The sequence below is a fragment of the Oreochromis niloticus genome, linkage group LG3 (genome assembly GCF_001858045.2).
Source record: "Oreochromis niloticus isolate F11D_XX linkage group LG3, O_niloticus_UMD_NMBU, whole genome shotgun sequence".
Lineage (NCBI taxonomy): Eukaryota > Metazoa > Chordata > Actinopteri > Cichliformes > Cichlidae > Oreochromis > Oreochromis niloticus.
Genome location: NC_031967.2, coordinates 77,872,383 through 77,943,515, shown reverse-complemented (window position 1 = coordinate 77,943,515; position 71,133 = coordinate 77,872,383). Strand labels below are relative to the sequence as shown.

Sequence of the window (71,133 nt, the reverse complement as noted above, 5' to 3'; positions counted from 1 at the left end):
CTTTCTCTTTTCCCTCCCATCTCCTTTTTCCTATTTTATTTTTTGTTAAGCACCTTGGTATACCCTTGGTTTTTTTAGTGTGCTTTATAAACAAAGTTTATTATTATTATGAATAAAACCGAGAGAGGCCGACAGTGATCCCTAGGGATGGGATTTGATTATCGATTTATTGATTAAAATCGATTCTAGCTTGGATAACGATTCATTAAAATCTTGAATCGATTTTTAAATATAAATTTATTTTGCCTGAAAGGCCAGAATCTCAGGTTAAAACTCACAAAATTTCTGCACAAAGATGTAAACACAGAGCGTGGACCCGCCGACGGATCAGAATCAGTGAGATGTCGCCTTTTTCACCCGACTGCATGGACACGGACACGGTCGGGGCTGAAAGCCAACACCTCACTGATTCTGATGTTTTGGCGGGTCCGCACTTTGTGTTTACGTCCTTTTTTTCTGACTCTGAAACTGCAGGTTTTATCTCTCTCCAAACAATATTGACTGAACCAGCAGCAAAAGAAGATCAAAACTACGCTTCACATAAACATCATCATGAATTCCCTCTTACTATTGCTGTTTCGCTTCCAGCACGATACAATCACACTTCATGCACAGCTCTCTCATTCTCTCTCTGTCAATGTACTTTAAGAACAGTTTCCAATCTAAAAATCTGTTTTCTGCATTATTTGCTTGCTCCACAAGTCTACCGTTGTTTACAGCGCTGTCGGACGCTGTTTTTTTCCTTTTACTTACATCTGAAAAGAAAAACCTCATTTCTGCTGTTGAATAAGCTACTGAACAAATTTAAACTTTTTAAAATGATTGCAAAACGCTTGGCTGTGTCTCTAATAAAACCTCTGTAACTTTGTTCTGCTTCACTTCAGCAGATCAGGTAATGTTTATATGTTGATTCATGGTTTTATTTCATTTTTGATCTACTGCAGAATATTTTGAGGTCATCTGCTATAAAATTCCAGGCCAGGAAAATCGCCTTCATGTTTTTCTGTGTTTTATCCTCAGTTACTTTGACACAAAGGCATCTGCTGTGGTGCTTACACCTTTGATAAAGTCTTGCAAGTGTCTTGCAAATTTCCCCAAATCGAATCGAATCGATTCTAGAAATCAGTGATGATACCCAGCCCCAGTGATCATTTTTTCAGGGGCTTGTTCAGGTTAAATAGAACAAAATACAAACACTAAAACATGCTAAAAACACAACAGCCTCAATAAATGCAGAATAGTTTGGATCCGGAAGCAGGATTCACACGTCATCACTTAAAGATTGGATATTCCACCCGCTGTGAATGTTTTAATGCAGTACAGTTTTTATCATCGATTGTCACCTCCTGTTTATGACAGTTAAAACAAATAACATTCATATAAGAAATAAAATTGTCTTGTGTAAACTGTATGTGGTGTTAAATAGGCCTATACTACTGTACTTTAATGTCGGTCATAAGGGTGGTACAGAGCCATATGTTTTATGAGGTGGCACTCATTGTGAAAAGTTTGAGAACCACTGCCATAGATGAAGCAAGCTGCACTTACACAAACAAACATGAAACACTTTAGATGCTCAGTTTCACTCACATGTAGCGTCACAAATCCCAAACAAAAACAAGAGGACTTCAAGAGAATCCATCCATGACAAATGGAGAGTTCGTGGCATGACTGTAGTCTGAACTGAACAGAGAGGTTTCATCAACAGCTTTGTCTGTGGGTGGAGGAAAGAGGAGGAGGAATTCTGCTGTAGTAGAGGAAGAAGCTTTGACTGCAGTTGTATGATATTAATCTAAGTGGACATGTGTTATAAAGAGTATGGGTTGAGACTAGCATTACATAACAGCAAAAGAGGGAGACTCTGTTACTTTAACTCTGTTGTTGAGTTGGTGGTGGTCAGAGGGCGCCCCAGGGCAGCTGTGACTACAATGTAGCTTCCCATCACCAGTGTGTGAATATGTGTGTGAATGGGTGGATGACTGAATGTAGTGTAAAGCACTTTGGAGTCCTTAGGGACTGAGTAATGCGCTATACAAATAGAGGCCATTTATCATTTAAAGAAGAGACTGATTATAAAAAATTTAGCTGATGAATTTTGTTGATGTCTTGAAGACTTCAGAGTCATTTAGCCTCAACTCTGAAACATCTCTGAGAAAGGATTGTGGGAAACACTGAAGAGACATGACAGAGGAAGCTGGTTCTGTTCTGTATCCAGAGTGCAGGAAGTGCTGCAATCTGCTGCACAGCTTCCAACCACAAAAACATCATGGCGACTCAGTATTTCTCTGCTGTCTTACAGGGGACAAGCCCTAAACGGTGATTTAGAGTCAAATGCATTTAATTTTCCCTTCTTATTCACACAATGAATTCTTTGCAGTTATCTTTACTAAATACTAACAGAGGAGATGGCTGATTTGTAGCCTGAACTGAAAATCCTGCTCACTCACCTGCAGATTGGAAAATCACCAGTGTTGGTCAAGTTACTTGAAAAAAGTAATCAGTAACTAATTACTGATTACTTCCCCCAAAAGTAATTCCATTACTTTACTGATTACTTCTTTTCAAAAGTAATTAATTACTTAGTTACTTTTTAAAAACACGATTTACAACCTGAATAAGTAATAAAGCGATAGCTCTTTCAGCCCAATTCTACTTTTTCTGCATAATCTATCATACAAAATGTAATCAAATGGAAACGTCTCTTTTTAAAACTTGTTTTATTAGTTTTAATCTTTTAACTTTATGCATCAAGCAAAAATTTAATTATATGCAACATTCTCTGACTGGAAGAAATTTGTTTAACATTTAAACCTATTTTCTGCACATTCCAGCACAAAAAATGTAATATTTTTTGGTGTTTTTGGTGACTCAGTCTTTCAAATAAATGCAAGTGTAACACAGCAGAAAATAAATAAAATCAAAGACTCAGCGGTCCTGTTGCTCTATTTTCACCTGTATTGCAGGCGGATGTTTGCCCTGGTGCAGGCGTGCTGCATGTCAGTGGAAGAATTCGCAAGTTTCTCTGTGAATTTCCCATTCTGTAGCAGCGCACTCGGTGCTTGCTCGGAAGTTAAGGGTTTTTTTTTTGCTGTAAAAAGAAGTTTTCTTCCCATGCAGTGAACAACGGACACTAATATTTTTGTCACTTTTTACGGAATCAAACTCAAAGTAAGCTCAGTACTTCCACGCTTTAAACACTGCAGGCTCATACTCTCTCCCGCACTCGATATATTATCCAGCTGTTAGAGAGTTATCTCTGGGATGCCGGGATGATAGCTCCCTCAGGACTTAAACTCCGGTCAGAGAGTGGGGCACAGAGAGTCATGTCCGGATATACTTTAATGGAAGTTAACAGCAGCTCAACAGTACAGCAGTAGGCATACTTAACAAGTGTGGGAGGGGCGGACAGACGTGTGGTTTTTTGCACAGGAACGCACACGGCTGGAGATCGCTATTCCCCCGCACTCATGGAGAAAAACATGCCTAGCGCTCCTCGGACTCGTGATACGGCAAGACCGTCGTAAAAGCATGTGACGTCATCACCGCAGCAAACAGTAAGAACAACGTGGAACTTATCGGCAGAAATTAACATTGCACTTATAGCGATGCGATTGAAATATAAGGGGACTTTCGGACACCAGCTGTTGCCACGAACGTCGCACTGGCTTACGTCATTGTCATGAGACTCTCGCAAAAAAATTTGCAGTTTTAGTAACGCAGTAATGCAGCACAGTAACGCGTTACAAGTAACGCGTTACAAGTAACGTGTTACTGTCCATCTCTGAAAATCACACCCAAAAACGTGACTTTAAGAGAATTTATCTCTGGAGAGAAGACTGTCTGCAGCCTGAACCAAACAGAGAGGTTTTTTGCGAACAGCTCTGAGAACATGGGAGGAGGGTGTGAGTAAATCAAAAATCAAAAATAATCCCACGTTAATTAAAATGCAAAGTAAAGCTTATTTAATAGAAATATTATTTGTTACAACATTACGCCCCCCCCCCCCCCCCCCCGCACGGTGCGTATCATGGTTCCTTTTGGACGTCACCACATCAAAAAATCAACACAAGATGTCAAAACGGCCAAAACTGTCAGGTGCCCAGGGAAGAAAAAAGAGAAAAGAAGAGGAGGAGAAACGAGAAAAAGACAGAGGTAGGTAACGTTAGCCTACATGAAATTATTTGTCTGAATGTGATAGTAACCTAAATTTTTAGCATTAAGCTAATGTTACATGATTCGCTAATTGCTAATCAATAAATAGCTAGTTAACTGTTTTAACGTCAGTTAATATTGTGGAGGGGGCTAAATTGTTATGGAAAATAATAATGTAACGTTAGGTAATTACAGTACTCCCACCTTTCCCACCATTCCTCATTTGTATTCATCTTTTAAGCAGGTGTTTTTTGTTTACATTGTTATTGCCTTCTGGTTAGCTAACGTTTACCCTGCAGGTAATAGTCACTTTTCCACCCCTGTATATATTATAGTTGTAAGCCTAGTTGTTAAAGTGCACATCATTAATGTTAATTAAGCAATATCACATGAGAGGGAATGCTGTTTTTTAATATGAGCACTGCTGTGATTTGGTCAAAGATAATCATAACATAACATTCTCATATGATATTATACTGTTACTTTGCATTCTGCTATTCAGCATTTCACTGTAATGATGACAATAAATTGAATCTAATCTAATTTGCATATCAGTTAACATCATACATATATCTCTTTGGTTTTTCATTTATATTATATCATTTCATTTTATTCCTGGAATCATATGTTTTTATTATTAGACTTTAATACTCAGTGGTGTCACATACTCCTCTCTTCAGATGCACTGTTGAAGTTTCTAAATCCCACCCCTGGGCCATCTACCACATCTACCGCTGCTGCCTCCACTTCAGCAGCACAACCCACCAGTGATGCAGCATCAGCAGCACAACCCAGCCATGATGCAGCAGCATCAAGCGGTCTTCCTGTTGCCTCCACCTCAGCAGCACAAGAAGTTTGGAGTACTCCTCAATTTCCACAACTTACAAAAAGAAGAGCTGCTACAGCAGTGCCAAACACTGAGTACTACTCTGACCCATGACAGCCAGCCAGACATTAATGGCACAGAACTTGCAATGGAAATGCAGAATTTCCCACCATTGCCATCAAAGAACATGACAAACATGGAACTCTTGACCTTCCTGCATGAGAAGAAGCTGGCAGAAATTTACCCCAACATGTGGGTTGCTCTGAGAATCTTTGCCACTCTTCCTGTTACAGTGGCTGCTGCTGAAAGAAGCTTCTCTAAGCTCAAACTCATTAAAACCTACCTGAGATCTACTATGATGCAAGAACGTCTCAGTGGACTTTCCATCATAAGCATAAATCATGTGGTCTCAAATCAGTTGTCATATGATGATGTTGTAGATGACTTTGCTGCAAGAAAGACTAGGAGAGTAAGGCTGTAGCAGGTGATGTGAGGGTTGATGAGAGGGTGGTGTACAGTAATTTGTAAGTCATTCTAGTTAATGCAGTATTAAAAAGCACAACTAGAGAACTCTGTAGGATCCCCTTTTTTGTAATATAGTTGTTAAAGTCATACTGGTTTATTTAATATCTTGTTTTGTGCAGTGCCTTATTTATATTGTATTTTTAATTTATTTTATCCAACTTGTTGACACGTTTTATTGTGTTTATGTATGTAAAATTTATTGTATTTCATATATTCATTTTTTATTTTTTGTATTCATTTATTTATTCATATATTTTTTTATCTTGTTAATTATTCTGATTGTGAATTTGCTTTCTTTAAGTAAAAAACAAAGGTCAAAGACAAAGCTATTCGGTTTCTTGTGAGTACATACACTACACTGCCGATGTAGGGGGGCGCCACCTAAAATCTTGCCTAGGGCACCAGATTGGTTAGGGCCGGGCCTGTCTTCCAGATTCATGAAATGGAAATATAAATTCTTGATTATGTAAATACTGGAATACAGCTTTGCTGTTGTGCAGAACAAAAGTCATGAAGTGGCCTAAGTCCAAACTAAACTTTCTTGATGTGAATGGTTATTGTTGTTATGACCATGAATTAAAAAAAAATCCCACACTTGAAAGTTTTTTTATATACAAGCAAGCACCTGCAAGCAGTGGGGAGGACAAACTCCCTTAATACACCTATGGCTAAACTATCTTGCACGAATATTTGAGGTGGTGAAAAGAAACAAACACAAACAGTGGAAGAGAAAATAGAGACTATCTAGCATAGTTGAGATGTAAACACCTGCAGAATGAAAAAGTGAAAATGGTGAGTGGAAAATAAATGCTCAGTGCATATAGTGGAAGTCACGCAGCAGCTTGGTGGATGGGCCTGAAAGCTAAAGCTGAAGGTGAATAGAATTAATGATAAATAAAATGATCAGTAGCTAAACCTCTAGTGTGAATCGTAATGTTGACTTTGTCCTGTAGGCCTACCTGTTGCCTCGAACAGCCTTCACAGAACACAATAACATCATGTTCATTAGCACACAGACGACTCAGCATCTGATGGTGAAAAATAATTTTTGACACCTTTTACTGGCCAGCTGTTCCACACAGATCTCACGTTCATATGGTGGAATAGTTTGTAATAATGCAGGTCCATTCTCATCTATATTTATATATTTATGTATTAGGAGTGCAACGATACACAGAATTCACAGTGCGATATTTTTTCGATACAAAAAAATGTTCATGCCTTTTTAATTTTTCATTTATTAAGATTATAAATATATATTTTAACTCAAAAGTACAGATTTTAAATGTAATTTTGCTGAAACAACAAAATAATAAAAAAAATAAATCTATCTGATCAAGAAATCAGTCATCTTTTATTACAGTTTATTACAGAGAAATGGCTCTTTCCAAAATAAAAGCTATACTATACGCTTCTTCTGGGGTATATTCTCAGCAGCATATTAAACATATCAGGTCCCCATGAGGAGAATCATGTGCTAACGGCTGTCTAAATGACTCAGGTAAAGTTTGTAGCTCCCACCAATTGAGCATTGCGTGGCACATCCAATACTGTTTTACTTTTGTCCATGACGTGCATACTATCAGGGTCATGCTTCACATGAAAACCAAGATAGTTCCAAACGCCAGATCTGAATGAGGGTGGGTAATTTCGGTTAGCGTTGAGGCAGTTGCCATGTTGCGATGAGCTTAGCTTCTGTCTCGCTAGCTTGCGCTGTGCTCAGTGGATCTGCACTCGACAGTGCAGCCTAGGCGGAGTAGTGGAACGCAGATCCACTGGGCACTCAACACAGACAGCTTCATCAGAAGAAAAGTTGATAAAATAAATAAAAAATTTTGTATTGTTCGATACATATGCGTACTGAACCGAAAACACTGTATCGAACGGTTCAATATCGATACATGTATTGTTGCACCCCTAATATGCATATATACATCACTTAAGAATTAGTTGTGGGTTAAACTGAAGTGTCTGTCCTGCAGAGTTTTTTCAGACTCATCCTGGACCTTCACAGGGCTGACTCAGAGAGACAAACAACTAGACCAGGGTAGGGGAACTCCAGGCCTCGGTGGCCAGTGTACTTCAGGTTTTAGATCTCACCCTGGGTCAGCACACCTGAATCCAATTATTAGTTCATTACCAGGCCTCTGGAGAACTTCAAGACATGTCGGCTGTATCACAATTCAGGTTCTGCAGCGTTAAAGTATGCAGCCTTAACGGTCCACAAGGGCCGCGTACTCAAAGACCGCTAAGACTGGAAGTGCGAGGCTTGTGAAATGGGATGGTCTAGCCTCCATCGCGCTGGCCAGGTTGCTTAGCAACCATGATACTAACCGCTGGAAACGTGTCATACAGCATTATTTGACAGAAATGAAGGAGAACATATTTTGTTCATTCGTTTGTTTGTTTCTACATGAGCTGTGTGTGATTTGATAAGTATCTGAGGCTGAGCCCACAGGACTGTAAAACATGATTGTTGATAGGTGTATCATATATCAGAGACAAATATTGTTCGTTTAATTTTTTGGCATTAATAAATTAAGCTCAATGCTTACATATATGTATAAAAAGAAAATGTACGAGCTGTGATAACTGTTTCTGATAGAATGAAGATCAGACTGATATATGAAATATTCCTTTATTGGGTGAGAAAATCAGACCATGTCATAACTGCTTTAAGTCATACAGAATAGATATCAGAGCCTTAAACAGGCTGACTTCTGCTAAATGGGTCAAACTGGGCAGAAAGTATACAAACACATAACATCCTTATAGAATATGATGTAACACTATAGATCAACTTACCTCAGAATATATAAAGCATATAAACAATTACAGCAATATGATGCAACAAACACAGCAGTGCTACTAATCCAAAATACTCAAAGCTTCATAGAACTGAAACAAACATTTATTTTTAGCTCCATTCTGCTGCTGATACATACTTTAGGTTTCTGAATATTAAACTTGTTGCTGCCTTTCATAGTGTGTAACTTGAAGGCCCTGAGTACTTTCTCCCACACTGAAAACACTGGGATGATAACATTATTTGAACATTACCTAATAAGACTGATTCAGGACAGACAATTAGTTATGTTAAACTTTCCTAGCAGTCCTTCACAAACAGGGAACAGCCTGTCTATTCTCTCCATCTGTCAGCTGCTGCTGGCTCTTCCTCCTCCTCTTCCTCACACACTGCTGAGTTTGTCCTGGTGGATCATCAGGGGTGCAAAGCCTCACAGATGATGTGCAGCAGTGGGTCCCTCAGTCTGTCCTCACTCTGGACACTTGCAGTTGTCACACATGGAAATCAAATGTGTGATAAGCTGCAGGATTCAAACACAAGTGTAACTTATAAATACATGTTCATACTTTTATTCCACAATCAGAGAGAAAGAAACAGAGAGAGAGTGCAGGACAGACAGACAGGTGACAGTCTCAGGTGTACACACTGCTACAAAACAGCACAAGAGAAGGAGGATTTAGTGTTTGTGTTATTACGGGTGCTAAACAAGAAGAGTTCCAGATGGTCCAGTGGACACATGTGTGACTCCTGTGATTAAAGCATCTTTCTTTCAGCTTAACGAGTGAACCGTCAGCTCGTTCAAACACACGTTAAAGTCCGTTTGGCTCGACACCACCGAACAGAGGCAGCAATATAACATAGCTAACATTAACAGTGCAGTGAATCCTGCTTGTGCCGTCATATTCAGGACTGCAAACCGAGCAGCATCACTGACTTTCAGCTTGTTGTGTTTGTGGATATATGACTGACTTTAATTATCCATAAAATCATCACATTCTCTGTAAGATTAAGGTCAACTATTGAACGGCGTATATTTTAAAGTAAAGGCTTTAAAACAAAGTTAACACTGAAAGTACAAACATCACTAATGTCACATAACTTTGCCGACATGTGGCCAACAGTAATGTTTTAATGTTTTTCATTATTAAACATTTGCACATAACATAATGACATAATATTCAGTACTTACTTTTGAAAGTTCAGTCTTCGGCCGCTCCGCTTCCACCGTTTTTTTTCCGGCAAAATTATCCACACCCTCCGCCGCGCTATGAAGTCTGGGATATGTTGTGTCACGGAGTCTACACCTTCATAGCCTTAAAATTCAGGGAAATGAAGGACGCATTTGAGGGCCGCATTTCGTGCAGCCTTTAAATTGGCACAGACTTCGTCGCGTCGCTGTGATGTAATTGGTCTTAAAATGTGGCCTTTAAGGCTGCAGACCCTGAATTGGGATACAGCCGTCGAGGAGGTAATTCAGCCATTTGAATTAGCTGTGCTGGATCAAGAACACATGTAAAACCTGCAGGACAACCTTGGGGCTTGGAGATCCCCTGGGCCAGCTTAAAATTTACATTTTACATCTTCGGATTATAAGAGGAAAGCCACGCAGGCATGCCTCTGCTGCTCTTCATGCACATTTTCCATGGACTTCAATTACATCACAGCCTGCAACGTTTCAGGTGACAAAAAAGGCGTTACACATGTAACAAGCATTTTGTACCTAATAAAGTGGTCATAAAGTAGAAACTATACAATTCTGTTTATAATTTTGCCCTTGTTTCAGTCTGAGTGAGTCCAGTTTATCACCATCTGCTGCTTTTTCCTACTTTTTTTCCTCAGTAACATTGTTCATATTTCAAAACAAACGTTACTTTTTTAATCTTCTTTTAAATCTTAGAAACTTTGCAGAAGAAACAAATGTTTTAGTTTGACCTCTAGGTGGCAGTGTTGTCTTAGTGTTACCATAGCTACCTACAGAGGTCTGCAGTAACAGCGTCAACGTGTTGGAGCACTAAAAAATTTGTGTGTGACCTTGATCAGTCATCAGCGATCCAGTCACAGTGTGGGACACAAACACTTTTAAAATATGTTTCATTTGGATTTCACACTTAAGTTTTCCATCCATCCATTTGTTTATCCTTTTCAGGGTCGCAGGGGGTTGGAGCCTGTCCCATCTGTCTTAGGGCTTGAATGGTCACTTTGTGTTTTCTTTGCTACATACTTCAATCCTCTACACATGCAGGCATAAACAGATCTACATGAAATATGAGCTAAGATATATCTGTAAGACAAATGGGAGATAATCATCATCACGTGGTATTTGAGATGGCATCCTGCTTCCTGACGAGTACATTTACTGTAAATATTTTTCCCCTGTTGTCTATGAGACTGACCAATAGGAGCAGAAAGTACTCAGCTGTGCCAAACTTTAAGCAGCTGTTACTGAACCCAGGCTCAGTGAGAATGAACTGTTCTGTCCAACACAAGCTTCATGTTGGAAACATCAGCAGGTCTCTTCTCTGACTCAGTCCAGCTGATTATTTGTCTTTGCAGGCTGATAATCCTGATGTTTCTACACTAATGTGTAAAACATCAGTTTCTTGGTAGAGAAGTTTCAGATTATTATTTGTTTGTAGAGGATTCAATAACTGTCAGATAACCCAGGAAATTACATGAACGTGTCAGTGTGCAGCAGTTATTAGTATTATTGTGTTCTCTGTTGTGAGTTGTAAAGATTTAAAGCAGAAAATATTGTTGTAAATGATTATTTGTGGATTATGGAATTTACCTTCAACTTAAACCCAAATGTAACTAAAGCAAAGAAGATGAAGACATTCACATCCTGATGTAAAAGTTGTGTTTTTACATCAAATAAGAATGGTTGAGACACTTATGATGCACTTCTGCTGATGGATGCAGCTTGAAGCTTTGAGGGGACTCTTTCATTACTTGTTTAAGATTTTGTTCATGTTTTTCATTCAAAATGTAAAAGAATAAAGAGAATAAATGTGACAATCATCACTTGATTGGTCTGCTTCTGCTTCATGTGTTATTTTTGTTGTCTTTGTTAGCACCCTTCATGCTTGGGGTCGATTCTGTAGGAGTGAATTTGAAAATTATTTTCTGATTTTACAGAAAAATGACATCAAACTGAGCACTCCTTGAGATATCTTTGTCTAATAATTTCATTTGTGTGATGTTCTGAACGATGTAAATGTATCAATATGTAAAAAATGAGAACTCTGGAAATGGTGGAATACTTTTCCACACCACTGTAATCCACCATCAAGCAAAAAAAAATCTAATTCTTACTTCCTGATTGCAGAACATTTGATCTGTTTTGACACAAACAGCCTAACTGTCATTCTTTTAGTGTTAACATAATGACTTTTCCTGAAGTGACATGTGCCACTACATTTGCAGAGGTTGCCCCAGAGACTCACGCCTGCACATTTTTCAAGGATCATGGGGAAATCCACAACCAGCAAAATAATAAAACAGCTTAGGAGCTCTTACATATGGCACACAGAAGGAGCAGAGGTCAGAGAGGGCCTTGAAAAGAAAACATCTGTAATCGGGTGGGATGATGGTGGAGTGGTTAGCAACAGTTCAATTTCCAGCTGTTGTCTTTCTGCGTGCGTCTTTCAGGTTTCATCTTGGTCCCACAGTTCACACAGAAGCGTGTTAGGCTAACTGGTGAATGCAAATTTTGTGTTTATGTGGTCGAAGCGTTGTGAGTACAAGAAAATAATTATTAGAATGTAATGTGTTAAATTCGTTTAGATCAGATGAATAGGAAAGGAGTTGTCTGTGTGTTTCAGTTTGGCTTAGCTGTAGGCCTGAGAGTGTGTGTAATTGTGGACAGGGAAAGGAATTTTTGGACACTGGCGGTCTGCTGTCATAAAAGGAGACAGGAAGCTACAGTTGGGGGTTGCTGATGCTGATGCTTGTACCTTTAATAAAAACTCATAATTGTTATAACTTAGAAGTAGGTTTGCAGGAGACTCTCCACATGCTTATCTGTAAATGTAAGACAACAAGAGGCCAATGGCCCAGTGGATGCAGAGTGGGGGTCTCAGTGTTTGTAATATGTTAACTCTGTTTTGTATGTTGTGTAGAGGAATTTGGTGTAGCTTGGGTGAGGAGACTTTTATGACCGGCAGGAAGTCACGTATACAGAGACACACACACAGTGCTTTAACTGTTACGGCGCACCCACACCTACATGCGCACTCACTTACGTGCATTCACATACACACAGGTATGCGCTTATAGTCACTCACGTGCACTCACATAGACACGTGTGTACGCGCACACACAGGCACTCACGTGCTCGTGCATACACATACAAACACAGAGTTTGCAGCACACCATGGGGGTTTTATGATAGGGTCACTTCTACAAAACTGCGTTTCACAGACAAAGGAGGGAAGATTTTGCAGAGGGACACCGGCCTTGCACGTCTTCCCTTCTAGAAGATGCATGCTTAAATGAAGATGAATAAAGATGAATAAAGGTTTTGTGAAATGACTACTGAGTTCCGGTGCCGTCTCTGGATGTCTGAAGAATAAAAAAAACCGGGGTGAAACTGATTTCTCAACAGCGTGTAGACAAAAGTACTTTGACTACAAACCTCTATGTACATGTGAGTGTATTACATTACATTTGAGCAAAAACACCTGTAATAAAACCACATAATCTGAAAATAAGTCTGGAAATAAAATAAATTATTTTACTGCTACAATATAACCTGCATTATTAACATTGCATTAATAATATAACCTGCAGCATTGATACTGCATTGAGATGTTTGTCACCATATTAACCTTTTCATTACAGGTGCAGCTATAATCATTGTATACATACATTGCATGATTGTGCTCATTGACAGAGTTGATGTTCAGTCCATTTAAGGTCATAAGCTTCGATGAGCGTGATGTCTCAGTCGATATATTGGGGGGACTTGGAGCAATAGAAGGATAAACAACATTCACGCTTACAAACATACATGATTTAAACATAGGCCAGGCCAAAGGCCTGGAATTCATTTAGCTTCTAACTGCATTTGAGCTTGCCTAGTAACAAGTGACAGAAGAGGAGTCAAGAAAGTGTAAAGTCCTCAGGGGCTATTCAGAGAATGAGTTTAATTGCCTTGTATGGAAGGTGTGATAGAAAAAGGAACTTCTTTCTCTAATTTTAGGGGTTTAAGATTGACCATTTGACAAAAGTGCAGTCAGTTTACTCTGAGCTGAAAGTGGTCTTTCAGAAGATCACAGCAGTTTCCACTCTTGTTAGCTAACAACAGGAAACTGAGCCAACAATTCACACAAGCTTCTAGAAAAAATAGACCACAGTAGATTTAATTTATGTTGCTTGGTCTGAATAATTCTCAATTCCTGCTGCAATAAACAAAAACAAAACGAGGTCAAAGACTTTGCACCTTAAATGTTTTAGATGTTTAAAAAAACATGTTGAAGATCTTCCATTAAGAACAGTTTGCTTGATGAGAGGTGTCTGGTTGCAGTTTGGCCTCATGGAGGCAGTGTTGCTTCCCAGTTTCACTTCATAGCCGCTCCCAGCCTGCAGAGGACTGTGATAAAAACTGTGTCAAAGTGCTGGAGTGTTAATGAACATGTGCTTGAAGCAAGCTCTTCCTGCTTTGCTCTGATTCATTTTCTCACATGTAGAAACTGGGCTTATGATGTGTGTGAATGGGTGAATGACTGGATATGTAAAGCGCTTTGGGGTCCTTAGGGACTAGAAAAGCGCTATATAAATACAGGCCATTTACCATGATGTTTGTGGTTTTGTAACAGTCACACTAATTGCACTAATCACTCAACTTATTGTAGCTGCAGTTCACTATTCATTACAAAGCATTAAAAAAAATAATAAGTGGTGTGAACAAGTGTTCGTCTAGCTTGTCTCTTGACAAAGATCCAATGAGAGGCTCATCAGAGGTTTGAGTTTTAGTCACATTATTTCTTTAAACAGGAGTTTGCTCTGAACCCCGACTCTGTTGTTATTAACATTTTCTGTACATAAAAACAGCAACAGCAGCAACAAGAAGTAGACAGAAAATTGACAGAGCAACTTTCCATCCAATAGATCCATCTTCTTCATTTCTTCTTGATTGACCTGCAGGAGAGAAAAGGTGTGAGCTACTTTCTACAAAGTCTCATCAGAGACTATCAAACAGCTTCACCTCTGATCACAAACACAATGACCTCTACTCACTCACCTGCAGGATCAACACTCAGGTCCATGATACAGATAGGCTTGTTCTTAATGACGGCCTTCTTGTGGCTGTATCCTCTCTGGATGACACGGCACTCATATGTCCCACTGTCAGCAATCATCACATGCTTCAGAATCAAAGACACGTCTCCATCCTTCATCTGTCTGTCCTGCAGATCCACCCGGTTCTTAAAAGATGGATGCTGGTCTTCAAGTACAGACCCCTCATCGCTGTACAAAAAGACATACTCATCCAGGTCAGCTCTTCTCCACTCCACAAATATGTTGTTGTTGTTTGGAGCTCGACATGTCAGAGTGATGTTCTGTCCAGACTCAGCTGTGATGATTTTGTGTTCTGAAAGAGGAAACAACACAGATCAGAGAGGTTAAAGGTCAAAGTACAACTGTTCACCTGTACAACTGATTAACCTCACTGTTCATCATTGGAATCTTCTATTTAAAAAGATTTAAGGATTTCTGTCTTATAAAATGTTTCAGCATTTTCAATCAGGATGACTACAGTAACTTTGAGTCATGTTTACAATGCACACTATAGTGATTTTAAAAAGGAACTAAAAGGATTAAACTCTGGTCTCTGTTGATCTGATCGGTGGCATCAGAAGGAAGATGTTGGCTTGTGATTTATTTCACAGAAACACATTTATTTTAACTTCATTAAAAATATTTTAATCAGTATAATTTGCTTTGTTATCTGAAGGTAATGTTGACACTTCTGCATTTCAGAGAACTGGAAATATCAGATTAAAGACTGTGAGGTAAAGAAATGTAAAGAAGTCAGCCATCTGATGTAAAAACCAGTTAATCTGGAGCACCAACATTGACAGCTCAGGTAAAAAGTGACCTTGCAGCCTAGACAAGCTGCAGGGCTGAAGTCACGTTGGTGTTTGGTGCACGCACTGCAGGTGTTTTTGAGGTGAATCGGTGGTAAAATTTAAAATAGGCCCACTGTGAAATGTCTAATCCTCTGTTAATTGACCTATATGTCTTTTTTTAATTTATTGCCATGTGTTGAGATTATCCATGTTAAGATATTGTGCACACAATTTCCATTATTGTTATTATTATTCTTTTTTATTTCTTTTTTAAAAACACAGACCACTTTTGAAAGCCCCCCTGGGGTACAGCTTAAATTGAATGCTTTAATGTTTTTTGTAGATTTTTATCCTTCTTGTCTGACTAAAACATGTTTGTTCTATTGCAGCCAACTCAGTTGACACCAATCTGAAATCAGCTGATGAGAAGTGGTGACAAATTTAACACACTTTAAGTGAAATAGTCAAACATTCACTAGATTAAAAACAAAACATTTAAACATGAAACAGAATGTAATAAATTCAGATTTCACCTCCAGAAGCAGCAGAACAGAAGACCAGGAGAGACAGGAAAATCCAGTAAAGTAGCAAAAATGTTGTAGCATTCATCTATGCTCTGAGTTCCAATTATCAGACTGAATGCTGAAATAGTTCCCAAGTAGAAAAAAAAGTTTCCACTCTGCACCAAACTCCCGAGGACATTAGTTCAGGCTAAGTTTCAAATGCCTTTGAAAACTCTCACCATCTGCTCTCGCTGTATTTGCACTGTGTGCTGTGTTTCATGGACAACACAAACACAGTTTACATTCCTGAAAGGGGGAAGGTCTGCTCATGGCCTAACAAACAAGCCTGAGGGTGGATGGTTGCAGGTGGAGCAGTGTAGACGATATTATTTTTTTATTCATTCAAACTTTATCTTTGTTTATATTCACAAAGCTAATGATCTTTTTCAAACTCACATCAAAACGTGCTTCACAGAGTGGCAGCACATCAGGATAATATACACAAGTTTACCTGTAAGTGCAACAATCAGTTTGAAACTCATCAGCATGTGGATGCATTCTTCACCATGACTTATCTGGTCGGGTATGATGGTATTTGTGTTTTAAAATGAGAACAATCTCTTTCTACACACACACACACTCGAGGGAGCATTGATGCATCACGGTGAACTTTAGCTTAGATATTCTAAACGCAGAAGTAAAAGTAAAATGACCTGTCAGAATCCACCCTGCAGCCCATTTACTGTGTCACGCTGCACTATAGACTGTCTGCTATTGCGACAGGCTTCACAGCTGCTGGTGCACACCCCAAAGATGTGCAAACAAATCCTACCTTGTCTGAAAGGCATGTAGTGTGCACCTGCTTTTGTGCAAATGACGTGAGACTTTCCAGGACATATGAATTGTTAGAGAAAATGTAGACGTGAGAGGGAGAGAATTACAAAGGGAGAGCTGCAGAGCTGCCAGCTTTCTTTCTTGGCTAGACGTTCATCACTTTGATTATTTGATGCAGTTCTTGCATCAGAAACATCATTCTCAGCACTCCCAAAGGAGTTTTTTAAGAGAGTTAAAGCATTTCTGATAACATAGAAAAAATACACCAAAAAATCAAAACTCTAAACTTTTTTTTTCTCACATGTCAAACATGAGAAGCAGGTGAGTCACTTTACCTCTAAAAAACTTTCTGCCACTGTTTTCAAACTTAGACACCAAATGTTTTTATACTTAAAAGGTTACCTCAGACACAAAATGAAATGTGAAGCACATGAACCAGTCCAGGCTCAAACGTCTTGGTGGCTCAGCCCCCATCACAATTTCAACACAGTACCTACAATTAATATTAACAGATGTTTGCAAATGTAGTCGGCTCTTTTCCCATTTTTGGACTGAGCACACATCACAGTCTAAAGCAGCTTAATGACTTGGACGAGCTAATGCAGTGTCTGAAAATCATTCATAATGAAAAATCACAGATTTCAATATTGATCAAAGCGTTTTAGGGTCGACCCTTTAGATATCAAACCTGGGGCAAAGGCTCAGTCATGTTGATCAGAATTTTCCAAAGTAAGTTAAACAAGTGTTTGAAATAAAGCAGATAAGAAAAGAAACATGTACACAGAATTGTACTTTTCTTTTACTCTTATCTACAAAGAGGCAGTACAAACAGTGCCACTGCCACTCCTAACACCTGGACCACAAGCAAACTGATAAGAACGGTGCTTTTACATTAAAGATTTTTTAATTCAAACAAACTCTCCCTTTTAATGTGTAGAATCAGCACAGGGCATCGTGTACCCAAATCCCACCTGCTACATTGGATTGATCATTTTTTTATTGACTCTTACCTGTTTCTTTTTTTGCTCTTTCTTTCTCTTTGCTGTTTTGATCCTCATCTCTCAGTCACCAAGAGTTTGATCTAATAGTGAAAAACAACGTAGTAAAAGGCAGAAAATGATCCAGATCCATTTATTACTGTATTCAAACTGAATATAGGCTGCAGGTTTGACTTGCTGCCACAAATGGAGCGGTACTGTAAGCTCCAACCATCAAGAACATAGTTGTGAACTGGAGCAGAGCTGACCTGGAGTCAGAATATGTGCTTTTGTACCAGGACGGGACTTTGATACCACCAACCAGCATCCATCATATAAGATCCGTGTGGATCTTCAGGACAGCACATGAAGGATGAAGAAGTGTCTTTGATTCTGAAGGATGTGATGACTGCAGATGCTGGAACATATGAGTGCTGTGTCTTTACTCTGGGAAACAGGTGTAACCCATGTGAAATACAGGGCTACTAAACCCCTTTTCGTCATTTTAAGCTATTGTTATTGTCACACGGGGCGCTATGAGGCTGTCTTGTGTTTATGATGACCTTGCGTCTTGTGCCCAGGAAGCGTTGTCCCTTCCTGTGAGATCTTCCCTCTAATTAAATATGTCGGAGTGCAAAAGGAAAATATCTTGGCCTTGATATCTTGAACTCTGAGCACAAAAGAAATAACATCTGTCGAGTTATTTGTGTTGGAAAGTCTTTATTTAATTTAATTTAATTTATTTTATTTTTAAAAAGCACTATTAGTGTGGAAACTTTGTTGACTGCAAGTGTAAGTGTTCAGGAATTTTACTGAGGTAATAAAGGTCCTAATTGTTCACTTAAAAGCCAACTCCTTGTGTTTGTCCCAAATCAAAACCTCCATCTGAACCTAGCTAAATATCTGGGGTCTCTATTTGAATTGATATTGTACTGGTCCTGAGTAGAGGGGCTACACAGTCAAGACTTTTAATCTGTTGATTCCAGTTTGCAAACACTTTCTCCATTTTTTCTGTTTCCAAACAAGATTTTGATCCCTTATTGTGGTTTCTCTGAACACCATTTTCCACATGAGCTCTCATAGATGTACTGTTTCATGCTAATGTACAGAAAATGACATTTTCTACTTTTAAAGAGTCTAACTTCATATTCCTGGGTTGAAAGGCTTGGTTTCAGATGTTCACACCAGAGTCAGTTTGAGTCTTAAACGTGTGTCACAAACTGTCTCAAAGTAGGTGACAAGCAGGGAGTTCACACACAAAGTTTACTTAAATATAAAATAGTGTATTACATGCACATGGAGGACCATGGGGGAATCCACAGCCAGTGAAATAATTAAACATCATAGGAGTGATCATGTACTGTACATAGAACGAGCAGAGGACATACTAGCAAAGGTCAGAGAGGGCCTTGACATAAAGAAAAGATCTGTAATTGGGTGGGATGGTGGTGGAGTGATTTGGAATGGTTCAAATGCCAGCTGGGGTCGTTCTGTGTGCTTTCTCGGGTTTTCATCTTCGTCCCACAGTTCACACATATGCATGTTAGGTTAACTCAGGGGTGTCAAACTGCAGGGCTCGAGGGCCAGTGTCCTGCAGGTCCTGGGTCACCTGAATCAAATGATATGTTCATTACCAGGCCTCTGGAGAACTTCAAGAAATGTTGAGGAGGTAATTTAGCCATTTAAATCAGCTGTGATGGATCAAAGACACATCTAAAACCTGCAGTACACTGGCCCTCGAGGCCTGGAGTTTGACACCTCTAGGTTAACTGGTGATTAAATTACGTGTGTATGTGGTAGAAGTGTGTAGTCACAAGAACTTTGACTACAAAGTATAATCCATTGACTCTGAGCTCAGAGTGGCCTTTGAGATGATCACATCAGGTTCTACTGCTGTCAGCTAAGAATCCGAGGCTACAATTCAAATGAGCTCACAAAAATGGACCACAGTAAATTAAAAATATGTTGTCTGGTCTAAATAATTCTCTGTTCATGGTACAATAAAATAAAACAAAATGAGATCAAACACTTTGCTCTTTGTTTAATATTTTAAAAAAGATGTGCAAATGTCTTATTTTAGTGACAGTTTGCTTGATAAGACCTGTCTGGTGTAATGTTCAAGTTTGACCTCGTGGTGGCAGTGTTGTCTCTCTGTTTTCATGGCTGCACCCAGCCTGCAGAACACAGCGATAACAAAAGTATCAAAATGCTTGAGTGTTAGTGAACATGTGTTCGAAGCTTCAGTGCTTTATTGACCAACTATAGTTGTACCACAAAACAATAAACAACCCCCCACCCAAGAAAAAAATACCACTAGAAAAATACTAGAGTTTCCAGATGACACCCTTATTATAACTCATAAAATGATTTTGTTGAATATGTGCGATGTTGAGGAGGTAATTTAGCCATTTAAATCAGCTGTGATGGATCAAGAACACATCTAAAATCTGAAGGACATCGGCCCTTAAGGACTGGACACCCCTGCTTTAGAGATTAATATGTGCAATTTTCACTGTTTTTTCTTAACATTCAACAAATCACAATGTGATCCATAATATATTTTATACAAATATTTCTATTTATCTTACAACTCAATTCACCATGAAGAGTTTGTGAAGTAACTCTGGGATAATAATTTAAAATAGGCCAACTGCAGGATCTCATATTCCCTGTTAATTTACAAATTTGTTTAATTATTGGTTTTTTTGGTTTTTTAATTTCCTGACTTGCCATGTGTTTTGATGATTAAAATATGCTAAAATATAGCGTGCACATTTTTTTCTTTTTGTTACTCCTTTCATTTTTAAAAACAAATTTTTTTAAAGGACAATAGTTAAAACACACCGGCACGATGCCACTTTTATATGGAACACTTAAACTTACATTTTTATGTTTTTTTTTTTTTTATCTTTTTGTCCGACTAAAACATGTTTGTCACTAAATTGTGACGGCTAAGAAAACAGACATCAGTTGACACCAATTGGAAATCAGCTGATGACAAGCGGTTAAAAATTTGACACACTTGGACTAAAATAAAATAAAAAATTAACCAGATTTAAAAATAACAATAATATGAAACAGAACGTAATAAATTCAGATGTCACCTCCAGAAGCAGCTGAACAGAGGATCAGGAGAGATAGGAAAATCCATCGAAGTGGCAAAAATGTGGCAGCATTCATTTATACATTACATTTAGTTCCACCAATATCAGACTGAATGCTGGAATAATTCCCAGAAAAAGTTTCCACTCTGAACCAAACTTTAGTTCTGCTCAAGTTTCAAGTGTGGTTGGAAAATCTTATTGTGTCTTATTGCCGTGTTTACACTATGCGCTGAGTTCCACCGATATCAGACTGAATGCTGGAATAATTCCCAAGTAGAGAAAAAGTTTCCACTCTGCACCAAACTTTAGTTCTGCCCAAGTTTCAAATGTGGTTTGAACCTCTCACTGTCTCCTACTGCCGTGTTCACACTGGGTGTTGTGTTTCATGGACAACATGAGCACAGTGTGTACTTGAGCGCATCCTCACCTGCTGCATCACTGTGTGGTATGACTCCTGCACTGGGTCCTGCAGAAAAGTTGCAACAGTTAATGGGAGCAGCAGAGAGGATTGTAGGTACTTCTCTTCCCTCCCTCCAGGACATCTACTGCACCCGGGCTAGAACCAGCAGACAGACAGCTTCGTCTATCAGGCTGTCAGGATGCTGAATTCACTCCCTGCTTTTACACGAAATTCAGACCTGTATTCTTCACTTCCTCCCTCTGAACCTGCCAGCTCCCAAAAACATACAAAAAGCTTTATGGAAAGTGGATGCTCAGACTGGCTGAAGTTTTCTTACTGTATATCTTGGGCTGCATAAATGTGAATGGGGAAGTGAAGAATCTGATTGATTGACTGAGCTGATAAATTGCCACTAGCAATGTTACAATTACATGTTACATGCAGTGAAATAGGACCCCTTATGACCATACAGGCAAGAGAGACGTGTGATGGTAAGAAAAATAATGAAAGTGCTGTTAAGGGTCCGATATTGAGGACGAGAGTAAAACAACGATGGTCCACAATACATGAGGGAAAAGGAGGGTAAAAAAGAACTCTGCTCAGACTAAGCACCTGATAGGAGATACGTTTGAGAACCGAAAAAGCCTGGAAGATGCAGCAGATGCCACAAACACACAAAGTTTTAGTGTGTCAGCATTCCTTCTATACCTCATCCTTTGTTTTACTTCTTTGCTGAAGTCTTTGTAGAGGAACTGGAAACCACCGGAACATTTTCACATCCAGTTTAGAGTTTTCGGTTAGCATTTGGAGTGGTAACAGCATGCAACACTGTAATTTGACATTTACAAATATGACATTTGACAAAAATCTTTGCCTTACCCCTCTAAACCTGTAGCAGTTTCACACTGAAATTTACTGCACATCCATATGTGCCCCTGTCAGGCTGTGCATGTTCCCCAACCAAACATTGTGTTTTAATAGGGACATAAAAATGAAAATCAGGAAGAGGCGGGAAACCTTCAAGTCAGGAGACGAAGGGGAGTATAAGAGAGCTGGGTATGAGCTGCAAAAGTGCATCAGAGCAGCAAAAAGGGCCCACTCACAAAAACTTGAAGGCTACTATGTCAACCACAAAACACACTGCATGTGGCAGGTGATTAACAACTACCACAGACAACCGAGGTGCCACCCTTCCAGACAGCCTTGACACCTTCTACACCAGGTTTGACAGACTGAACACAGACACACCCTCAAAGGCCTGAAGAGACCCCACGGACACTGCCTTCCAGGTGACACACACACAGTCCCAAAAGCTATGAACAAGGCGAACCACCACAGAGTTCTCCTCCCAGAGTTCTGAAGGCCTGTGGAGAATAACTAACCTGTCAGTCTCTCAGGCAATGACTTCAGGCCAGTGGCGCTCACACCTGTTGGCATGAAGTGACTGATAAAACTGGTTCTCATGCACATCTACGACATGGTCCCTGACATTGTCGATCCCATCCAGTTTGCCTACCGATGCACTCAATCAGTGGATGACATGGTAACAATAGCCCTATACCCCACTCTGCAACATCTGGAGTGTAGCGGAACATCTGCTAGGATGCTTTTTCTGGACTAGAGTTCAGCTTTTAATAATCCGTCCAAAGCTGACAGGCCCACTCTCACCATCAAAGGAACTGAGGTGGAGATCAATGAGTTTTATGCAACAGGCGCTTTGATTCTAAACAGGTATACAGTAAAAAGGTTATTAAGGCAGCACAGTGGTAACATTGATGACGACAATATAACATTGGTAACTGATTCCTTGCACAGCCTCAGTCCACTTTGCTCCAATTCTGAGAGTAGGCATCGTTTGAGGTGTCGTAGCTCATTTGATGGCTCATATTTCAAGGAGAAGCCACTTCTGTGTGGACAAGAGCAAAGCTTCATATTAGTGGGTTTGTTGGTGTGAGGAGCTCAGATGATCATGTCCCAACAGGTTTATTTTGCTCATAGTGAAAAGTAAGGAATCTCAGAACAATTATGCATAGTTATTTGTATAAAATATTGATTTTTTTCATAGCTATTCTGCTTTTTTTTAATGTAAACTCTTCATGTTTTACAAAAAATCTGTACGTGATGGAGGGGAATGGAGATCATTTTTGGTTTGAGCACCCTAAAAAACATTACATTGACCAAAAATATATGGGACAGCTTCTGTGTCTGGACCTGGACCGTGGTGTGCCTGGTAGTGACCTCTGTTGTAGAGTCTTTACCTTATAATATAAAGCACCTTAAGGCAACTGGTAGTTGGTTTATCACTGTATAAATAAAACTGAACTGAACTGATCGATAATCTATAAAAACAGAAAAAAAGACCTTCTGTGTTTAGTATTAAACTGCAGGAAGAGAGTAAAAATCAGTGGAGGTCGGTTGCAGAAAACAGGTTCAGATCATGAACTGAGGCTTAAAAATTTTTGATCACATTTTTTAATCAAACAGGAACAAAAAATATTAGCTGGTTGTTTTGAATTTACAGATGATATTTTCTAGACTAGCAGAAAAAAATCGTATCCAGTGAAACATGTTTTTAAAGTTTTAATTTTTAAGATATTTTTATTACAGTGCTTTTACACCACTTCATTTGATGTGTTTTTATTTATTAACAGATCAGAACAACGGTAAAGCCCAGCGGAAACATGAATCAAATATCTCTGCTGTTCTTTAATGTCAGACTTTAATAAAAAAAAAGAAAAAAAAGAAAAACTGACGGTAAATGTTTTTCTCTGAATTGTTTGATTGATTTTCCTCCTTTTATCTCCTCTTTTTCTCATATTAATAAAGACTAAGTATTCTAAAGTATTCTGATTCTGATTAACAACACAAGAAAAGTAATTTTCATCAGTAATGTTTGATTCATGATATATTATTAAAAAATATATTTGTTTATGGGCAGCTTTAAAACAGATTTTAGATCATCTTAAATGCTGATTGTTTTACAGTTTAATAATGTCTTCATAATGACATAATCAATTAATAATTTCCTTTTTTCTCTAAAATTAACAAATATATTTGATCAAAATACATAAAATAATCAATAAATGCACAGTCAAATAAGATAATAATTCAAAAATTTGATTTCCACTCTGTATATTCATGTTGATTTTAATGAGCTGCTGCCAAATAACACTGCATATCACTGCAGGACACAAGCCTTCTTTTTTATTTTAGCTGCAGGAATATAATGAACTCCAGCTCCCACTGAAGACCCTACTAAACCTCCTGTTGCAGCTCCCACCGAAGCTACAATTCCAACTGTAGCTCCTACTGCAGCTCCCACTGGACCTCCTACAAGTCCAACTGTAGCTCCAGTAGCAGCAGCTGTGAAAAAAGCTGGAATACCAATTCCAGCACCAACTCCAAGACCCAGTCCAAGAGCAGATCCTATAAGAATTGCAACCTTGCTGTCTTGAATAAACTTATTTTTCCGTTCTGCTTTGTATGTTGCTTCTTCTGGTGTCATATTTTCTTTCATTATTAGTCGTTCCACCTCTTTCTTTATGGCCTCCTCTGCCTTCTCAAACATCTGATTGCTGTAGTAGCTTCCTCCATTAACCTTAACCATGGTGTTGATCTTCTCCACCAGCTCTCTGACCTGAACAGGATTTCTGCTTCTGTTGTTAAAAACATGATATCTTTCTCCACACTGATCGATGAACTCACTGAGACCTGGAGTTTCAATGATACGTTGCTTTATGGAGACCTTCAGATCACCTACATGGGTGAACAACACCATGGTGTAACAAGCTGCTTTGTCTCCAAACACATTCTGAAGGATTCTCACTGTTTCTTGTTCTTTATCTTCAAACTCTTTTAGATTGACCACAATCAGGAACACATGAGGACCAGGAGCAGCCAATGAGATGCATCTATTGATCTCTTTGTTGATCTGGTCTAAGGTGAACACGGTGTGAAACAGGCCTGGAGTATCAACTACAGCCAGTTTTTGAAAGTCGAATGGAGCTGTTTCCTTCTGACACTCTAATGTCTCTGGGGAAGAAGATGATGTTGATCTGAATACATTTCCCTCTAAGATGGTGTTTCCTGCTGCACTCTTCCCAGCTCTGGTTTTTCCCACAAGAACAATCCTGAGGTCTGGTTCCACTTTTTTAAATGCTCTCTCTGCCTTTTCAAACATCTCATTGGTGTAGTAACTTCCTTTATTATCCCGAACCATGTCCTTTATCTTCTCCAGGAGCTCTCTGACCTGAGCAGGGTCTTCACTTCTGTTGTTAAAAACATGATATCTTCCATGACACTGACGGATGAACTCACTGAGAGCTGGATTTTTTATGAATGTTTCTATTGTGACTGCATCATACTCCAGATTATCTCCACGGGTGAACAGGACCATAGTGTACCGTGCTGCTTCTCCTCCAAACACATTCTGAATCTGCCTGACTGTCTTTTGTTTTTCTTCTGTGAATCTGTTTACCTGAATCACAACCAGGAACACATGAGGACCAGGAGCAGCAAAGGGGATGGATCTACTGATCTCTGTCTTGACCTCCTCTTCTGTCTTATTGGTATCAAACAGACCTGGAGTATCAACTACAGCCAGGATTTGACCATCAAACTGACCTGTGTCCATCTGACACTTTGCTGTTGCTGTGGAAGCATTTGGTGTAGACATAAATACTTTTTGTCCTAAGATGGTGTTTCCTGATGCACTTTTCCCAACACCAGTTTTCCCGACAAGCACAATCCTGAAGTCAGCCTGTCTGAACATCTCACTGGTGTAGTAGCTTCCTTCATTTCTGTGAACCATGTTGTTGATCTCCTGCAGTAACTCTCTGACCTGAGCGGGATCCTCCTTTCTGTTGTTAAACACGTGATATTTTCCTCCACACTGACTGATGAAGTTACCCAGAGGTGGATTATTACTAATAAATTCCTCTATGGTAACACTGGCTGCCTCTGGATCATCTCCACAGGTGAATAAGACCATACTATAATGTGCCGCTTTTTCTCCAAACATCTGCTGAATTTTTCTCACTATTTCTTTATCTTCTTCTGTGAAGCTGCCAGTCTGAAACACAACCAGGAACACATGGGGACCAGGAGCAGCAAAGGAGATGCATCTATGGATTTCTCTCCTCACATCCACGTCAGTCAGTCTGTTCTCAAACTGATCTGGAGTGACAACTACAGTCAGGATCTGACCCCCAAACTCTTGTGTTTTCTTCTGAAACTCTAAAGATGATGTTGACTCAAAACCATTTCTATTATTTCCTAAAATGGCATCTCCAATTTTGTTCTTTCCAACTCCAGTTTTTCCAAGAAGCACAATCCTGTACTCTGGTTTATCTGGTTCTTCTGGTTCTTCTTGTTGTTCTAGCTCCTCTAACTCTGCAGAAAAATATTATGAACATTTTGCTGATGTTGGTGGAAAAGGCACATTTTACTATTTTCTTTCTCTAAAATGAGAATTTTTACAGATGAAAATCTGAAAACAATATTTGTTAGCTTCCCTCAGTTGTTTTGCAGGCCAGACTAGGAGACATTAAGTCACTGCATAAATAAATAAAGAGAAAACTCTGAGAGAAAGTCTTTGACCCTGTGGTGAACAGAGAAACTGCAGGTTTCTGCACTTCTACACTTCTTCCTTTAGGCCTTAGATGTTAAAATAAACTCTAAATCATTTCATTTTGGGAGGTTTAATAGAATCAGCTACATCTTTGGAAATAAGCCAAATTGGAATGGCTCTCTCCTAATCAGACATTTTTTTTTCTGAGAAACATTCCCAATGATCTATAAAGCAAACATTCTTGGTACAAAGTGCTCAGATAAGAGCTTGAAAAGATGTGGAGGGTGAAAGTAACAGTGGACCCAGTGGTAATCAGAGCACTATGTGCGGTGAATCCCAAGCTAGGTGAGTGGCTCCAAGAGATTCCAGGAACAACATCTGAGATCTCTGTCCAGAAGAGCGCAGTCATAGGAACAGCTAAGATACTATGCAGAACTCTCAAGCTCCCAGGCCTCTGGTAGAGGACCCGAGCTTGAAGGACAGACCGCGAGGGGAATTTTATGGAATATGTATTTATTTAATTATTACAGAGAAACTAATATGAACTCCTTTCCCATGTAGTAGTGTATCAAATTAAATTTGGATAACATACATGCTTGCTATTACCTGTTTGATCTGTGAACATGAAACCTGTACAGAAGTTCTTCTCACCAATGTTGTTTTTAGTTTTACTATTCAAAGTGCTAAAACTTTCTCTCCTCTAGATTTAGTTTTTTGCCAAATTCTCTTAGTGCATGCTCAATCACCCAGGTAAGGAAATCCCCAAAAGGTCATTCTGTTCATCTGGACAAAAACATTACGTCCAGATGAACAGAATCAACTTTCTGGGATTCTGACATGAAGTTGACCTAGAGTTATGTTCTCCTGAACATTAAGATTGAGTTGTTGTATTTTTTTTTTATCCAACTGTAGCAGATTAGACATTGGAAATATCTTTTTTTGTTTGTCATATCTAAATGTACATTGAAAAAGTAAGTTTAAATGTCCTTACCCAGTAGAAGCTCTTGGTCAGACATATAGCAGTTTGTTTGTCACTGCCCGTCTTGCTGTCGAATAACTTCTTCTTTATCTCACCACTCTATAAGAGACTCTTTCTAGCCCCTCTGTGCAGCTGTGGACTGTTGGAATGTTGCAACTTCTTCAGCATCACAGGCCGCTCAGTCAAGCGCACTTCAGACATCGTTCTTACGATCACCAGCAGCTGTTGGCTGACTTGAGGCAGATTAAGCCATTGAGTGACGATAAAAATCATGGGATAGAACTTTTTTTGACAGCATGCCGCATGTTTCAGTTACATTATTAGTACGTTTGTTTGTGTTGATTAGAAAATGTATTTTAGTGCCAGACACTAAAAAATTTGAAATATCATGATATTGAAAAAGGTCCAAGGCTATTATTTAGGTAAAGGTTGACAAGACTAGTTTTATCTTCATATTCACTTGTTCCATTTAAACCATAAAAGTAGACATATAAAATGTTTAGAATACACTTTTCTTTCATGACAAACCATGTTCATTAAATAAAATGTGTTATACATTTAAAACTCTTACATGCAGATATTTTTTTTTTAAAAATGACACAAAGTACAGTCGTGGCCAAAAGCTTTGAGAATGACACAAATATCAGTTTTCACAAAGTTTGCTGCTAAACTGCTTTTAGATCTTTGTCTCAGTTGTTTCTGTGATGTACTGAAATATAATGAAAAGCACTTCATACGTTTCAAATGCTTTTTAATCGACAATTACATGACATTTATGCAGTCAGTATTTGCAGTGTTGGCCCTTCTTTTTCAGCACCTCTGCAATTCGACTGGTCATGCTCTCAATCAACTTCTGTGCCAAATCCTGACCGATAGCAACCCAGTCTGTCATAATCACTTCTTGGAGTTTATCAGAATTAGTGGGGGGGTTTTTGTCCACCCGCCTCTTGAGGATTGACCACAAGTTCTCAATGGACCCAAAATTTCAATGTTTTGGTCCCCGAGCCACTTAGTTATCACTTTTGCCTTATGGCACGGTGCTCCATCGTGCTGGAAAATGCATTGTTCTTCACCAAACTGTTGCTGGATTGTTGGAAGAAGTTGCTGTTGGAGGGTGTTTTGGTACCATTCTTTATTCATGGCTGTGTTTTTGGGTAAAATTATGAGTGAGCCCACTCCCTTGGATGAGAAGCAACCCCACACATGAATGGTCTCAGGATGCTTTACTGTTGGCATTACAGAGGACTGATGGTAGCGCTCACCTTTTCTTCTCTGGACAGGCCTTTTTCCAGATGCCCCAAACAATCGGAAAGAGGCTTCATCAGAGAATATAAGTTTGCCTCAGTCCTCAGCAGTCCATTCACCATACTTTCTGCAGAACATCAATCTGTCCCTGATGGGTTTTTTTGGAGAGAAGTGGCTTCTTTGCTGCCCTTCTTGACACCAGGCCATCTTTCAAAAGTCTTCGCCTCACTGTGCGTGCAGATGCGCTCACTGGTGGGATCCCGCAGCTGAATCCTCTTTTCCAACTTTTCCACTTTTACAGTTTGCAATATTTATGTAATTCTCCAGTACCCAGAGGAAGCAAAAAATATTCTATGGAATAGGCTGGACAACATTGGGCTTAAAAAACGAAGGAAAGAAAAAAAAATTCCAAACAATCTACAATGAGCCTGTGTTATCAAGTAGTATAGTAAAATATGCAAACAAAATCCTTAAAACTTTCCCTAAAGAATATAAACCAGGTTATGTAAAAATCAAATGGCAACAATTAATTAAATCATGAGTACCTTTATAATTACAGGCAAGAACCTTAGCATTGGGTGGACCTTCAAAGATGCCAAGTTTGTCCTTGACTTCATGGAGGCAAAGTCAGAATAACTCCTGAGTTGGTCCTCCATTGTCAACAGCACCCTCAGATATTCCATAGTCATCAGTAAACTTTACATCTATTTTTTTCCTCTGGTGAAAAATTGGATCTGCCCATGGCTCTGAATGCTCCATCCCACACATGTTGCCTTATGGTGTTGAAGAGTACAGTGCTGTCATTATTTACTCTAGTAACAATCTGCTCCAAGATTCTCTTAAAGCTCTGGACATCACTGAAACATACACAAAAAAAGAAACAGACAAACAAACAAAAAAGGGTAAAGAAATATACTAGAGAGTCTTCCTGTGTTTTCCCGTATGACTTATTATTATTCATTTTCTTAGTTTAGTTTTGTACCGTTTTGTCCTGTTTCCAGCAATAAAACTGTGCTTTTGAGTTCACGTTCTGTCTCGATGAGTTTTGCATTTGGGTTCGGATCCTGCTCACACACAGCCAGTTTGTGACAGTGCCATCTTTAAGACTGCAATTAATATTTAACAAAAAAATCACATACAAATCAACAATGTTTCTGATAACTGAATGTCTTTTCATAAATACACTAGTATTCATAAATAGTATAATTACACTTCGTAAAGTACAAGAAAAAAAATCTAAATTCACAGTGACAGCCACCCTCCATTCAAAAAAATAAAAATAAACCACAACATAAATCAAATAAAATATAATTGATCTGGTAGCCTTGGCAATCTTCAAATGACAACAGATATGGCAGTTTGCAGTTTGCTTATTCAAACTGATCCAAAACTAAACAGTATGTGATCCCTTTTCTGCAAGAAACATTAAATATTGGTTAATATGTTGATCTTTCAATATGACAAGTAAAGGTTTTTATTGTCCTGACCTTGGAGGTCAGGGTCATTTGACATTCTTCCTCAAACAGGCAGAGAAATGTACTGCAAAGCCAGAATGTTTTGAATATTTTTTTTTGTTAAATTACATATAAATGATGTTGACATAATTACATTATCTTAATACATGGATTGTCCTCAGCATTATTAAACTTGTGTGGGATCATCCTGAGAGAGAAAAAGAACAAAAGGCCTGGAAAACTGTTCCTGAACAATGCTTAAAGAATTTCATTAAAAAAAGACATCACCAAGAAAGCTCGGTTAACAGAGTTCAAGCTGTGTTGAAGACTAAAGTAACTCATATCACATATTGAATTTTAAGCTCATTAAAATTGTTAAAGTTTTGTTCTAGCCCAGTATACTGTTTCCGTGTATGTTTGTAGACATCAGTTTGTATAATTCAGTAAATTACTGCACTTATTTCCTATTTTCCCAGCAAAATACAAAGAAAGGAGGGGTGGCTCATAACTTTTGCACAATATAGCTCAAAAAAATTAAAAGATACAAACATTTACAAAACACATACATATATAGAATGTGCTGCAGGATTGGTGGACATTGTGACGGTGTCAGCAGAGATGGAAGATTCAATAGTACAAACGTCTTGGGTAGCGGCGCACCACATGACCTCATCATCAACAGACATGTCTGTTAACAATGGGAATGGCCGAGGTAACCTCTTTAGAAATTCAACTGTGAGAACACAAAGCAAGTTAAACAGTAGTTTAGCTTTTGAATAACATCAAATCACATATATAGTTTGTACTTTGCATGTCTTTAGTGGTACATTTCCTTCTGCTCAAAATATCAAACTAAATTTTAATATGATTTTAACAAAGACTTGATACGTAACAAAAGATACAAAGCCTAAGATGACTAAGTAACAGACGCGGAACCAACTTAATTTCCAGGTTTTTTGGAGCTACTTTTAGATAGGAATATTTACCACATTTGTCAGAATTCAACATTTCAACGTTCAATTCAACGTTTCTGTGAAATCCTGCCTGCTTGTATGGTTACTCTCTCCATCAGAATACGTCTGTAGATTAAAAAAGATGAAGGTCACTATACTGGCCTAGTAAATATTAATATTATGTTTATGTATTAAAACATAACACAAGTGACAATGTTTAAGGGAGTTTAAAATCCATCCTTTCTCATTCTCATTTTATGAACATACATACATTTGCTGAAATGCTCAGGATTACTTACTGATTCATTGTCCTCACATAAAATGACCTTGTCAGGTCTGATGAAACAGTTTTTTCACAAGTTCTCCATTCAAAGTCTGTTTGGAAGTGAGTGACGGCTCAACAAGGTGTTGTTGGTGTGGCATGCCAGCAAAATTTGTAGACTAAGGGAGAAACAAAACAGTGTATGTGAACGTTTTGTTAATGCTAAAAGACTACAATGCAGTACAGTAGATTAAAAAGTTTAAATGATACAAATGATCTTAAGCTTACCTGCATCCTTCAACAACTGGGATAGAGTTGTGAAATTGGATAAGTGGAAGAGAATGGATGGATGAATGGATGGATGGAAGATAGCAGGATTAATGGGTGGAGAAACTTAACATCACATAAAAATGTATCTTAAATTCACAGAGTACTTGTTGCTTTAAAAAAAGCTTTCATTAAATTATATACTGCCAAAAACTATGTGTTGTAACAGCTGAACTGCTTTGCTTTTACACAACGTGTGCAGATTGAGATTATGGTAAATATTATAGAAATCGAATGGTTCCACAATGAAACAAATTAACTATTGTGCACAGTTTAGTCTCCACAATTACACGCTGCATTTGGTCTTCCACGATGAAACAGTGAATAAACTTCTTCATCGGTAGCATGATGTGGGGCACTGGTACTAATATTAGGTTGGCCAGAACATGAATTTGCCGGGGTATTAATTAGTTCCACATTACTTAGAATTCGAGCGCGTGTGTGTGTGTATTTGTTACCTTCCTTCACAACCCTAGAATTAGTTGTGGGTTAAACTGAAGTGTCTGTCCTGCAGAATTTTTTTTCTTCCCATACATTAAAACAGAGAGAAGCTTTCAGTCATGAACCACAAACTCACTTCTTCTGAGATAAACCACAGTCAGCTACAGGAAGAAGCAACGTTTTCTACTAATCTGCAACATGATCAACACACTCTCTGGTTAAAATAATTATCAGTCATATCAAGATTCTTGCAGATTAAAAGAATGGCTTCAGGTTTGTTTTGCGGTTTTAAAACTTTATTCTCTCCTTTGTTACAGTGGAATGTTTCCCCAGTGCTACTGTCTTCCTGCCACAGAAAAAAAGAGGATAACAATTTGACTTGTTATAACACTGAGCTGATCAAAGGGTTGATATAATATCACAGAGAGAAAGGATGGAGAAAACGTCTCTATTGTGGCCACTTTGCAAGTACACTGCAATGATTATCCTTTCTCCTTTGTTTCTAGATCCAAAAAACCCTTAGAGTGATGTGGACTCAGGGAGGTTTAAAGGGTTTTAGAGATACAAAGAGGAGACAGAACAACATTAGAGGGCACTCTATGAGGGAAATCTGAATCTTACCTAATAATTTTCAGCTTTAGCACAAAAGAAGAAGTTACTAAGATTTTAAAGTTTAACAATAGATTCTCTAAGTATAAAGTACAAGTGTGACATCAGCGGTCATGGAGAGTCTCCATCCAGCTGGATCACTGTCAAGGTGAGGTGAGGAGGTGAGGAGCTTCACTCTGATTTCACTTCTTATTTCATCCACATATTCACCTGAGCAGGTGGGATTCTCTCTGCAGGGAGACCTACAAAGACATTGTGGTGGTGACCACTGAGCTCCGTTCTGGGCTGCACAGAGTTCCTGCTCCATCAGTGTGATGGTGGTTATCACATCATATCAAATAACAAAACCTGCTTTATTACTGTGAACACGTGAAGTTGGGCCTGTTCCTTTTTTTGTGTTTCCCACATGTTAACGTTAGTGAGATGGAAGATGTGCAGGCTTTAGTATGGATTTCACACAGTTTTCTTCTTAAGTTTAATTTAAAGTACCAGATTATTTCCTGTCATAGAGTGAGAGACATTGTACATCCTGGACCTTCACAGGGCTGACACAGAGAGGCAAACAACTACACCAGAGGTAGGCAACTCCAGGCCTCAAGGGCCGACGTCCTGCTGGTTTTAGATATCACCCTGGGTCAACAGACCTGAATCAAACGATTAGTTCATTAGCAGGCCTCTGGAGAACTACAAGACATGTTGAGGAGGTCATTTAGCCATTTAAATTAGCTATGCTGAATCAAGGACACATCTAAAACCTGCAGGACACCCTTGGGGCCTGGAGATCCTCTGGGCCAGCTTAAAATTTACATCTTACATCTTCAGATTATAAGAGGAAACCCACACAGGCATGCCTCTGCTGCTCTTCATGCACATTTTTCCACAAACTTCAAATACATCACAGCCTCCAAAGTTTCAGGTGACAAAAACAGGCGTCAAACATGTAACAAGCATCATATACCTAATAAAGTGGCCACAAAGTAGAAACTATAAAATTCTGTTTATATTTTTGCACTTTTGTCAGTCTGAGTGAGTCCAGTTTATCACCAGCTGCTGTTTTTTCCTACTTTTCCCCCTCAGTAACATTGTTCATCTTTCAAAACAAACGTTACTTCTTTAATCTTCTTTTGAATCTTACAAACTTTGCAGAAGTAGAAACAAAAATGTTTCAGTTTGACCTCTAGGTGGCAGTGTTGTCTTAGTGTTACCATAGCCACCTACAGAGGACTGCAGTAACAGTGTCAATATGACTGACCTTGATCAGCCGCCGGCGATCCAGTCAAAGTGTGGGACACAAACACTATTAAAATGTGTTTCATTTGGATTTCAGACTTAAGTTTTCCCAAATGTTAAAAATAAAAGAAATAAAAGACATATTACGTGAAATATATACAATTTTTGACATTGTCAGAAACACCTGTCAGTTTGCACCTACAATAAGATTTTAGTCATACTGACAATATTTTAACCCTCTTATATGGTCACTTTGTGTTTTCTTTGCTAAATACGTCAATCCTCTTCACATGCAGGCAAAAACATCCATTAAAGATCCAGACCTACATGAAATATAGGCTAAGATATATCTGTAAGACAAATGGGAGATAATCATCATCACGTGGTTGTCAGTGACCCATCATGACTCATGCTTTCGGGCGGATTGAGATATTTGAGATGTACCACGCACTTTTATTAACTGTCTTCATTCAGATCGGAGTTCAGTAGTATTTCATTCACTTTAGCAGAATCGCTTTCAACCCAAATACTTTTCTCTTTAAAAATTACTCAGACTGCAACAGTTCATTTGATCGTGTCAACAAAGAGACTCTAAATTTAAGAAGAAAAAAACGACACAATGAAGTGACTATTTTCACATTTACTTTTTATTCTTTTAGTTCAGCTTTCCAAAACAGTATTAATGCCTGAACATTCATGCAATGTAATCAAAGTATCCCTTTATATTTAAGAATGCAATAACATGTTTATTTGCTTTTTACACACTCAAGAAACTGTAAAACCCAAAGAGCAAACACAGATAAGAGGGATCAAAGTTCAACGCCCACTCACATCCTGGGCCATCTGACCTCAGGAAATCACATGATACGGTGGGGTTAGGTTTCACAATGAGCTCACCCCAAACCTGATTGTGACCTACATCCGTTTTCACACCTTGGCTCATGTGATTAGGTAAAGGATCATTAGGGGGTCCATTGTCCCTCTCGGGGGTAAACTCCCACTGGGCTTAAATCCGGGACTCTCCACCATGTGACCCAACTTAAAGAAGTCCAGACGCTTTTCTATCCAAGCCAATTACAATAGGTTGAAAAACTCTGAAAAAAAGTCTAAAATCTGTGTAGAAAAACGGGAAGAAAGCTGCCAAAGTCGTGTTAAAGTCTCTGGTCTGGATACCATAATTAGGTCCTCTAAACTGATGCTAAAAACCGAAAAAAATATTAACTACAGTGAAACTAACACAAGTCAAAATGGAAACTGAACAAGTCTGCTTAGACACAGAAGAGGCGAGGTGTCAAAACCGAAGCCGTAGCGCAGTCCAAAATGTTCAAATAGAGATCAAAAGTTGTGAAAAGTGTAAAATCCGTGTCCATAAAGGTGAAAGGGTGAAGAAACTAGGTTGAAAAACTGTTAAAAAGGGGGATAAAGGTGTAAAACACGTATTCAAAAAGAGAAAAAAAAAAGGTTAGAAAAAGTGTAAAATCCGTGTCCATGAATAGCGAAAAAGTTGAAAAAGTCCTTTTTGGAAAATAAATAAATAAAGGGAAAACGAGGAAAAACTGTACTGAAAAGGGAAATAGTGTAAAACGCTTGTCCAAAAAGAGACAAAACATTGGAAAATGTCCTAAATGACATCAAAGTTTGAGAAAAGTGTAAGAGCTGTGTCCACAAGTGTTGAAAAAGTGAAAAAAAAAAAAATACTAGGTTGAAAAACTATATGAAGAAAAAAGTCGTGTCTCTGTCTCGGGTGTGGATACAATTTTAAAATATCTCCTCTAAGCTGACGCTGAAAACCAAAAATCATATTAACTACAGTGAAATGAGCAAAAGTCAAAGTGGAACCCATCTGAAAAGAATTGTGTTTAAGGGTTCAGCAGGACTAGAGAACAATACCAGAACAAGTCTGCTGAACCCCTAAACACAGCCTCTCAGCGGGTAAAGAGGTTTCAGCTTACCGTCAGAGGCTGAAGAAAAACTTGGGCACATAACAGCCGATATGTCCACACCGAAGCTGAGAGAGGCTGCTGAAGTGTTTTCAGCTTTGTGTGAGGCAAAACAGACAAGCCGCGAATCCCGAAGTTGAGCTTTCCCGAGAAATTTCAGTTTATTAATGTTGCATGTGTAAGAAGCATGTATGAGACAACTCTTTACTCTCTGCTACAATGGCTCCACTCCGAATTACGTCACTGTTCGGGGGCGTGCTCTGCGCATGCGTCCTGGCTTGCACTGCTGAAGGCGAGCTCAGCGTTTCTTCACACACACGTGACAAACAAGTCCCGGCTGAGTCTGGAAACAACGTCACTCTGACATGTCGAGCTCCAAACAACAAGTTCATAGTTGTGAACTGGAGCAGAGCTGATCTGGGAGAAGAATATGTGCTCTTGTACCGGGACGGGCACTTTGATACCAACAAGCAGCATCCATCTTTAAAGAAGCGGGTGGATCTGCAGGACAGACAGATGAAGGATGGAGACGTGTCTTTGATTCTGGAGAATGTGACGACTGCGGATGCTGGAACGTACGAGTGTCACGTCTTCATGGAAGAAACACGCTCGTGGGAATCTATCTGCACCTCACACCTGTTTCTGCATGAAGATCAACCAGGAGGACTGAGAGGGGACGGAGTCAGAAGAGGACGTGCTGGACTGATAGCGAGCGCGTCACTTTGTGCTGTGCTTGTTGCTGTTGTTGTTGTTGCTTTTCTGATCTACAGAAAACATGGACAGAGTCAGGATTCAGAGCGTCCTCCTGCTGAACTGCAGACTGTCTGAAATGTCTCAGAGCATTTTTGCAGATGGACTTTGAGTCTCCTGCTGCGGAGCAGAGACTGACAGCATTCAGCAACACTCCACACAGACCACTGATTTCACTCTGACACTACAGGAAGGACTTCATCATCCTGCGGGCTGACGAGTACATTTACTGTAAATATTTTTCCCCTGTTGTCTATGAGACTGACCAATAGGAGCAGAAAGTACTCAGCTGAGCCCAACTTTAAGCAGCTGTTACTGAACCCAGGCTCAGTGAGGATGAACTGTTCTGTCCAACACGAGCTTCATGTTGGAAACATCAGCAGGTCTCTTCTCTGACTCAGTCCAGCTGATTGTTTGTCTTTGCAGGCTGATAATCCAGATGTTTCTACACTAATGTGTAAAACATCAGTTTCTTGGTTTCAGATTATTATTTATTTGTACCACTTTGTTATTTTCCATTTTAAAGGATTCAATAACTGTCAGATAACCCAGGAAATTACATGAACGTGTCAGTGTGCAGCAGTTATTAGTTTGATTGTGTTCTCTGTTGTGAGTTGTAAAGATTTAAAGCAGAATATATTGTTGTAAATGATTATTTGTGGATTATGGAATTTTCCTTCAACTTAAAGTCAAATGTAACTAAAGTGTTAGACAAACTGCAGCCACTCCGTTAGGAATACTTTCACATCCTGATGTAAAAGTTGTGTTTTTAAATCAAATAAGAATGGTTGAGACACTTATGATGCACATTTGCCGATGAATGCAGCTTGAAGCTTTGATGGGACTGTTTACTTGTTCAAGATTTTGTTCATGTTTTTCATTCAAAATGTAAAAGAATAAAGAGAATAAATGTGACAATCATCACTTGATTGGTCTGCTTCTGCTTCATGTGTTATTTTTGTTGTCTTTGTTAGCACCCTTCAAGCTTGGAGTCGATTCTGTAGGAGTGAATTTGAAAATTGTTTTCTGATTTTCCAGAAAAACAACATTTAAACCAAGCACTCTTTGAGATATTTGTCTAATAATTATGTTTATCTGATGTTCCGAACAATGTAAATGTATAAAAAAAATTTTTTTTAAAAGAACTCTGGAAATGGGGGAATACTTTTGAAAACCACTGTACTCCACCGACTGTAGTGGATCGTCACACAGGCACAGGTACCCACTAATCAGGACTCATGCTTTCAGGTGGATTGAGATATTTGGGATGTTCGGGTTGGTAATATATATTAAAAAGGAAAACCCACCCAGTCTCTCACGTTGGACCTGTTCCTGTAATCAGAGACAACCTGAAGCTCTGATCGAAGAGTGTAGCTGCTACAGCTCTGCCACCACAGTCTGAAGCAGGAATAAGGTTTAACAGAGAGCTTCCTCTGTGACAGGATAATATGTTGAAGTTTCTTCTTGTTTCTGCTTTATGTTCACAGAAAAAGAGAAGTAGTGAATTTATCACTCAGTGTAATGCAGACAGCAGCGTGTGGACACACTGAGAGGCCCACTCCTGTTTTTCTCTGTTACTGACTCACGGGAAAATCCCAAATGTCTCAATCCTCCCGAAAGCATGAGTCACGATCAGTCACTGAGATCCACGTGACGATGATCTTTCCATCCATCTGACAAAGAAGTCTCAGAACATGTGTTCAAAGCTGAATCCAGGTCTCCTTGACTTCTGTCACCACACACAGACATGGCATGTATAGTTTCAACACTCCATCAAACCCCCATCTTCTTTTATTTGAGCCACACTGGTTCATCTAAAGCTGATCTCAATAGATACAAAACAAATTTGACCCAGAAGAGTCTTTGTGTGATTTTGATCAGTAGGCCCTTGAAACTCCTTCACAGGAAGCTGATTTCAGCTCTCTGACAAACAACGTCTTGATCCCTGATCCGATGAATCTCACGCAGTAGATAATGCAGGGTTCAGGAGCTGATGTGGGTGAGAGGACTCGCCCAGCCTGACTGCCTTGTTGCACAGGAGCCTTTGCTGCTTGGCCTGATACGAAGAAACCTGAGTAGCCCTGCAGGCCAATTCTGAGTCACACCTGTTATGGCAGCTCCCCTCTCGATCGTGACGATGATGATGATGAACACCTCTGGGAATCCAAGTTTATACTTTACCCCATTCACATCCCATTCTCTCGTTCTCCCTCTAATATCAAGTCAACCAACTAGGTTTTGACATAAGATTCACTGATCTTCAGCCCCACCTTATTATCCTCTCCATCTCTGACCTTTCACCCACTTTTAACTAAGACAAAGGTCATTTCATTTCATGCCTTTATTCAGTTCATTAGCATTTCATTCACTTTAGCAGAATCCCTTTAAAACCAAATTTTCCCTTTTAAAACTACTCAGACTTCAGCAGTTTATTTGATCATGTCAGCAAAGAGACTATAAATGTAAGAAGAAACAGCACGATAAGTGACACTTTACACATTTACTTTTTATTCTTTCAATTCAGCTTTCCAAAAAGTATTAATGCCTGAACATTCACACAATGTAATCAAATAAAGTTTCACTTTACATTTCAGACTGCAATAACCTGTTCACAAACACATTCTTTATTTGCTTTTTACACACACAAGAAACTGTAAAACCCAGAGTGCAAAAACAGAGAGGTTCAGGAAAATCTGTGTCCACAATCAGCGAAGAAATGTAAAAACTATTTTAAAAAAAACCTTTGTTAAAAAAACGGAAAAATGTTGTAAAACACTTGTCCAAAAAGAGAAAAAGGTTGGAAAAAATCTAATAATCGTGTTCAGAAACAGTAAAGAAATGTAACAACTGTTTTTAAAAAGGGGACAAGAGGAAAAACTGTTAAAAAAAAAAAAAAACAGGAAAAAGTGTAAAGCGATCGTCCACAAAGAGATAAAACATGGAAAATGTCCTACATGAGATCAAAGGTTGAGAAAAGGGTAAAAACTGTGTCCACAAAAGTTTAAAAAGTGAGAAAAACTACCTTTAAAAAGGGTAAAAAAAAAAAAATTAAATTATAATAATTAAAAAAAGGTCTAACATCTGTGTCGAAAAACGGGGGGAAAGCTTTAAAAGTCTTGTCAATGTCTAAAAGCACCGATATCATTTATTGACTCCAAAACTGACGCCAAAAACCAAAAATCATATTAACTACAGTGAAATGAGCAAAAGTCAAAGTGGAACCCATCTGAAAAGAATTGCGTTTAAGGGTTCAGCAAGACTAGAGAACAATACCAGAACAAGTCTGCTGAACCCCTAAACACAGCCTCTCAGCGGGTAAAGAGGTTTCAGCTTACCGTCAGAGGCTGAAGAAAAACTTGGGCACATAACAGCCGATATGTCCACACCGAAGCTGAGGGATGCCAACTGAGGCACCAAAGTTTTCACGCAGAGGCTGCTGAACTTATTTCAGCGCCGCCTGAGGCAAAAGAGGCGAGGCGTTGTTCCCATAGCCGAAGCCGGGAGTTCCCAAAGCCGAAGCCTGGAGTTCCCGTAACAGGGGTTTTTCTCCCGACCAAGAAATTTTAGTTTATAATGTGGCAGCAAAAGCATGAAAAATACAAATCACTTGGTTTGCTGTCAGCCAGAATGACTACACCCAAAATAACGTCATTGTTCCCGGGCGTGCTCTGCGCATGCGTCCTGGCTTTCACTGCTGAAGGCGAGCTCAGCGTTTCTTTATACACACGTGACAAAAAAGTCCCAGCTGAGTCTGGAAACAACGTCACTCTGACATGTCGAGCTCCAAACGACAAGTTCATAGTTGTGAACTGGAGCAGAGCTGATCTGGGAGAAGAATATGTGCTCTTGTACCGGGACGGGCACTTTGATACCAACAAGCAGCATCCATCTTTAAAGAAGCGGGTGGATCTGCAGGACAGACAGATGAAGGATGGAGACGTGTCTTTGATTCTGGAGAATGTGACGACTGCGGACGCTGGAACGTACGAGTGTCACGTCTTCATGGAAGAAACACGCTCGTGGGAATCTATCTGCACCTCACACCTGTTTCTGCATGAAGATCAACCAGGAGGACTGAGAGGGGACGGAGTCAGAAGAGGACGTGCTGGACTGATAGCGAGCGCGTCACTTTGTGCTGTGCTTGTTGCTGTTGTTGTTGTTGCTTTTCTGATCTACAGAAAACATGGACAGAGTCAGGATTCAGAGCGTCCTCCTGCTGAGCTGCAGACTGTCTGAAATGTCTCAGAGCATTTTTGCAGATGGACTTTGAGTCTCCTGCTGCTGAGCAGAGACTGACAGCATTCAGCAACACTCCACACAGACCACTGATTTCACTCTGACACTACAGGAAGGACTTGATCATCCTGCGGGCTGACGAGTACATTTACTGTAAATATTTTTCCCCTGTTGTCTATGAGACTGACCAATAGGAGCAGAAAGTACTCAGCTGAGCCCAACTTTAAGCAGCTGTTACTGAACCCAGCCTCAGTGAGGATGAACTGTTCTGTCCAACACAAGCTTCATGTTGGAAACATCAGCAGGTCTCTTCTCTGACTCAGTCCAGCTGATTGTTTGTCTTTGCAGGCTGATAATCCAGATGTTTCTACACTAATGTGTAAAACATCAGTTTCTTGGTTTCAGATTATTATTTATTTGTACCACTTTGTTATTTTCCATTTTAAAGGATTCAATAACTGTCAGATAACCCAGGAAATTACATGAACGTGTCAGTGTGCAGCAGTTATTAGTTTGATTGTGTTCTCTGTTGTGAGTTGTAAAGATTTAAAGCAGAATATATTGTTGTAAATGATTATTTGTGGATTATGGAATTTTCCTTCAACTTAAAGTCAAATGTAACTAAAGTGTTAGACAAACTGCAGCCACTCCGTTAGGAATACTTTCACATCCTGATGTAAAAGTTGTGTTTTTAAATCAAATAAGAATGGTTGAGACACTTATGATGCACATTTGCCGATGAATGCAGCTTGAAGCTTTGATGGGACTGTTTACTTGTTCAAGATTTTATTCATGTTTTTCATTCAAAATGTAAAAGAATGAAGAGAATAAATGTGACAATCATCACTTCGTCTGCTTCTGCTTCATGTGTTATTTTTGTTGTCTTTGTTAGCACCCTTCATGCTTGGAGTCGATTCTGTAGGAGTGAATTTGAAAATTGTTTTCTGATTTTCCAGAAAAACTACATTTAAACCAAGCACTCTTTGAGATATCTTTGTCTAATAATTACGTCTATCTGATGTTCCGAACAATGTAAATGTATAAAAATTAAATTAAATTAAAAAGAACTCTGGAAATGGGGGAATACTTTTGAAAACCACTGTACTCCACCGACTGTAGTGGATCGTCACACAGGCACAGGTACCCACTAATCAGGACTCATGCTTTCAGGTGGATTGAGATATTTGGGATGTTCCTGGGGGTTGGTAATATATATTAAAAATGAAAACCCACCCAGTCTCTCACGTTGGACCTGTTCCTGTAATCAGAGACAACCTGAAGCTCTGATCGAAGAGTGTAGCTGCTACAGCTCTGCCACCACAGTCTGAAGCAGGAATAAGGTTTACAGTTTTTCTCAGTTGCTTTGGTGCATTTCTCACAACAGAATTAAACTTTGCACAATAGTTAGTTCAACCTCCATAACATGTAGTCGTTTTGGCACAACCTTGTGGCGGTTTCATGTTCATTTCGTCCAAAGGCAAATGCCTTTGGACATGAAGCAGTTGAGTAAGTACAAATATCTAAAGAATGGTCACTATCTCCTTGCTTCTATCATGAATGTCACAATTATTTATACTTGTACCGGCTGAATAGTCATTGTCCTTACAACTAATAGTCTTCATTTCATTGCTTGTGTCAGTGCACTCAAAATTGTTGAACATCTTGTCAAACAATTTGTACACCCATTTTGAAAACCCTATTTTTAAGGAGTTTCCATGAAAATCTCCATAAATTACTTTTCTCAGGTGAACCTTATCTCACACTAATGAAAATTGGTGTGTGTTACTCTTACTTGCAACCAATGAAAAGCCTCTTCTACCCAGTCATAGGTGAATCGCGTTACAGTATCCCCTACTCTACAAGTATATATATAATCTAAACCAACAGACAGGATTGGCATGAGGTGCATACTGAATCTACAAAAGCTTGTGATGACATCACAGCAGAGTCCTGCAGAGGGTGGATTCGACACTCCAGACGATACTTTCCCCGATGCATCGATAGAGCTGACATTCGCTGTGATGTTGATGCAAATATGTGGGCAGACAGACGGGAGCGTCTAGATATCAATGATTGATATGCAGCAGTGTCTGTTTTTCATGGGTTTTTTTTGTTTCATAACTACTGCAGTAAGGTTTACTGTCTAAGTGAGTTTATGTTTGCTGTAAAATATTTGATTTATTGTATTTCCCCAGTTGCACAATGCTGTGCACAGTTTCAATTGAATATTATCAAGAGTGCATATGAAGTGTCTTGAGTTTCCTTTACAATTTATGGTTTTCAGACTTGACATGTCATTGGGAAGCACCTACAAAGAAATCCGTCACAATGAGAACATGTTCAAACCATTTGATTTTGTGACCAAAGGTGCTGGTGTACTGACTTGTAATTGTGACAGCCCAGACACTTTGATTGATATAAGTACTTGCTTTTGATGAATATATTATCTGTTTTGATTAAGGGACTTGCTTTTGAAGCATTGACTACTTATTTTGAACAACTGACTTTTCTTTTTGATGAAGTGACTCACTTTTGCAAGTTATCCACCATGTTTTGCAGTTTGCACTAATTGTTTTGAGAAGAGCCTTAGTAGTGGTGCAGAGATCAATTCTGTTGTGAGAAATGCACCAAAGCAACTGAGAAAAACTGTAACAGAGAGCTTCCTCTGTGACAGGATAATATGTTGAAGTTTCTTCTTGTTTCTGCTTTATGTTCACAGAAAAAGAGAAGTAGTGAATTTATCACTCAGTGTAATGCAGACAGCAGCGTGTGGACACACTGAGAGGCCCACTCCTGTTTTTCTCTGTTACTGACTCGCGGGAAAATCCCAAATGTCTCAATCCACCCGAAAGCATGAGTCACGATCAGTCACTGAGAACCACGTGATGATGATCTTTCCATCCATCTGACAAAGAAGTCTCAGAACATGTATTCAAAGCTGAATCCAGGTCCCCTTGACTTCTGTCACCACACACAGACATGGCATGTATAGTTTCAACACTCCATCAAACCCCCATCTTCTTTTATTTGAGCCACACTGGTTCATCTAAAGCTGATCTCAATAGATACAAAACAAATTTGACCCAGAAGAGTCTTTGTGTGATTTTGATCAGTAGGCCCTTGAAACTCCTTCACAGGAAGCTGATTTCAGCTCTCTGACAAACAACGTCATGATCCCTGATCCGATGAATCTCACGCAGTAGATAATGCAGGGTTCAGGAGCTGATGTGGGTGAGAGGACTCGCCCAGCCTGACTGCCTTGTTGCACAGGAGCCTTTGCTGCTTGGCCTGATAGGAAGAAACCTGAGTAGCCCTGCAGGCCAATTCTGAGTCACACCTGTTATGGCAGCTCCCCTCTCGATCGTGACGATGATGATGATGAACACCTCTGGGAATCCAAGTTCATACTTTACCCCATTCACATCCCATTCTCTCGTTCTCCCTCTAATATCAAGTCAACCAACTAGGTTTTGACATAAGATTCACTGATCTTCAGCCCCACCTTATTATCCTCTCCATCTCTGACCTTTCACCCACTTTTAACTAAGACAAAGGTCATTTCATTTCATGCCTTTATTCAGTTCATTAGCATTTCATTCACTTTAGCAGAATCCCTTTAAAACCAAATTTTCCCTTTTAAAACTACTCAGACTTCAGCAGTTTATTTGATCATGTCAGCAAAGAGACTATAAATGTAAGAAGAAACAGCACGATAAGTGACACTTTACACATTTACTTTTTATTCTTTCAATTCAGCTTTCCAAAAAGTTTTAATGCCTGAACATTCACACAATGTAATCAAATAAAGTTTCCCTTTACATTTCAGACTGCAATAACCTGTTCACAAACACATTCTTTATTTGCTTTTTACACACACAAGAAACTGTAAAACCCAGAGTGCAAAAACAGAGAGGTTCAGGAAAATCTGTGTCCACAATCAGCGAAGAAATGTAAAAACTGTTTGAAGGGGAGAAAAGAAGAAAAACTTTGATTAAAAAAAACAAAAACAAAAAAAAAAACGGAAAAGATTGTTAAAACAAAAAAGAAAAAAAGTTGGAAAAAGTCTAAAATCCCTGTTCAGAAAAGGCGAAGAAGCGTAAAAACTGTTCAAAAAGTGAAAGAGGAAAAAAACAGTGTTTAAAGTAAACAGCAAAAAAGCGTAAAATGCTTCTACAAAAATAAAAAAAAGGTTAGAAAAGTGTGAAAACTGTGTAAAAAAAAAAACAGACAAAAAAACAACAGTAAAAATAAAAAAGTGTAAAGCGATTGCCCAAAAAGAGACAGAATATTGGAAAATGTCCTAAATGAAATCAAAGGTTGAGAAAAGTGTAAGAACCGTTTCCAGAAAAGTTGAAAAAGTGAAAAAACTAGGTTGAAAAACTAAAATCTGTGTGGCAAAACGGGAAGAAAGCTGCCGAAGTCGTGTCTCTGTCTCGGGTGTGGATACAATTTTAAAATATCTCCTCTAAGCTGACGCTGAAAACCAAAAATCATATTAACTACAGTGAAATGAGCAAAAGTCAAAGTGGAACCCATCTGAAAAGAATTGCGTTTAAGGGTTCAGCAGGACTAGAGAACAATACCAGAACAAGTCTGCTGAACCCCTAAACACAGCCTCTCAGCGGGTAAAGAGGTTTCAACTCACCGTCAGAGGCTGAAGAAAAACTTGGGCACATAAGAGCCGATATGTCCACACCGAAGCTGAGAGAGGCTGCTGAAGCCAAGCCGCGAATCCCGAAGTTTGAGCGTTCCCGAGAAATTTCAGTTTATTAATGTTGCATGTGTGAGAAGCATGTATGAGACACCTCCTTGCTCTCCGCTAGAATGGCTACACTCAGAATTACGTCACTGCTCCGGGGCGTGCTCTGCGCATGCGTCCTGGCTTGCACTGCTGAAGGCGAGCTCAGCGTTTCTTCACACACACGTGACAAACAAGTCCTGGCTGAGTCTGGAAACAACGTCACTCTGACATGTCGAGCTCCAAACGACAAGTTCATAGTTGTGAACTGGAGCAGAGCTGATCTGGGAGAAGAATATGTGCTCTTGTACCGGGACGGGCACTTTGATACCACCAAGCAGCATCCATCTTTAAAGAAGCGGGTGGATCTGCAGGACAGACAGATGAAGGATGGAGACGTGTCTTTGATTCTGGAGAATGTGACGACTGCGGATGCTGGAACGTACGAGTGTCACGTCTTCATGGAAGAAACACGCTCGTGGGAATCTATCTGCACCTCACACCTGTTTCTGCATGAAGATCAACCAGGAGGAAGAGGACATGCTGGTCTGATAGCGAGCGCGTCACTTTGTGCTGTGCTTGTTGCTTTTCTGATCTACAGAAAACATGGACAGAGTCAGGATTCAGAGCGTCCTCCTGCTGAACTGCAGACTGTCTGAAATGTCTCAGAGTGTTTTTGCAGATGAACTTTGAGTCTCCTGCTGCTGAGCAGAGACTGACAGCATTCAGCAACACTCCACACAGACCACTGATTTCACTCTGACACTACAGGAAGGACTTCATCATCCTGCGGGCTGACGAGTACATATACTGTAAATACTCAGTCCAGCTGATTGTTTGTCTTTGCAGGCTGATAATCCAGATGTTTCTACACTAATGTGTAAAACATCAGTTTCTTGGTTTCAGATTATTATTTATTTGTACCACTTTGTTATTTTCCATTTTAAAGGATTCAATAACTGTCAGATAACCCAGGAAATTACATGAACGTGTCAGTGTGCAGCAGTTATTAGTTTGATTGTGTTCTCTGTTGTGAGTTGTAAAGATTTAAAGCAGAATATATTGTTGTAAATGATTATTTGTGGATTATGGAATTTTCCTTCAACTTAAACCCAAATGTAACTAAAGTGTTAGACAAACTGCAGCCACTCCGTTAGGAATACTTTCACATCCTGATGTAAAAGTTGTGTTTTTAAATCAATTATGAATGTGTGAGACACTTATGATGCACTTCTGCTGATGAATGCAGCTTGAAGCTTTGATGGGACTGTTTCATTACTTGTTTAGGATTTTATTCATGTTTTTCATTCAAAATGTAAAAGAATGAAGAGAATAAATGTGACAATCATCACTTCGTCTGCTTCTGCTTCATGTGTTATTTTTGTTGTCTTTGTTAGCACCCTTCATGCTTGGGGTCGATTCTGTAGGAGTGAATTTGAAAACTGTTTTCTGATTTTCCAGAAAAACTACATTTAAACCAAGCACTCTTTGAGATATCTTTGTCTAATAATTACGTCTATCTGATGTTCCGAACAATGTAAATGTATAAAAATTAAATTAAATTAAAAAGAACTCTGGAAATGGGGGAATACTTTTGAAAACCACTGTACCCCACCGACTGTAGTGGATCGTCACACAGGCACAGGTACCCACTAATCAGGACTCATGCTTTCAGGTGGATTGAGATATTTGGGATGTTCGGGTTGGTAATATATATTAAAAAGGAAAACCCACCCAGTCTCTCACGTTGGACCTGTTCCTGTAATCAGAGACAACCTGAAGCTCTGATCGAAGAGTGTAGCTGCTACAGCTCTGCCACCACAGTCTGAAGCAGGAATAAGGTTTAACAGAGAGCTTCCTCTGTGACAGGATAATATGTTGAAGTTTCTTCTTGTTTCTGCTTTATGTTCACAGAAAAAGAGAAGTAGTGAATTTATCACTCAGTGTAATGCAGACAGCAGCGTGTGGACACACTGAGAGGTCCACTCCTGTTTTTCTCTGTTACTGACTCGCGGGAACATCCCAAATTTCTCAATCCTCCCGAAAGCATGAGTCACGATCAGTCACTGAGAACCACGTGATGATGATCTTTCCATCCATCTGACAAAGAAGTCTCAGAACATGTATTCAAAGCTGAATCCAGGTCCCCTTGACTTCTGTCACCACACACAGACATGGCACGTATAGTTTCAACACTCCATCAAACCCCCATCTTCTTTTATTTGAACCACACTGGTTCATCTAAAGCTGATCTCAATAGATACAAAACAAATTTGACCCAGAAGAGTCTTTGTGTGATTTTGATCAGTAGGCCCTTGAAACTCCTTCACAGGAAGCTGATTTCAGCTCTCTGACAAACAACGTCTTGATCCCTGATCCGATGAATCTCACGCAGTAGATAATGCAGGGTTCAGGAGCTGATGTGGGTGAGAGGACTCGCCCAGCCTGACTGCCTTGTTGCACAGGAGCCTTTGCTGCTTGGCCTGATAGGAAGAAACCTGAGTAGCCCTGCAGGCCAATTCTGAGTCACACCTGTTATGGCAGCTCCCCTCTCGATCGTGACGATGATGATGATGAACACCTCTGGGAATCCAAGTTCATACTTTACCCCATTCACATCCCATTCTCTCGTTCTCCCTCTAATATCAAGTCAACCAACTAGGTTTTGACATAAGATTCACTGATCTTCAGCCCCACCTTATTATCCTCTCCATCTCTGACCTTTCACCCACTTTTAACTAAGACAAAGGTCATTTCATTTCATGCCTTTATTCAGTTCATTAGCATTTCATTCACTTTAGCAGAATCCCTTTAAAACCAAATTTTCCCTTTTAAAACTACTCAGACTTCAGCAGTTTATTTGATCATGTCAGCAAAGAGACTATAAATGTAAGAAGAAACAGCACGATAAGTGACACTTTACACATTTACTTTTTATTCTTTCAATTCAGCTTTCCAAAAAGTATTAATGCCTGAACATTCACACAATGTAATCAAATAAAGTTTCCCTTTACATTTCAGACTGCAATAACCTGTTCACAAACACATTCTTTATTTGCTTTTTACACACACAAGAAACTGTAAAACCCAGAGTGCAAAAACAGAGAGTTTCAGGAAAATCTGTGTCCACAATCAGCGAAGAAATGTAAAAACTGTTTGAAGGGGAGAAAAGAAGAAAAACTTTGTAAAAAAACAACAACAAAAAAACGGAAATAATTGTTAAAACAAAAAGGAAAAAAAAAGTTGGAAAAAGTCTAAAATCCCTGTTCGTAAAAAAGGCAAAGAAGCGTAAAAACTGTTCAAAAAGTGAAAGAGGAAAAAAACAGTGTTTAAAAAAAAAATCAAAGAAATGTAAAATGCTTCTACAAAAATAGAAAAAAGGTTAGAAAAGTGTGAAAACTGTGTAAAAAAAAAACAGACAAAAAACAACAGTAAAAAGAAAAAAGTGTAAAGCGATTGCCCAAAAAGAGACAGAATATTGGAAAATGTCCTAAATGAAATCAAAGGTTGAGAAAAGTGTAAGAACCGTGTCCAGAAAAGTTGAAAAACTGAAAAAACTAGGTTGAAAAACTAAAATCTGTGTGGCAAAACGGGAAGAAACTGCCGAAGTCGTGTCTCTGTCTCGGGTGTGGATATAATTTTAAAATATCTCCTCTAAGCTGACGCTGAAAACCAAAAATCATATTAACTACAGTGAAATGAGCAAAAGTCAAAGTGGAACCCATCTGAAAAGAATTGCGTTTAAGGGTTCAGCAGGACTAGAGAACAATACCAGAACAAGTCTGCTGAACCCCTAAACACAGCCTCTCAGCGGGTAAAGAGGTTTCAACTTACCGTCAGAGGCTGAAGAAAAACTTGGGCACATAAGAGCCGATATGTCCACACCGAAGCTGAGAGAGGCTGCTGAAGCCAAGCCGCGAATCCCGAAGTTTGAGCGTTCCCGAGAAATTTCAGTTTATTAATGTTGCATGTGTAAGAAGCATGTATGAGACACCTCCTTGCTCTCCGCTAGAATGGCTACACTCAGAATTACGTCACTGCTCCGGGGCGTGCTCTGCGCATGCGTCCTGGCTTGCACTGCTGAAGGCGAGCTCAGCGTTTCTTCACACACACGTGACAAACAAGTCCCGGCTGAGTCTGGAAACAACGTCACTCTGACATGTCGAGCTCCAAACAACAAGTTCATAGTTGTGAACTGGAGCAGAGCTGATCTGGGAGAAGAATATGTGCTCTTGTACCGGGACGGGCACTTTGATACCACCAAGCAGCATCCATCTTTAAAGAAGCGGGTGGATCTGCAGGACAGACAGATGAAGGATGGAGACGTGTCTTTGATTCTGGAGAATGTGACGACTGCGGACGCTGGAACGTACGAGTGTCACGTCTTCATGGAAGAAACACGCTCGTGGGAATCTATCTGCACCTCACACCTGTTTCTGCATGAAGATCAACCAGGAGGACTGAGAGGGGACGGAGTCAGAAGAGGACGTGCTGGACTGATAGCGAGCGCGTCACTTTGTGCTGTGCTTGTTGCTGTTGTTGTTGTTGCTTTTCTGATCTACAGAAAACATGGACAGAGTCAGGATTCAGAGCGTCCTCCTGCTGAACTGCAGACTGTCTGAAATGTCTCAGAGTGTTTTTGCAGATGGACTTTGAGTCTCCTGCTGCTGAGCAGAGACAGACAGCATTCAGCAACACTCCACACAGACCACTGATTTCACTCTGACACTACAGGAAGGACTTCATCATCCTGCGGGCTGACGAGTACATTTACTGTAAATACTCAGTCCAGCTGATTGTTTGTCTTTGCAGGCTGATAATCCAGATGTTTCTACACTAATGTGTAAAACATCAGTTTCTTGGTTTCAGATTATTATTTATTTGTACCACTTTGTTATTTTCCATTTTAAAGGATTCAATAACTGTCAGATAACCCAGGAAATTACACGAACATGTCAGTGTGCAGCAGTTATTAGTTTGATTGTGTTCTCTGTTGTGAGTTGTAAAGATTTAAAGCAGAATATATTGTTGTAAATGATTATTTGTGGATTATGGAATTTTTCTTTAACTTAAACCCAAATATAACTAAAGTGTTAGACAAACTGCAGCCACTCCGTTAGGAATACTTTCACATCCTGATGTAAAAGTTGTGTTTTTAAATCAATTATGAATGTGTGAGACACTTATGATGCACTTCTGCTGATGAATGCAGCTTGAAGCTTTGATGGGACTGTTTCATTACTTGTTTAGGATTTTGTTCATGTTCTTTTCACATTTACTTTTAATTCTTTCAATTCAGCTTTCCAAAAAGTATTAATGCCTGAACATTCACACAATGTAATCAAATAAAGTTTCACTTTACATTTCAGACTGCAATAACCTGTTCACAAACACATTCTTTATTTGCTTTTTACACACACAAGAAACTGTAAAACCCAGAGTGCAAAAACAGAGAGGTTCAGGAAAATCTGTGTCCACAATCAGCGAAGAAATGTAAAAACTGTTTGGAGAGGAGAAAAGAGGAAAAACTTTGTTAAAAAAACCCCCGCAAAAGATTGTTCAAACACGTAAGAAAAAAAGAAAAAAAAGTTGGAAAAAGTCTAAAATCCCTGTTCACAAAAGGCGAAGAAGCGTAAAAACTGTTCAAAAAGTGAAAGAGGAAAAACAGTGTTTAAAGAAACTGCAAAAAAGTGCAAAATGCTTCTCCAAAAATAGATAAAAGGTTAGAAAAGTGTAAAAACTGTGTAAAAAACAGACAAAAAGCAACAGTAAAAACAAAAAAGTGTAAAGTGGTTGCCTAAAAAGATACAGAATATTGGAAAATGTCCTAAATGAAATCAAAGGTTGAGAAAACTGTAAGAACCGTGTCCAGAAAAGTGAAAAAAACTAGGTTGAGAACCTTGAGAACATGCTCTTGTCACAGGCTTCATAGCTGCTATTGCACATCTCAAAGATGCACACAGATGTGCAAACAGATCCTTCCTTTCCTGCAAGGCATATAGTGTATACTTGCTTTTGTGCAAATAATGTGAAAATTTCTAGGAAAAATACTTCCCCCAAATCATCAACATGTCTTTTAGACCCCATTCCTACAAACTGCTCAAAGAAGCCCTGCTATTAATTAATGAAATTAATGAATTAATGAAAACTGAAATAAAAAGAGAACATTGCAATTAATGCTTTTACGCTATGGAGACTGTCTGTGTTTTACCTGTTATAATGTTATGTTGAATTAACAAATTGCTGTTAATAAGTTAAACAGATGTTAATGCAAGAGTCCATCCATGTGTAGAGCTGGTCCACAGCAATGGCATCACGGTGGCATTTCAGCTCTGCTGCCACAATGACATCTACAGGTGATTTTTCATTCAGATTGTGTTATAGAACTTTTCACAATCTATACAAAGATTACTTGGAGTTTAAAAGCTACAGTCACTTAAGATCATCTATTTCATTTTTTCTTACTTCATGGGACATCACACTGAGTGATGTCTGAATGACATCTTTTATAAGTAATTTTTGGACATCCAATTTTGGTCCATTGGAAGGTTTGTTTTGTAACACCAGGCGTCTTTGCAATGTCCAACTTAGACTCATTTTAGACATCGGTCTTTTTTTTTATGCTTCTAGTCCCATGTTTCCAGAGGGTAGAGGGCATATTTTCTGTACAGTTTTGTGTGAAGGAATGCAAGGTGACAAACGGACATCTACATGATGGGGTGGGGTGTTGAGCAGAATTGTCACCGGCTTCTCACAGAAAGTTTTCAGAATCTGTGCATTGACAAAGCCTGTCGAGTAGATAGCCCAGTTCACACTTGCACAAACTTCTCTTACGTTCCCTCACAACTTCTCTCAGAGCAGGATACAGATCACAACGCCAATCACTTCTTTCTTACAAAGCTTTTCACAATAAAAACAAGATACTTGTAAAAATCATTAATTTTGCTCTTTTAAACTTATGAAATACTTTGTTTCATAAGTTTAAAAGAGCAAAAGGAATTTCATTTTGTAAAATATTTTAACCGTTATTATTATACATTTTAACATGATTTTTTTTTAAATATTTCAACACATTTTAATAAATGACAATTTCAACCTGGTTACAAACAAATAACTTGATTAACTAACATAAATAAACCAGTCAAAGAAAAACAGGAAAATGTAAAATAATCAAAACAATTACCCACATGTACTTATTAAATCAATAGGCACATAATTAATCATGTTTGTTTATACATAACCCACATTCATATGCATCATGTTGATAACAACAAATTAATGTTAATATTTGTAAATTTAAAAAAATTACATTTATTAATCATTTAAATTCCCTGCACCTGTCATAGACATCCATAACATGCAAACAATTACAGTTAAAATCCAAATGTTCAACATCATATTGATTTTCAAGTTGGATCACGGTTGGACGTCCAAATTTTGGAACTAGTTTGGTTGTGTATAGATGTACAGAATTAGTCTTGGACCGACAGACCCAATAAAGACATGATCTGCAAGTCTAGAGCTGGAATTCCTTTTTTTCGTGCCATATTTGTAGATTATAGTGTATAGACTATGAGGTCTTTTTTTATGTATTATCTTCAAACAAACTAACTGTGGAAAATGCGAAGTGTGACTGATATTTGTGTAGCAGAGGAGCGACAGTGGGTTCACAAAAGGATTCTTTTTTGCTTTGCAGCTACAGCTCTCCTCACTGACCTGTAAAACACCCACATCAAGACATAGAAAGTTTTATGATGTCATGATGAGCCAAAGCCTTCACATCTCTAACTGCTGTTTTGAAATAAAAAAAGTATAATATATATATATATATATATATATATATATATATATATATATATATATATATATATATATATACATACACACACACACACACACACACACTGTACCATTTCCAGTGTCTTCCATCTTTGTTTGCTGATTCATAGACAGCAGCATTATCTAAAGGAAAAAAAATCCAGTAACAATTATTTTAATGTCATTAGACTTAATAAATAACAACAACTTTTATTTTATAAATAAATCCAGAACTATGCAATATTTTCATACTGTGAGTCTTTTTAAATTAAAATCTTCTTCGTTTGGCTGCTCCCTTTAAGAGTCACCACAACACGTCACCTGACTCCATCTCAGCCTCCCTGTCATTCTCCACAGTCACACCAACCCTCTACATACTCGACTAGTTATGGATAGATGGCACCTTATGCACCTTATCCCCCTTACTGTGTCGATACTGTGTTGGCGTGTTACTCGATATGTGCTGAATTCTAAAAAACAAAACAAAAAAACCCCCAAACATTTCAGGCTACTGGGATCCCAGATGATCCCAGACTGGAGAAAATCATGTTTTCTCTCCACTTGCATTGATTAATGGAGGATAAAAAGCTAGCCCCTCTCCTCTTGGTGATTCAGAAATTGCAGTCAATTTGGCTCGGTCATGTGATTTTTTTTTTTTTTTAAAGCTATACACGCACTGATGAATCTTCTTCTATGGTCTTCTGCTTTACCTCCTCGAGGGCAGCTCCATCTTCAAATTCCTTTGTCCACTATGCCCACTGTCCTCTGCACATATCCAAACCATCTCAGTCTCACCTTCAATCTTCTCATCCTGAGCTGTCCCTCTGATGTACTCATTTCTACTCTTGTCTGTCCTGGTCACTGCCAATGAAAATCTTAATATCACAAATCACCCCTGACACATTGTCAAACATGTCCTGCTCCACCCTCACACACTTCTCTGTCACTTCTGACTTCCTCCAGCAGAACCACAGTTTGGCACAATATCATATCACTTAAAGTTTTGACTTGTAACGCAGCCTCAGTCAAAATTAAAATTTTAATAATAACAGATTTAAGTACTGACCAGGATGAAGGGGGCTGCTTTCACTACTTTCACTCTGACTGAAGATTTCAGGTGGTACAGTAGCTAGTGTGATAACAAACATTTAAACAGTATTAAGTGACACTATATGAGACATTTTTCAAAATACAATTTTAAAACCATTCTCCCAAAAAACAGAACAAGATTATTTCGGTGCTCATATATGTGCTAATATAACAAATGACAACTGAGTTCCTTCTCAAAGATTACGATTGTTTTAAAAAAAGTCACATTTTCAAATGCTACTCACACTTAACCGTCATGTAACGCGATGGCGACTCTTTTCCTGAGTACTGACACTTGTAGAAACCTTCATCAGACTTTGACACTGCCAAGAAGTTCAGCTCCTCTCGGGAATCATTTTGGATAAGTTTGTCATTGTGATAGAAAGCCACATTGGGAAAGATTCTTTTTCTTCTCAAGTTGCAACTAAGACTAACAAAAGTTCCCTCATTCACAGGATCAACAGGGATCACCATGAGAGGACCAGAATAAAAGTCTGCAAAACATACAGATGACATTGTTTCAAATGGATCAGCTGGTGCTGGATTTTAGAAAATAAAAAAGAGGAAAAAAACATGTGCAATAATAATTACTGATTGATCAAATGTGTCATAGCCTACAGCTAAAGATCTGATATGCGACTTATAAAAAACCCCAAATCCTCCTTTCTTTTAGCTCAGAGAGCCCTTTCAACTGTCAAGTGTGTACTCTGCCCCAGTGAGGTCTGAGATACTATTCAGCCTCAGTTCCAGCTTCTCAAACTCCATCTGCTTGTATGGGGAGTACGATGACATCATAATCTTAAATCGTAAATTAATTTATAAAACATGGAATGAAATAAAACTAATAATCAAGAGTATTATGGCGCTGAGTTGAGATTCCACAAATAAAATAATCTTTACATTTCTGCATCTTTTTCCATGAAAGAATCGCTTAACATACATAGTGATAGAAATATTCATGAAATGTTATAACACAAAAGGAAAAAAAAACATTCTACAAACCTTGTAAAGTGATGTTGACTGCATTGCTGAACTCTTTTAACATAGACTCACACCAGTACACGCCGTCATCTGAATATGTCGTGTCGATTGTGCATACGGATTCTCCTGACTCCCAATAGTTGCTACAATATGGCCGGCCATTCTCAGGGAACTTCCTCACTCTCCATGAAGAAGAGTTTCCCTTACAAGTCAGTTTGACAAAGTCATAGCCTAATCTTTGCACTACAGGGCCGACTGTGAGAGACGCTGCTGATGAAGCATCTGAAAAACAACATGGATCAATAAGTGAAAGCACAGGAAGAACACATAAAAACTAAGCATCATTACAAGTATTGAGAGACAGAAAGAAACTGACCAGCAGACCAGACAAACTTTGGATCGCTGTAGTAGGTGTAGTAGTAGTTGCTTCCTCTTTCTGCTCTGCACACATATGCTGCTGTGCTTGTCTGCCCAGTAATGATGTACGAACTCTGAGCAGTCTTGCTGCCATCAGGTAGCAGCTCATATGTGTAGGGCTCCTCTGTTATTTTATAATAGGGAACAGCTTTATACCAGGAGAAGCTCCATCCTTCAGAAGGATATTCAACCTCACAGTCCAGAGTTACTGAGGCTCCAGGACTCAGCCATGAGGGAGACACAGTGAGGACAGGATGCAGTTTAACTGTTGAAACAAGATTTTTTATTATTACAATGGGTTTTTTTTTTTTTTTTTTTTTTTTAGATTAGGCTTTTTTATTTATGTATTTTTTAAAATAATATTGCTAGATGATGGCTCTGCAAATCAGGCCAGGTTAATTCTGCCCTTTTGAACACTCATCTTATCACTCTGGTTTAGTGTCTGTTCACTTTTGAACAAAAACATTTAAATAACTGGATGAAAACATGTAAATAAATATCACCAAATCTTGACAGTGGAATTACAAACTGTACCACTGTCATACATAATACTAATTTTATTGTTGTCATTTGAACCACACCATGTCACAATACGCTGTTTGTGGCACACATAAAGTTACACACTGGAGAACACAGTAACAGACACTGACATTTCTTTCCACGCTCCTTAGATTACCATGGCCTGGATGAATGAGAATTTGCACAGACAAGTTATCGTATGTCTTTTTTTTCTTTTTTTTCTGCTAATTTGGATGAAACAGTTTATATGGATGAAAGATGCCCGACTTACATGATACAGTTACTGGAATGACATTACTCCACTGTGTGAAGGAAAGATCCGTTTTGCCTCTGCATTGATAATCTCCATTGTCTTCCCAACCAACATTGTGGAATGTTCTTTCATTGGTTGTATAATATGTGGTAAACCTTTTTGGTCTCCAATCATAGCTCCAGTAAGTTCCTTCACCTCCCTGGATGTCACATCTGACAGTGAAGGTTTCACCCATGTATATCTTAGTCCAGTTGGGCTTCATGGTCAAAATGGCCGCAATAGGAACTGTTCACATAAAATATTAAATTTAAAGAAAAACAGAAGCATCATCTAATTCAGTCCAATTAAATTTATTTACATAGCGCCAAATGATGCCAACAATTGCATTATATACAAAACGAAGGACAGATCACATAACTTTAACTTCCATGGCTAAGAGATAAATAGGAGAACTTACGAGTGTCTTCAATGATGGCAGCATTACTTTGGTGTGTGATGCTACCTGAATGGCTTCTTCCTCTGCAGTGGTAGATACCTCCTTGTGACACATTAATAGCTTTCTTCCCTTCATATTCTGTCATAGGCTCGTCTTTAGAGCCATATGTGGCAGCTCTGTACCACAAAATGGTCCAGTTGTCAGAGCCCTCCACAAAGCAGCTCAGTGTCACATTGCCCCCTAGTGGTATCTCATACCTCGTTGGTCTCAGTGTGGCAGTGGGTGTGTCAAAAGGGTACTTAACTTTTCCAGTAGTATTTAAAGAAAAGCAAAGAGAGATATATTTATTTTAAAAGCTGTTGTTTCTGTTATTTTATCTTCACCACGAAAAAAAAAACAGTGTGAAAAAGCAGCATAAAACACAATGTTCAACTTATTCTGCTAAAATAATAACTTGAATTGAACTTTTCCAAACTCGGATGTTAGAGGTATGTATAACGCTGAGTTTGTAGCTTTCCCTAACACCACATATTGAGGTCTAGGACTTCAATAAACCTCAATAAACTGAATATGAACTGTTTACATAAAAATATCAATTTAGGAGAAAAAGAGGAAAAAAAACTTGGGTCTTTATAACGTAAGAATAAATGCAAGTGAGCTAGCTGGGTCACTATTTATGCATGCGTTGTTGTCTTACAGTTTGTAAGATGACAACACTTGCATGAATAATTATCTAAGCAACTTAAATTTATAGTCTTTATTTTGTACTAGGTTTCTTTCATCTTTTTTTCCTTCTCATATTTCCTCTGTGCAATATTAGTTTTTATCTGACAAGAAGAGGTCGTTTCAGAGGCACAATTTGAGACAAGCAACTCATCTTACAGTTCAGGAACATAGAAGTAATTGTTTCATATGTACAACATAAATACAGAGAAAATGTAACTTTAATTGTAACTTAGAGTGCGGATAGTTTATATATTATAAAAGAGAAAGAAAACAACTTCTTACCTTGAGCATCGTCAGAGAAAGGTACTGCAAGCTCTGTAGCAAAGATTAAATCAGGACATTATCAAATTAGCAGACAATCAAAATCAGTAAACGATGGAAAAAAGGAAAATTTACAAAAGATTGACACACACACACACACACACACACACACAAACACACAAACACACAAACACACACACACACATACTGGTATGGGTGGTATGCTTTGGCCTTATCTCAAACCCTGCTAATTGTTGTTCTAGACGGAGTAGACTTTCCACAGGTCCTGGACTCCTGAATGTATGGCTGCGCTGTTCTAAAAAGTATGGGGAAAAAATGGGGTCACTTCAGACCTCTTACACTCTGGGTGGAAGTCAATGAAATCTAATACACACCAACTGGACATTTTGAATTTGGGCAAATATGTGGTTCATAAGGTCAAAACAAACAGTCTTTGAGGACCTTAAAGGGACAATGATGTCATTTATTAAATCCCACCTCATTGACATAAATACACCTTTGACATAACTGTGTTATTGGGACAGCAACATTTTATTAACAAAAATGTGGTTTCGCTAAACATAACCCTAAAATATATAAATCAAAATATATTCAAAAATTTTATGAAAATAAAGAAAAAAAATTTACTCTGGTTTTACAAAAGCTTTTTTCTTGTTTGAAGAAAAGCTGGAGGGCTGTAGTCATAGTGGGTTCTTGTTCCCATCTCCACACAGGATCTTTGGATTTCAGAGTGGTCATCTGTGTCAACTGCTCAGTTTGGGCAGGTGAATAGTTCTTACAAGTGTCCTATTTGTGCCAAACCTCTTCCATTTGAAAATTATGGAGCTCACTACACTCTTGGGAACCATCAGTAGAGCAGAAAATTTTCTGTAGCCTTGCACAGAGCTTTGCATTGTAAAACCTCATCTCTGGCCTCTGCAGGCAGTTCCTTTGGCTTTATGGCCTTATTTTTGCTCTGATATGGATAATCAGGTGTGAAGCCTTCTATAAAGAGGTGTATGCTTTTGCACATCATGTCTAATCAGTTTTGGTCCACAGGTGTGCTCCAGTCAAGCTTTGGAAGCATCTTAGCAATGATCAATTAATTTATTTCATTTTGATTACAGTTTGTCATCATGAGATACTGAGAGTAGATTGTTAAGAAAAAATGAAATTGAATAACTGCAGCATCAAGATGCAACATAAAAAAGTAAACAAGGATATATACAAAGAATTAATTATTTGAACTGAATGCAAAACCAACATTTATCTAATGAGAGCCGTCATGTAACTCAATCGAAAGTTAAATCATAATCCAACCCTCCCGATTTGTTTTTCCTCTTTCCTCTGTAAGGACACATTCAGTATAACTGATGCATGTGTTTACCTGCCAGTGCAATGAGAGCAGACAGGAAGAGCAGGGGGTGGAGCATCTTGTAGGGAACCATCTAGCTGACAGGGAACTATAAGACAACAAAGATCGAAACCACTAAACAGAAAGTCAAAGCCACATTCTGAACAGTGCACATTATTAAAAAAGTGATAACATGCGAACAGACTCAATGTTTGAACAAAGAAAGTGTAATGATTGTAATTCATCTCTAAAATCTGATTTCTCACACTTATATTTCACACATTTCTCTAGACTGAAAGAGAACTCAATTTGCTATTTTTGTTTTTATTTAATAATCAAATCCAAAAGTTTCAAGCTTTCCTCGCCTAGGATATTTACTATAAATTGTCTGTCACACAGTCACTTGATTTTTTTTCAATAAATACCAGGCATGTTTCATTTCTGGGATGTAGAGTTTGGAGTTTACCTCAAACATAACCAGCTGTGTGTCTGTGATATACACACTTGTGTTGTGGGTAAAGAAGTCACTTCTTGATTCTGCCTAAAACAACATGGATTAAAAAAAAAGTTGCATTTTTTTTAAATGAGTCACTTAGTGCAAATCTTCTGGAGTTTCAGTCTTTGCAGAGCAAACAATTCTTTTTAATGCCATCCTAGATTCCTTACAAACAAAACTGGGATTAAGCAATTATGAAATATTATAATTTGTTTATAATTAAGCAATTATAAACAAATTATAAACAAAATATAAACAAATCTCTGTGTTTTTACTGTTTTGCTTGTGCAGCTTGTTTACAGTCCTAAAACGGATGTGTTTCCAGTAGAACTTTGCAATGTGGATGTAAGTAAGTATGTAAAGTTTATTTAAATAACGCTGTTCACATATATAAAAGTGTCAAATTAAAAGACAATATTAAAAGAGATTCATGTTAAAAGTGAATAAGAATAAATAAAGTACAGGTACTGGTGTGCTGAGGAGTACAGCACGGCTCATCTTACCTTGGCTCTGATGTTCAGAAGGTGATCCTGGTGCAGCTGGACAGAAATGTCTGTGAGGACACCTCTGTTTACGTGAGTCCTCGCCTTTGTTCACACCCAGGATAGGATGGGTGGAGGCATCTCAGATCACAGATCTCAGATCATCATCAGATGTCGGTGTCATCACAGTTAAAGTGGGATTTGGCAGATTTCCAACCCTTACCCGTATTATGAAAAGTTTAACCTGCCAAACATTGTGACGACCTGAGCGGCAGCATTCTGTCGCTCTGAAGATGCTTCAGTGATAAGTCAGCGACGACAGAGCTCATTCCTGGAGCAGGGTTTGCATTCCTTTTACTCGTGCTAAAGTGAGCAGTAGCACTGTGTGCATAAACCCTGCTTTTCACCTGCTGTATGTGCACTATATATGTGTGGTATTTATTAAACTTAAAGCGAATAATATGAAATAAACCATCTGTCAGCCTGGCTGTAGCACAACAGACACTGTGCTACGAATGCCAGTTTGTGCCTCTTTATGAGGTTCATGAGTCCTACAGCTTTGGTTTCACTATTGCATCTAAAGTTAAACGTAGTTAAGTGACGCAACCCCCCCCCCAAACTCTAATGTTGCACTTGATGTGGGTGTGATCATGGGTTAAAGTGGTATGTAACTGGGTGCACGGCCAATCATGGCTGCTTAGGAACCCTTAACCAGCATAAAGCCAATGTAAAGGGAGAATCTGCCAAATCATAAAGTCATTAAAAACTTGTAGTTGTTGTCCTGTTAACAGTTGCACAGCAAACAAATCAGTCAAATCAGAGCCTGATGTCCCACTCCTTGTAACTCGTGTAGTTTTGATGCCAAGCGACTACACATACAGTCATACAGTGCTGTGCAAAACTCTTGAGCCTCCTCTCACTTCATAATTGTCATCTTCCAAACAGCATTTTTGTAATTTTTAAAGTGCTCTTGAGCGATATTTCTAGGCTTTCTAAAGGTCTTTCAGTTTTTTCTGTGGACTTGCAGGTTTTTCACTTTGTTCCGGTGCCATCCAGTTATCCAGCTATTTTCAGAAGAATGTTTCATACAGTTTGGCAGGAAGGTGCACAAGTTGATTCCCAAAGAGCTGAAGACTATCACAGCATAGTGTGCAGGATTTCCTTAAGAACTTTGAGAAAAATGGACCAGTGGAGGAGAAAAGAAGTATGAGGCTTGAAAAACAGATTTAATAAATACATGTCTAGGCTGGTTCTCAGGAGGATATATAACATAATCTACAACAGAAAAGGAAGAAAAAGAAATTAAGAATATGATCAAGTAGAAGGATGGGACAGAAAATGAATAAAATAAATCTGCTGATATCCAAAGAAACACTTTGAAAGATCTTCAGAAACCCTGTGGAACTACTTATCAACACTACTTGAAAACATAGAGAAGAATGGCTTCTTGGTAGGAAAAGATGAAGAAGTGACAAGTGGATCAAGAACACTGAACACTACTGTGGATTTCTTTGTTGTGCATTCTTCCTGGTGAAAGACTAAGGAGCTGGGTTTAAATCTGGGACTCCCCACCAATTGACCCTTAGAACTGAAGAAGCTTCTTGGATGAGAGGTGAAACATCTTCAAGCAACTCAAAGAAGTCCAGATGCTTTTCTTTCCAAGCTCCTTAGTCTACGATCACCTGGATGACTGAGAACCTTCACAGACATATTCCTGGGTAAAACATTTGACTTCAGTGCTATGTACCAAAACAAAGTGCAACACGAACTATGTCATGCCAAGCTTGTTCACTTTGTCAAGACCTGAGTGGCAGCATTCAGTCAGTCAGAGATAAGTCAGTGGGGGGACAACTCATTCCTGGAATTCAGTTTGCCATCATTTGCTCTATTTTCCTGAAGAGAACAACAGGATGCAAAAGTCTAAAGCTCATGTTTGTGTCTTTCTAATTTTTTCCAAGCAGCCAGATGTTCTTGTAGATTTTTTTTAAGTGGTCTTCAGTAATAGTTCTTACCTTGACTTACAGTCCTGACAGTGGTGCTATTTAAAAAAAAACCAAAAAAACAATGTTTGTTGCCACATGAAGAATGCATTGGGGTTTCACAATACTGAAGTTCATTAAACTAAGTCACAGGGTGCAGCACTGTATCCTGGGAATAGATGAACTACATGTGGTCATTGTGAACTTGCAGAGTTTGTCATGATTAGGCTGTGTGCAGGCAGGATGAGGACCCAAACGCAAGCTCACGGAGGCAGGAATGAACTCAAAACACAGTTTTATTGCTGACAGAAGTTAAGGCGATACAAAATAATATGAAACTAAACTGGAAAGTCATAAAGGAACTGACTCACAAGGAAACACACGGAGGGGCACACAGTCATGAGGGAGAACACGACACTGAACTGTGGGAGACGTGGACATAAATACACAGGTTAACGAGGGAAGTGGGAGCACACGGGGAACACAGCTGACACAGATAATCGTAATGAGACAGAGCAGGAGTGAATACAACATGACGCATATTGACGAGAGACTGTCAAAGTAAAACAGGAAGTACACAGAGGTTCAGACAGGAGACGAGAGAGTACGGGGAGAGCACAGACATAAGGGCTGGGGAAAATATGGAATAAAACACAAGGAGGGGAAACGAGGGCTCACAGATACACAGAGGGGCACACAGGAGGTAATCAAATAAGGAACATCTTAACAGAACAGCCACGGCATAAATAAAGAACAAAATACAAAACACACAACAACTAAGAATACTGGGCCAATATGGCCCAGGACCATGACATCGTTACTCATTATTACGTGTACATTTTTCACCTCAATACACAGACTCAGATTTCACTCTAAGTAGGCGATCTCACCAGTGAGTTAAACTGTCCAAATGCACAGCAGACATAAACATATTTGTAAGTTGGTTAAAAAATAATCATTTGGACCTCTTTGTAATTTTTGCCCTTCACAATTAATTGGATATTTTTTCAATAACTCTTTCAATAACACAGAATAGGCTCCTGTAAGAAACTATGTGCTCAGTATTGCTTCTTTTCCACTAATCAGGTGCCTGCATTGTTTTTTAAGTAATATTAGAGAAGGAAGTGGGAGTAATGTTAGTAGATATGTTTCTACAGCAAGAAGACATTAAACACTTGTAGACTAAACACCTCTTTTGCAGTGCACCATGTTTTTGACTTGAAGGTCCATCCCATTTTGTTAAGCAGGTAAAGTTTTCAAACTTTAGGATTTATTACAGCTAATTTATGCTGCCTGTAAGATTGATCAGCGTTACAGATTTGGTGGTGAGTCAGTGGAGGGACACACAGATCTCTAAAAGGTAGATAACCTGAGTGCAATTAGGTATTAGGAAGAAATTATTGCCAGACAACAACAAAAAACAAAAAAAAAAAAACAAACAAAAAAAACCACATTGTGGGTGAGGCAAACCTTTCTGTTTTAATATAAGAGAATTTCAAAGTATTTTCTTGTGTTGCACATTTTTGACACAGTATGCATTTTTTTTCTACCTGACTGTGGTTCAGCACAGAGGAAGTGAGCTGGAGGTGGTTTGATTACTGATGAGTGACTGCATCAGTAAACAGTCTGCTTTAACCACAGACTTGCTGTTAGAAAAACTGAGACACTGAGACAAAGACCAAAACTGTGACTGGATCTTGTCATCAGTGTGGGTGAAACACATTTCTAAAGTCTTTGTTTTATCCAGAAAACAGGAAAGGCTTCATGCAGGTTGACCTGCAGCAGCCTTCCTGCCAGCACTACACAGAAAAAAGAAAGAAACTATGGGCTCAAATTGGGTCATAAATATTTTGTACTTGTAAATCAAATGCATATTTGTGTTTTGTAACCTCGTAAAACAAAATATGTGAAAATTTAATGTTTGTGCGTCTACAGATGAGAATTTGTGTGTTTGTAAAAAATATTTACACGAGTTACAAATTTTTTGCTTAAGGTCAGGTTACAGATACAAAGCAAAAACCTGCGTGTAAAACTCTGCATTCAGGTTTCCTGGCTGTGTGTACAAATTTTGACCTGATTTTTTTTCCTTTCATCTGATTGGTCAATGTCATGTCAATCAGAAATTTAACAATCCATTCGGAAAACAGATGGGTTTGGCTGTTGGAGGGGTGCGTTAGGCAGAGTTTTACACGCAGTTTTTTACAAAATATTTATGACCACAATTTGAGCTCATGCAAAACAAACTGTGAGCCACCACAAAGACATGAAACTATGCAAATTTCTGTAAAATATGATGGACGTCATCTCAGAGAAAATCATACTCATCTTATACTTAGACTGCAAAACTCTAGGGTTGACATTTTTGCCAGAGTACAAAGTACAAAGTTTGCCAAGAAAATATCGCCCACACCTCTACACCATGACCATCATCAACCTGAACTGCTGATAAAAGGAAGGATGGATCTGAGCCCATCTGATTCATAGTGTAAACGTTGTCATAGATACTATCCTGCATACTTTGATTGTAACAAGTGCTTATCTGAGTTATTATGAACCTACTGTGCCATCAAAGCAATCTGATCATTCACCTCAGACCTATGACATCAATAAGGAATTTTCTCCCACAGAACACTGTTTTCTACTTCTGCTTTGTATTTTGATTTACTGAAATATAAATGTTTTAGGGTCCCAGGGGAGTCTAGGTCACAGCTTTGGAAGGTGCTTCAGGTTAAGAGGAGGTTAGGTGTAAGTGGTGGTGCTGCAGAAAAAGCTGAGAGCAAACACACCACAAATGGCTAAAATAGAGACACAGTCAAAGTTTCAGTTACACAGAGAAGTGTCAAACGAGAGTCTGCAGGCTGTGATGTACATGAGTCTGTGGAAAACAACACAGGTTGTGTTACTACCACAGTATAAAGATACGGACGTCATGTTAACTGCTGACATGTACTTGTGTTGTTGTTGATCAAGCCTGCATATCTTCCCTCTAACTGATGCTAACATAAAACCTATAATATAAAAATGTGACACAGCAACATTAGATGTCAACAAGCTCTGTCTGTCATACTGGCATGTAAAAAAAAGATGACAGAACAATAAAAATTTATTCATAAAGTTCACACAAACAAAAACAAACAAAGACTCGCATTGTGATGTCACATAAAATTCAGTCACAGTGACCTAATAACCACAATTTGATGGAGCATAAGCTCAGAACTGATGCTCAGAGGTCACCGCCACAATATCATCATAGTCCTCAGACATTCTCTGCTCAGCATTGGCTGCTGTTGCCAAGATGACGGTGGGGTCATTTCCTGTTACACGAGGTCATCAGATATTTTTAAATGAGGCGAAAGCAACTGAGTTTAAAAAAATAATCAAGGATACTCATAGTGTTACCTTTGGCTCTGTGTTGATATAAAGACACCAAGAGGAGAGTGGAGATGAAGTATGGACAGAACACCACCAGGTGACAGACTACTCTGATCACAAGATGGAGGGTGGTGGAGGAAGGGGGCAAAGCAGAGGTAGGGGGCATATTTGTAGAGGTGGTGGGCGAGGTTGTGGTTGTAGGCCTCCCTGCAGAGAGAACCCCACCTGTTCAGTGAATATGTGGATGAAATATAAGAGGTGAAATCAGAGTGAAGCTCCTCACCTGTGACAGTGATCCAGCTGGATGGAGACTCTCCATGACCGCTGATGTCACACTTGTAGAGGCCTTCATCAGACCTGGAAACATGCTGGATGGTCATGTGACCTGTAGGCTGCTTCCTGATGAGGGAGCCATCTTTATAGAAAGCAGCTGGGAGGTTGGAGGGAGTGGTCTCTGTTTTACAGAGCAGAGTGACGTCATCTCCCTCCATCACAGGGAGGACAGGACTCTGCAGGATCACTGATCCACCTCAACACAGAGACAAACTACAGCATTTCATCCATTTACACACAGCTTCATCAACACTAACTCCACACACTCAGCTTACCAGTGACTGTCAGGTTAACCATGTTACTGATGGGACCCTCTCTGGACTCACACCAGTAAACTCCACTGTCCAATGGGAGGACACTGATGTTACAAGAAGAACCAGCAGGTGTTCCCCACTTTTCACACTCAGCTCCGGTCTCTTTGCTTGTGTTTCTCCTCAGAGTCCATCCAGCAGAGCTGTCGTCCTCCTCACAGCTCAGAGACACAAAGTCTCCTTTAAAGAACTGAGAGCTGCTGGGACTCACAGTCAGACGAGTTGTGAAGAGGACTTTTTGATATAATATGTACATAAAATAAATTATTTGACTATACTTCCTTTATACTTATGAGTAATAAATATTCATCAGGCTGTAGTGATACTTTTCTGTATAATTATCATATCATGCCACAAGAAAGGTTAAGAAAGGAATGGGCACTTAGCAAGTGTTAGTTCATGTCAGGTTTAAACTGTGACAGAAGAAGGTTACTGACCTTGGTTTGTTGTGCAGCTCAGCAGTGAGATCAGAACTAAAGAGAAATGACACTCAGGTTGATTTGAGTTTGACATTTAAAAAAAAATGCAGTAAAAACAGAAAATCATCAGACTGTGGAGAAAACAGACATCCTGGGTTTGAGTCCACTCATGAGCGGAAAAAGGATAAAACAGTTTTCTATTTAATGTCCCAAACAGAGACATGTGTGCTGGATTAGAGTGCTGCTAATCTGTTAATATCAGCAGTGACACAATGTAAAGAAGTACATTTACTCGAGTAGTTAATGGAAATTCTTCATACTTTATACTACATTCAAGTATTTCTTTGTTTTGCACCTTTCTACTCCAGCTCAGATGCATCTGTGATTCAAACATTGTACTGCACAGCAGATATTTTAAAGATTTAATTACTATATTTTGTTATATTACTATAGATCAACTTACCGAATAGTATTTTATGTATTATAACAATTTTATGTGAATTTGACATAGAGACAGAAGACAAACATGGAGGCCAGACTGAAGGAACAGAATACGAACACAAAAGGCTCGTCATCAAACATCAAGGAACTAAAACCATGCATAACAAGAAATTCAGAAGCACCAGTAAAGCAAAACTAACATCATGAACAAAGACTATGGAGCACAAACATAAAATCTATCTTAAAACCAAAAAGGAAGCCACAAACCCAGGACACACAGAATGAACATGAACGAGCATCAGGACAGAAGAACTGAAGGCATGAAATGACAGCAAAAGGAACTCATATCAGGTAAACTGAAATAAAGACCCATGAACCATAAGAAATAATAACAAGCTAAATGTCAACAGTGCAAAATACAGAACCAAGATACAAATACACAAAAAGCTGTGAAATTCAAACAGAGGAATTTTACTTTTTGGATAGTGAAATCTTTGTATTAATACCTTCTGATATTTATGAAAGTAGCTTCTTTTACATATTCTTTTAAATTGCTGTTGAACACAAACCACATTATACTACATTAAATGTCATGCATCTGTATGAGGGATGTACACAAAACTGTAAATCAGTGTATCCATGTCAATTTTCTGCACTGTATTAATTTATTACGAAATAGTCTGATTTCCTGTTGACCCTCTTCCTTCTTTTTGGTGTCCTTGATAAAAACTCATCTACTGTCGTCCTATTCTAATCCAACCTGAATGCATGTTCCTGAAGAAACAACATATTTTCATATATAATGATTTCAGTTTACTTACTGAGCAGCCACAGCAGAGATGTTTTCTTCATCCTACTCTCTGTGATATCAGAACTGCAGTTTTTCAATATCTGAATCAAGTTCAGAGCAGAAACTTACAGATCGGAAGTTTCAGTATCAATCTGCAGCCTGTTACAGTTGCACAGTTGTTTAATATCAACCACACAGGATTATGAGCTCCAGATCATACTCTGTGTGACTTTCACCTCAGGCTCTGATAGTATATTTATACTTTAATTTAATGTAAGTTAAATATTGTTCTGACAGAACTTATTGCAGCTGACTGTTAGCAGCCGTAAAGCCTGTTAAAAACAGTTATTATACTTTGATATCTGCTCCTTTTTCTTTTTTAAAATTTATTTATTTATGTTACATTTTAGGGATTAGTCTGGATCAAAGGCATTATTGTTTGGAATGTTCTTGATCTTTCATTTTATCTGCATGATTAAATATGGCAAAACATGTTGGTTACTCTTATCTGTCAGCTGTCAAAGTAAGTAAAAAAACAAACAAACAAAAACAAATAGGACTGAAAGAAGACATCTATATTTAACTCAACAAAAAGAGCAATTAACCATCTGTTTGGATATTATATGTCATATATGTGTTTGAACACACATATGTGTGTTTGAGTTTGAAGAATTGGACGGATGTATGTTCACAGCAGGAACTGGACTGGTACCTCCTTATTTTGCTCATTGTTGTGATGTCCACATAACAGAAAATGAAGAATTATTCCCAGTGTCCTCATCCCAAAGAATTATGTTCACTGTTATTGCAATGATAAAGACAACAGGCTCATAAGGCCTCACATATTAACAGCATAATCACAACACAGCTCTATTTTCTACATTTTCATCAAGTGTTTAAGCCAAACAACCTTGGTGAATGTTTTACTGCCTTTAATAAGTGTCATTAAAAAGAATGCAGGTGTGAGGCTTCACCTACCAGAACTTGTCTGTGTCATGGATTCAGTTGTGACAGTCACAGTGTAAAAGCAGCAAGCTGTTGCCAGACTCTGATGTTTTAACTGTGTCACCTTCACTACACTTGTATAAACTAACTGAATGTTTTTCTCTCTCTCTCTATAGTCCAGTGATCCCGACTCTTTAGATTTGTTTTGAAGCTTATAATGTTGTCAGCCTAAAAAAAACCATTCCACTGATAAAGCATTGTGTTGGTTGTTTGCAAAACTGGCAATATTTAAATAGCCAGTAAGATAAATCAGTTACAAAACATATATTTGTGAAAAAAAAATGTTTCCAAAATGTCTGAAAGTATTTTGTGCAACCTTAGAGGATAAAAATCACAATATACCCCAAATCAGTGGACATACACAGGTGTAGGCCTCTCTTCCATCCCTGTTTAGCCCATTAAAACATGGGTGGGGCGATCGTGGCTCAAGAGTTGGCAGTTCGTCTCGTAATCGGAAGGTTTTCAAGGTCAGAGGGCCCGGTGGCACCAGTGTCCGGCAACCTCGCCTCTGTCAGTGCGCCCCAGGGCAGCTGTGGCTACAATGTAGCTTGCCATCACCAGTGTGTGGATGTGTGGATGACTGAATGTAGTGTAAAGCGATTTGGGGTCCTGATGGACTAAGTAAAGTGCTATACAAATACAGGTCATTTTGGGGACTTTTGCCCGTATGAGTTAATACTCAGTAAAGCAAAATACATTAAATTTGAACAAAACACATTGCAGGGGGAATTTGTCTTACCACTGTGTCCATGCAACGCTGAGTGGGAACCCCCACATATGTGAATCGCCATTAGTGATTAATGTCCCACTACAACAGTGACTTGTGGAAGCTTTGCATTACAAAAGTTCAACAGAAAATATAAATAAATAAATACTCTGATCCTCATCACGACTCTCTGTCCACACAAACAAAGAAATGAGTTGGGGTTGACACATCTGTTTGATGCACTTCAGTAGCTCATCCATGATTCATGCTGTGGAATTGCAGCAAAATCTAGAAAAGTGGAATTTGGGACATTATTAACAGGTTTATCTACTTAATGTCAGCAGGTCATTTCTTCTTTCATTTCTGTTCTGCGACATCTTTCTGTTTATGTCTGTAAAAACTACAAACTCTGTTAGATACATGCTTTAAGTCGATGTCAAAGGTCTGACCAAGTCTAACAAATGGCTGCTATTATATGAATACGGAGAGATTCAGAACTTTCTTTTTATTGGTCACTAGGACCTGAAACCTAAATATGTAGTCAACAACTTTTATGTGCTCTAATAAGCAGCTTGTCATGTGAAAATCCTCCAGACACCTTCTGTACAGAGTGTAGAAATAACTGTCAAGATGATCAGGAAACTATATTCAGAGTCAGAGAGACAATTACTCAGCAAAAAACAAACAAACAAAAAACAAACAAACCTTGAAACAGTTTCACAGTTAAAGGGTTTTCATGTGGAGATCAAATTCATTACTGCATTCCTGCACCTCCTTCAACTCACCAACTTTCACTTCCTAACATTTAATATCAGGTTTTCCTCGAACATTAGTCTTTTTCCAGATTATCAATTTGTTTTCTCAGATATTCCACCACTTTATATTATGCACTTTAAAACAACAGAGTTTAAACCTGTCAAATTTTACCAGAACGCAGAGAATTGATTTTTGTTACACTGATTTAAATCCAGTGTCATGTCACGCCACCATCAACTAGAGGGCGCTCTAACATAAA

General features: G+C 38.7%; 5 protein-coding genes and 2 long non-coding RNA genes across 9 annotated transcripts; 1 reads left to right on the top strand and 6 right to left on the bottom strand.

Annotated features, from left to right (window-relative positions):
• Positions 1-13,027: 13,027 nt before the first annotated feature.
• On the bottom strand, positions 13,028-16,149 carry LOC102081745 (programmed cell death 1 ligand 1-like). The gene is made up of 3 exons (XM_005462130.4): positions 15,913-16,149; positions 14,551-14,901; positions 13,028-14,447 (listed from the first exon to the last, which is right to left on the bottom strand). Exons 1-3 carry the CDS (start codon positions 15,986-15,988, stop codon positions 14,335-14,337), a joined length of 540 nt encoding a protein of 179 aa, XP_005462187.1. The 5' UTR covers positions 15,989-16,149; the 3' UTR covers positions 13,028-14,334.
• An 8,226-nt stretch (positions 16,150-24,375) lies between these two features.
• On the bottom strand, positions 24,376-27,782 carry LOC102076333 (GTPase IMAP family member 8-like). The gene is made up of 2 exons (XM_005462149.2): positions 27,758-27,782; positions 24,376-26,588 (listed from the first exon to the last, which is right to left on the bottom strand). Exons 1-2 carry the CDS (start codon positions 27,780-27,782, stop codon positions 24,376-24,378), a joined length of 2,238 nt encoding a protein of 745 aa, XP_005462206.2.
• Positions 27,783-39,441: 11,659 nt separating this feature from the next.
• On the bottom strand, positions 39,442-41,996 carry LOC112846200 (uncharacterized). Its single transcript, XR_003219056.1, has 2 exons — positions 40,292-41,996; positions 39,442-39,681 (listed from the first exon to the last, which is right to left on the bottom strand). It is a non-coding gene; the product is annotated as an uncharacterized LOC112846200 (long non-coding RNA).
• A 2,919-nt stretch (positions 41,997-44,915) lies between these two features.
• LOC109200084 (uncharacterized) lies at positions 44,916-45,927 on the bottom strand. Its single transcript, XR_002060295.2, has 2 exons — positions 45,838-45,927; positions 44,916-45,149 (listed from the first exon to the last, which is right to left on the bottom strand). It is a non-coding gene; the product is annotated as an uncharacterized LOC109200084 (long non-coding RNA).
• LOC109200082 (tyrosine-protein phosphatase non-receptor type substrate 1-like) lies at positions 45,878-51,464 on the top strand. The gene is made up of 2 exons (XM_019355486.2): positions 45,878-46,449; positions 50,377-51,464. Exons 1-2 carry the CDS (start codon positions 46,017-46,019, stop codon positions 50,550-50,552), a joined length of 609 nt encoding a protein of 202 aa, XP_019211031.1. The 5' UTR covers positions 45,878-46,016; the 3' UTR covers positions 50,553-51,464.
• On the bottom strand, positions 46,872-60,802 carry LOC100698628 (sialoadhesin). 3 transcript variants are annotated; one of them, XR_003219055.1, is made up of 14 exons: positions 60,784-60,802; positions 60,251-60,325; positions 59,818-59,893; positions 58,639-58,746; positions 58,452-58,484; positions 57,465-57,746; positions 57,026-57,292; positions 56,195-56,500; positions 55,840-56,100; positions 55,083-55,331; positions 54,815-54,877; positions 53,841-53,892; positions 49,765-53,646; positions 46,872-49,082 (listed from the first exon to the last, which is right to left on the bottom strand). XR_003219055.1 is itself a non-coding variant. In XM_019355469.2 (12 exons), the coding sequence occupies exons 3-12, from the start codon at positions 59,876-59,878 to the stop codon at positions 53,598-53,600; spliced, it is 1,623 nt and encodes a 540-aa protein (XP_019211014.1). In that variant the 5' UTR covers positions 59,879-59,893; positions 60,251-60,325; positions 60,784-60,802; the 3' UTR covers positions 50,835-53,597. The 3 variants fall into 3 exon arrangements, 2 of the variants coding, with proteins under 2 accessions (XP_019211014.1, XP_025761346.1); XM_019355469.2 differs by lacking the exons at positions 46,872-49,082; positions 58,639-58,746 and having other exon boundaries at positions 50,835-53,646; XM_025905561.1 differs by lacking the exons at positions 46,872-49,082; positions 60,251-60,325; positions 60,784-60,802 and adding an exon at positions 60,377-60,407 and having other exon boundaries at positions 50,835-53,646.
• A 5,018-nt stretch (positions 60,803-65,820) lies between these two features.
• Positions 65,821-67,013, bottom strand: LOC102082187 (Fc receptor-like protein 5). The gene is made up of 4 exons (XM_025905234.1): positions 66,722-67,013; positions 66,397-66,642; positions 66,141-66,320; positions 65,821-66,055 (listed from the first exon to the last, which is right to left on the bottom strand). The coding sequence occupies exons 1-4, from the start codon at positions 67,011-67,013 to the stop codon at positions 65,952-65,954; spliced, it is 822 nt and encodes a 273-aa protein (XP_025761019.1). The 3' UTR covers positions 65,821-65,951.
• Positions 67,014-71,133: the final 4,120 nt, after the last annotated feature.

Excerpts from the sequence above, each read along its gene's own strand:
- LOC102076333 (XM_005462149.2), bottom strand. The coding sequence starts at position 27,782 with ATGTCTGACCAAGAGCTTCTACTGG. Across the intron at positions 26,589-27,757 it reads TGACCAAGAGCTTCTACTGG|AGTTAGAGGAGCTAGAACAA; the intron begins GTAAGGACATTT and ends ATTTTTCTGCAG.
- LOC109200082 (XM_019355486.2), top strand. The coding sequence starts at position 46,017 with ATGGCTACACTCAGAATTACGTCACTGCTCCGGGGCGTGCTCTGCGCA. Across the intron at positions 46,450-50,376 it reads ACACCTGTTTCTGCATGAAG|ATCAACCAGGAGGACTGAGA; the intron begins ATCAACCAGGAG and ends TTCTGCATGAAG.
- LOC100698628 (XM_025905561.1), bottom strand. The coding sequence starts at position 59,878 with ATGGTTCCCTACAAGATGCTCCACCCCCTGCTCTTCCTGTCTGCTCTC. Across the intron at positions 58,747-59,817 it reads TGCTCTCATTGCACTGGCAG|AACAGCGCAGCCATACATTC; the intron begins GTAAACACATGC and ends CATACTTTTTAG. Across the intron at positions 53,893-54,814 it reads AAGCAGCCCCCTTCATCCTG|ATAATGCTGCTGTCTATGAA; the intron begins GTCAGTACTTAA and ends TTTTTCCTTTAG.
- LOC102081745 (XM_005462130.4), bottom strand. The coding sequence starts at position 15,988 with ATGAATGCTACAACATTTTTGCTACTTTACTGGATTTTCCTGTCTCTC. Across the intron at positions 14,902-15,912 it reads CTGTTCTGCTGCTTCTGGAG|AACACAAAATCATCACAGCT; the intron begins GTGAAATCTGAA and ends TTCCTCTTTCAG. Across the intron at positions 14,448-14,550 it reads CCTGAGTGTTGATCCTGCAG|GTCAATCAAGAAGAAATGAA; the intron begins GTGAGTGAGTAG and ends TCTCTCCTGCAG.
- LOC102082187 (XM_025905234.1), bottom strand. The coding sequence starts at position 67,013 with ATGTACATATTATATCAAAAAGTCCTCTTCACAACTCGTCTGACTGTG. Across the intron at positions 66,643-66,721 it reads GGTTAACCTGACAGTCACTG|GTGGATCAGTGATCCTGCAG; the intron begins GTAAGCTGAGTG and ends CTCTGTGTTGAG. Across the intron at positions 66,056-66,140 it reads ATATCAACACAGAGCCAAAG|GAAATGACCCCACCGTCATC; the intron begins GTAACACTATGA and ends CTCGTGTAACAG.